The sequence below is a fragment of the Bufo gargarizans genome, chromosome 1 (assembly GCF_014858855.1).
Source record: "Bufo gargarizans isolate SCDJY-AF-19 chromosome 1, ASM1485885v1, whole genome shotgun sequence".
Lineage (NCBI taxonomy): Eukaryota > Metazoa > Chordata > Amphibia > Anura > Bufonidae > Bufo > Bufo gargarizans.
The window spans coordinates 368,066,547-368,132,396 of NC_058080.1; the positions used below are offsets into that span (position 1 = coordinate 368,066,547).

The 65,850-nt window shown below is 44.6% G+C and overlaps 1 protein-coding gene across 1 annotated transcript; it reads left to right on the forward strand.

Moving 5' to 3' along the window:
• Positions 1-35,548: 35,548 nt before the first annotated feature.
• Positions 35,549-59,155, forward strand: LOC122927330 (E3 ubiquitin-protein ligase RNF126-like). Its single transcript, XM_044279063.1, has 8 exons — positions 35,549-35,657; positions 43,312-43,367; positions 46,826-46,883; positions 46,981-47,219; positions 53,597-53,665; positions 57,673-57,742; positions 57,845-57,938; positions 58,884-59,155. The coding sequence occupies exons 1-8, from the start codon at positions 35,583-35,585 to the stop codon at positions 59,153-59,155; spliced, it is 933 nt and encodes a 310-aa protein (XP_044134998.1). The 5' UTR covers positions 35,549-35,582.
• The last annotated feature ends 6,695 nt before the right edge of the window (positions 59,156-65,850 follow it).

The following is a 65,850-nucleotide window of genomic DNA, read 5'->3' on the forward strand; positions in this document are numbered from 1 at the left end:
GAAAAAGAAACAGTTAGGTGATATCCCACCATGAGAAGAACATTCCTAAGGAGGAAGCTATATAAATCTACTATCAGAAGGACCCTGCGTCTCACGGGTATATTTCATCTATTTAATTTACTGTTTGTGTGTGTTGTTAAAAGATATAGACATTATCCCCCATAACAGTGACCTCTACAGCACCCCGCTCTTCCACATTCCACAGTCCCCCACCCCTTAACACTGACCCCCCCACAGTGCCCCGCCACTTTAAAATGGGACCTCCACAGCAGCCCATCCCCTTAACTTTGACCTTCACAGCAACTTGCTGTCACCGCCACTTCTGTGAGAAGGTCTGTTAGATGTTCTTCTCTACCTGCATGAAGTTCTTTGTTTTGGTTTCACTTTGTCATCCCCTTTCCTTCTCCCAGCTGTCACCTATTTACACTAATTGTCTCCCTTTATTTTCCCTCCCATACCGCCTCACTTTGCGGTTTATACTTCTTCCTGGATTGTGTTCACTGCTGGAGGCGGCATCCTCAGATAAGTCTGTTTCCTTTATTTGTTTCCTTGCTGGCTTGATTCTAGGTGACCCTGACTCCGTCCGTATTAAGTGCAGGGAGCCGGTGGTCGTGTCCCCTCACTATTATAGGGTTTTCAGGTGTCACATAGTATGAGGTACGTGGACATGCAATCGTCTACCATAAAGATCTTTGCATGGGCATAGCAGTCAGGGAGAGCTCTAGGGGTTTTATAGGGCTCACCCATATGCTCCTTAGTTTGGGTTCAAGCCAGTCGGATGTTTATTTATAAGTGCCAGCTTTCTGCAACACCATCCGTGACACCCGCCCCTTTAACAGTGAGTTTCACAGCACCCCACTCCCTTGACAGTGACCTCCACAGTACCCTGCTGCCTTAACAGTGACCTCCAGAGCAGTTGCCCCTTTAATACTATGAGGAGCAGAGTAGAAGGAAAATAAATCTGTGGGGTGGTTTATTTACGGAAATCCCTAGTTAATCACTGCTGCGATGAGTTAAAGGGTCTGCCTGGTAGGGCCAAACTATCCATAGAGTCTGAAAAAATTATGTTAAAATCTCCTCCCAAAAGGACTAGTGGGTCCAGATGTCCAAATGCCTTATGGAACACTCTGCTAAGGAAGTGGATCTGAGATGTTTTCGGGGCATACAGGTTACAAAGTGTGATAGACTGACCTGCGAGTTTACCTTTCAGTATAATGTAGAGTCCCTGTGGATCTACTATGGAAGAGTCTTTTCTGATAGGACATTGGCTGATATGAAAATTTTAAATCCTGCCTTCCTACGAGAATGGGTGGCTGAGTATGCAGTGGGATATAAGTTAGTGGCAAAGTGAAAGGAAGAATTTTCATCAAAATGGGTTTCCTGAAGAAACACTATGTCCGCTGTGAGACAGTGACAGGTCTCACGCAAGGTAAAGGCAAGAAAGAAGTGGATAGTTCGGTCCACATCCCTATTCCACCACAGGCGAGACCAGCTGGAAGTAATCAGTCTGGCACAAAGCACCTCCCAGGGTGTCAGCAAGGGGGGAGTGTGTTGCCTGTGTACAGAGGCCTGGAGGCTCTGTGTGGTCCAAGCCAGGTGGGCTGAGAGACCACTATTCCCCATGTGTGCTGAGACACTGGACTGGAGACAGTTGGCGTACTGTGCTCTGTACAGTCAGGAGGCTATGGCACATTGGCTCAGAAAGCCGCATGTGTACACAGGGTGTGAACAGGGACTTAGGTGAGTCAGGAATATTACAGTATGTTTAGTTAGAGCCTGGACAGGCGAGTGTTTATTATTTTGTATTATTGTTTATGTTTATGCGGATGTGCCGCAATAAAGCACCGTGTTTGGATCTTAAACTTGGTGTCCTGAAGATATCTGTGAGAATGACCCCCGAATAAGAGGCGATCCCTTACACCGCCTTGAGGGACTTCAACTCCAAAAGCAAAAGTCTCCTCCTGGAGTTGAGTCCCTGATATATGAGGGCTTGAAAGGCAGGGAGAATACTGCTCACCAATATTCACATGTTGTAGGTCTGCATATTCCTCGGTCAGAAGCTGATTAGCCTCAAGCCTGGTGCATTCTTGTCCAGTACTAGGTCCATGGTTCCGAAGGGTGTTGGCCCAAGATTGTGAGGCATCTAAGAAAGAGGATGGAAACAAGAGGGAGGGGTAGACAACACAAGACAAGACAAAACGAAAAAACATATAATTAGCAGTGAGTGGCGATTCCCAGGGAAATATATCCCTGCTAGAGGCAGCAACCAGAGCCTCGTCCGAGGTCGCGGTGTCAGAGGTCAACTAACAGATGCTCCTAAGGAGCAAGTACCAACTAACAAGGACGTATAAGGTCAGCCAAAGCTCAGTTAGGCCCACACCATAAAAGTAAGAACAGGATAACAGTAGGTAAGTAACTGGCTAAATGACAAATACGAACGGCAGAGAAGAACATAAGTATGCGGGATATCCGCAACAATAGAAACATTTCTGCTCATGTGGGTAGTGCAGAGACAGAATCAGGGTCGTTATCCCCGATTGAGGTTAGAGTGATCAGTCTGGTGACCAATGTCCTGGTGACGAGGGACCCCGCGAAGATAAAGATGGGCCCATGCTCGGTCCCGCCCTTCTCTTACTTGCCACCTGCAACCAGACCCAGGGTGGAGGAGGAACGGGGGATTGAATCTCCCAGTCTGTCATTGCTGGTACAGTAAGTCCCAACATCTCACAGAAAGGTTGCAGATCTGAGAAGGAGTGAAGGGTTGCTGACTTTCCCTGTTGGCGTGCTGGCGGTCTTGGAGCAGTGTAAGGAGAGGCTGTAGGTGTCTGGGGCACCATCAAATTCAAAATTGCGTAGGGCCCAGGCCTTCCCCATAATGGCCTCTTTAAGAGAGTAATCGTGGATACAATAAATTACGTCCCTTGGGTTTGAGCGCCCTGTGAGCTCTGTCCAGTTTAATCTTGTGCAAAGACGGCTCTCCAAGAATCATATTAAAAATAGCCTCCAAGGTGACAAAGGTCCTCGTCTCAAGTGGCTTCCGATAGACCCCAAACTCTGATATTATTTCTGTGGCCCCTGTTGTCAAGATCCTCCAGCTGTCGACCCATCTCCGTGAAAGCCGCCGTTTGAGCTGTAACAGACTCGTGTAAGGCTGAGATATACTGTCTGGTGTCATGTGCATTTTCTAGAGAGTCCACATGGTCGACAATGTGTTTAATATCAGTGCGAACAGCTGCGATCTCTGCCCTGCAGGCCCCTTTAACTTCAGATATGAGCATCCGAAAGTCCTCCTTTGTAGGAAATTGTCTTAGGTATGTTTCCCAGGGATGTGGGGGTTCCAGAGCAGCAGAGGGAGATATACCAGCCAGCAGAGGAGGGCTTGGTGAGCTAGCCCAGGTATCTGTATGGAATGGGGAGCTGCTGCGTTCAGTGGCAAGGACTGATGGGATATCCTGATGGGGCAGACCAGGGGTCTCTAGAAAGGGCCACTTGTGGTCTTCTAGGGGAGCATGAGGAGGCTGGGGTCTGAATAAAGTCCTCCGTCCTCTGCTTTTCACTGCCCTTCAGGGCCGCCATTTTGTCCCCGGAGTGCTTAGGAGTGGGAGGCATGTATTCCTTTGCAGTAGGAGAGAGCTCTGAACCGGTCCTCTGGTGTTCAGGTCCCTGTTGTGTAGCACGCATTGCAGGGAGGGCCGTCCTGGGAGCCCTCGTCACGCACTCTTCCAGCGTCCTGAGGGAGATTGGGGAGGAGAAGAGGACCTGCAGGGAGAGGTTTTTTTCCCCATGTGGCCGTTAGTGCTTGTGTCGTTAGCCAAATAGCGGAAGTGCAGATGGGACCCGAGCGCTTAGGCTGTCATCTTAGGCTACTTTCACATTTGCGTTCAGAGCGGATCCGTCTGAGACGGATCCGCTCACATAATGCAGACGATGGATCCGTTCAGAACGGATCTGTCTGCATTATATTGTAAAAAAAATTCTAAGTGTGAAAGTACCCGCAAACGGATCAGTCCAGACTTTACATTGAAAGTCAATGGGGGACGGATCCGTTTGAAAATTGAGCCATATTGTGTCAAATTCAAACGGATCCGTCCCCATTGACTTACATTGCAAGTCTGGACGGATCCGTTTGCCTCCGCACGGCCAGGCGGACACCCGAACGCTGCAAGCAGCGTTCGGGTGTCCGCCTGCTGAGCGAAGCGGAGCCCAAACGCTGCCAGACTGATGCATTCTGAGCGGATCCGCATCCACTCAGAATGCATTAGGGCTGGACGGGTCCGTTCGGGGCCGCTTGTGAGAGCCTTCAAACGGAACTCACAAGCGGAGCCCCGAACGCAAATGTGAAAGTAGCCTTAGCTGGCATCCGGACACGTGGGTTAGAGGAGTTTTCAGACTTTTTTACACAGATGACATATCCAGTGATATCTCCTCAGATATACATGTTCTCTTTCCTCTCTTTAACCTCTTCAGGACACATGACGTACCGGTACGTCATGATGCCCTGGTACTTAAGGACACATGACGTACCGGTACGTCATGTGTTGTTCCGATCACTGCCGCCCAGCTGGCAGTGATCGGAACAAGGTGCCTGCACAAATCATTGAGCAGGCACCTAGGCTAAATGCGCGGGGGGGTCCCGTGACCCCCCCATGTCGGCGATCGCAACAAACCGCAGGTCAATTCAGACCTGCGGTTTGATGCGCTTTTTGCCGTTTCTGATCCCTGCGGTCCCTGACCGCGGGGATCAGAAACTTTACAATGCCCAGAATATATATGTTCTTCCTCCCCCTGCACCCCTGAATGATATTTAGTGGGCGGGTGGTGCAGGGGGAGGGTTGCGGGCGGTGCGGGAGGCGGGCGGTGCGGCAGGCGGGATCGCGATCCCCCGCCCGCCTCCCATTGCGTAATCGTTGGTGTACAGTGGGTATACCAGGGTGCCAGCACATTGCTGGCACCCTGGTATAAACGGCTGACATCGTTGATGCGATGTCAGCCGTTTAACCCTTTCCATACAGCGGTCCGTACCGCTGTATGGAAAAGGTTAACAGCGCAGGGAGCTCCCTCCCTCTCCGATCGGGGGGCTGCTGTGCCTTTGCAGCCCCCCGATGGGAGAGGGAGAGAGCCCCCAGACAGCCCCCCGACACCCCAGTCCTCACCCTTCCCCGTCTGCGAAGTTGTGGCAGACGGGGAAGGTTCCCATGGCAACAGGACGCCTGCTCAGGCGTCCTGCTGTCCATGGTGCTGAACAGATCTGTGCTGAAAGCATAGATCTGTTCAGTGTAAGTAAAATACAGTGCAGTACCCTATATAGAGTACAGTACTGTATTATGCAGACATCAGACCCACTGGATCTTCAAGAACCAAGTGGGTCTGGGTAAAAAAAATATGTGAAAAAAGTGAAAAAAAAGTAAAAATTAAAAAACACATTTATCACTGATTAAAAATGAAAAAAATTAAATTCCCTACACATGTTTGGTATCGCCGCGTCCGTAACGACCTGATCTATAAAACGGTCATGTTACTTTACCCGAACGGTGAATGCCATAAAAATAAAAAATTAAAAACTATGATGAAATAGAAATTTTGCCCACCTTACTTCCCAAAAAAAGGTAATAAAAGTGATCAAAAAAGTCGCATGTACGCCAAAATTGTAACAATCAAACCGTCATCTCATCCCGCAAAAAATGAGACCCTACTTAAGATAATCGCCCAAAAACTGAAAAAACTATGGCTCTTAGACTATGAAAACACTAAAACATCATTTTTTTTGTTTCAAAAATGAAATCATTGTGTAAAACTTACATAAATTAAAAAAAGTATACATATTAGGTATTGCCGCGTCCATATGGACCGGCTCTATAAAAATATCACATGACCTAACCCCTCAGGTGACCACCGTAAAAAAATAAAAATAAAAACGGTGTAAAAAAAGCAATTTTTTGTCATCTTACATCACAAAAAGTGCAATAGCAAGCGATCAAAAAATCATATGCACCCCAAAATAGTGCCAATCAAACCGTCATCTCATCCCGCAAAAAATGAGACCCTACTCAAGATAATCGCCCAAAAACTGAAACAACTATGGCTCTTAGACTATGGAGACACTAAAACTTTTTTTGTTTTAAAAATGAAATCATTGTGTAAAACTTACATAAATAAAAAAAATTGTATACACATTATGTATCGCCGCGTCCGTGACAACCTGCTCTATAAAATTACCACATGATCTAACCTGTCAGATGAATGTTGTAAATAACAAAAAAAAAACTGTGCCAAAAAGGTATTTCTTGTTACCTTGCCGCACAAAAAGTGTAATATAGAGCAACCAAAAATCATATGTACCCTAAACTAGTACCAACAAAACTGCCACCCTATCCCGTAGTTTCTAAAATGGGGTCACTTTTTTGGAGTTTCTACTCTAGGGGTGCATCAGGGGGCTCCAAATGGGACATGGTGTCAAAAAAAACAGTCCAGCAAAATCCAGCCTTCCAAAAACCGTATGGCATTCCTTTCCTTCTGCGCCCTGCCGTGTGCCCGTACAGCAGTTTACGACCACATATGGGGTGTTTCTGTAAACTACAGAATTAGGGCCATGAATAATGAGTTTTGTTTGGCTGTTAACCCTTTCTTTGTAACTGGAAAAAAAATATTAAAATGGGAAATCTGCCAAAAAAGTGAAATTTGGAAATTGTATCTCTATTTTCCATTAAATCTTGTGCAACACCTAAAGGGTTAAAAATGTATGTAAAATCAGTTTTGAATACCTTGAGGGGTGTAGTTTCTTAGATGGGGTCACTTTTATGGAGTTTCTACTCTAGGGGTGCATCAGGGGGGCTTCAAATGGGACATGGTGTCAAAAAAACCAGTCCAGCAAAATCTGGCTTCCAAAAACCAAACGGCGCACCTTTCACTCTACGCCCCGCTGTGTGGCCGTACAGTAGTTTACAGCCACATATGGGGTGTTTCTGTAAACGGCAGAGTCAGGGCAATAAAGATACAGTCTTGTTTGGCTGTTAACCCTTGCTTTGTTAGTGGAAAAAATGGGTTAAAATGGAAAATAAGGCAAAAAAATGAAATTTTCAAATTTCATCCCCATTTGCCAATAACTCTTGTGCAACACCTAAAGGGTTAACGACGTATGTAAAATCCGTTTTGAATACCTTGAGGGGTGTAGTTTCTTAGATGGGGTCACTTTTAGGGAGTTTCTACTCTAGGGGTGCATCAGGGGGCTTCAAATGGGACATGGTGTAAATAAACCAGTCCATAAAAATCAGCCTTCCAAAAACCAAACGGCGCACCTTTCACTCTACGCCCCGCTGTGTGGCCGTACAGTAGTTTACGGCCACATATTGGGTGTTTCTGTAAACGGAAGAGTCAGGGCAATAAAGATACAGTCTTGTTTGGCTGTTAACCCTTGCTTTGTTAGTGGAAAAAATGGGTTAAAATGGAAAATTAGACAAAAAAATGAAATTCTCAAATTTCATCCCCATTTGCCAATAACTCTTGTGCAACACCTAAAGGGTTAACGACGTATGTAAAATCAGTTTTGAATACCTTGAGGGGTGTAGTTTCTTAGATGGGGTCATTTTTGGGAGGTTTCTATTATCTAAGCCTCACAATATGACTTCAAACCTGAACTGGTCCATAAAAAGTGGGATTTTGAAGATTTCTGAAAATTTTCAAAATTTGCTTCTAAACTTCTAAGCCTTGTAACATCCCCAAAAAATAAAATATCATTTCCAAAATGCTACAAACATGAAGTAGACATATGGGGAATGTAAAATCATCACAATTTTTGGGGGTATTACTATGTACTACAGAAGTAGAGAAACTGAAACTTTGAAATTTGCAAATTTTTGAAATTTTTTGGGAAATTAGGTATTATTTTGTGCAAAAAAAATTATTTTTTTTACTTCATTTTACCAGTGTCATGAAGTACAATATGTGACGAAAAAACAATCTCAGAACGGCCTGGATAAGTCAAAGCGTTTTAAAGTTATCAGCACTTAAAGTGACACTGGTCAGATTTGCAAAGAATGGCCCGGTCCTAAGGTGTAAAAAGGCTGTGTCCCTAAGGGGTTAAACTTCTCTAGAAATGTCCAATCTTTGTCCACAATAGGAGATGTTCTATTTTTTTGCAGGGCCATGGAATGGATGTGCGGATGCGTTCCGCACACAGTGTGCTGTCCGCATCTTTTGAGGCACAGAACACGAGGCACAATATAAAGGAGGAACAGATCCTGGTACTACCTAAAATGGGCACAAAATCTGGTACCATATTATGGGGACACAGAGCAAAAGGTGCTACAGGGGTCACAGACCCTGGTACTATATATAAAGGGGGCACAGAACCAGACACTATGCACAGTGTGGCACTATATATTGTAGGGATCTGCCCCAATGGTAGCCTTCAGATAAGAACACAGCAGCCGCCTTTTAGCGGTGATAGCAAAGCAACGGTTGTCTTTTATTGTTGACAAAATAAGGCAGTAAACAGCAGTGACCAGCTTGCTCCAGCCAGCGTTAAAGAAACAATAAAGTCCCGTATCGATAGAATCACATAGGTATGGTTTTGCACAGTACCGTAACAGTCTTTATGGCATGGCAACTCCATCTCAGACTCTGATCCAACACAGCACTCCACAGAGCTCCACTGTCAGAGAGTTAATCACCCCCACCTGACACTGCCGGCTGTTTTTCATAGGCCAGTCAAGACTAATCCTGGAACGTGAGGAGTAGTCACCCACCCAGCACCATAATTACTCCTAGTAAGAGCCATCCCGGATCAGCTATACTAAATAAACGAAATGTCAACCACCTACTGCCGCTGACACACCTGAACTACTGGCTCTTACTTCACCGAGGCCAGGAACCTCGGTGACACGTACCTACCAACGATGGTCCCTTGTGCCTTCCTACAACATATATATATATATATATATATATACACGCATACATGAGGCTTAGTGTGCCACCTATATAAGGGGGTACAGAGCATTAGGCATCGCATGTCAAAGTCCCCTTGTAATAAATGGCAAAAATAAGAATTACATTATTTTTTTTATTACCAAAATAAGAAAGAAAAATTTCCATAAAAAATAGAAAAGAATAAAAAATAAACTAAAAAAAACTCCTCCACATATTTGGTATCGCCTCATCTGTAACAACCTGAAATATTATCACAATTTTTATCCCATCCAGTGAACACTGTAAAAAAAACTAAAAAACAATGGCAGAATTGCTATTTTTTGTTTATACACCACACACAAAAAATAAGTAAATGATAGGCACTCCTCTCTGGATTGTATGTAAACCAACAGATATTAAGATACAATGATGTTAATACACAATAAAATAACAGTAATAAAGTGCATATAGAATCAATAAACCATGATTAATTACTGTGTAAATCAATACAGTATAATAAAAATGATAATACATGTATGTAAATCAATATTGCATAATAAAATTATATAAAATATATCACACCTATTTCATAATCCTGATAGGGATACCCTGAAGAAGCGACAGCGAAACGCTCGTCGGGGTCAGGATTTTCTGGTCTGTATTCATTGAGCAGCTATTTTTCCCACGTTTATCCCCATTTTCATGCACTTTGCACTTTATTATTACCTATTGGCTTGATACCTACTTGGCACTTGTCAGGGGCAGATGGGATTTACTGCATTTATTATAATGTTACACTACCAGCAGTCCAGTGTCAGTCCTGTGTCTTCATTGCCATATACAGTACAGACCAAAAGTTTGGACACACCTTCTCATTCAAAGAGTTTTCTTTATTTTCATGACTATGAAAATTGTAGATTCACACTGAAGGCATCAAAACTATGAATTAACACATGTGGAATTATATACATAACAAAAAAGTGTGAAACAACTGAAAATATGTCATATTCTAGGTTCTTCAAAGTAGCCACCTTTTGCTTTGATTACTGCTTTGCACACTCTTGGCATTCTCTTGATGAGCTTCAAGAGGTAGTCACCTGAAATGGTTTTCACTTCACAGGTGTTCCCTGTCAGGTTTAATAAGTGGGATTTCTTGCCTTATAAATGGGGTTGGGACCATCAGTTGCGTTGTGGAGAAGTCAGGTGGATACACAGCTGATAGTTCTACTGAATAGACTGTTAGAATTTGTATTGTGGCAAGACAAAAGCAGCTAAGTAAAGAAAAACGAGTGGCCATCATTACTTTAATAAATGAAGGTCAGTCAGTCCAAAAAATTGGGAAAACTTTGAAAGTGTCCCCAAGTGCAGTCACAAAAACCATCAAGCGCTACAAAGAAACTGGCTCACATGCGGACCGCCTCAGGAAAGGAAGACCAAGAGTCACCTCTGCTGCGGAGGATAAGTTCATCCGACTCACCAGCCTCAGAAATCGCAGGTTAACAGCAGCTCAGATTAGAGACCAGGTCAATGCCACACAGAGTTCTAGCAGCAGACACATCTCTAGAACAACTGTTAAGAGGAGACTGTGTGAATCAGGCCTTCATGGTAGAATATCTGCTAGAAAACCACTGCTAAGGACAGGCAACAAGCAGAAGAGACTTGTTTGGGCTAAAGAACACAAGCAATGGACATTAGACCAGTGGAAATCTGTGCTTTGGTCTGATGAGATCTCTGGTCCCAACCACCGTGTCTTTGTGCGACGCAGAAAAGGTGAACGGATGGACTCTACATGCCTAGTTCCCACGGTGAAGCATGGAGGAGGAGGTGTGATGGTGTGGGGGTGCTTTGCTGGTGACACTGTTGGGGATTTATTCAAAATTGAAGGCATACTGAACCAGCATGGCTACCACAGCATCTTGCAGCGGCATGCTATTCCATCCGGTTTGCGTTTAGTTCGACCATCATTTATTTTTCAACAGGACAATGACCCCAAACACACCTCCAGGCTGTGTAAGGGCTATTTTTCCATGAAGGAGAGTAATGGGGTGCTGCGCCAGATGACCTGGCCGCCACAGTCACCGGACCTGAACCCAATCGAGATGGTTTGGGGTGAGCTGGACCGCAGAGTGAAGGCAAAAGAGCCAACAAGTGCTAAGCATCTCTGGGAACTCCTTCAAGACTGTTGGAAGACCATTTCAGGTGACTACCTCTTGAAGCTCATCAAGAGAATGTCAAGAGTGTGCAAAGCAGTAATCAAAGCAAAAGGTGGCTACTTTGAAGAACCTAGAATATGACATATTTTCTGTTGTTTCACACTTTTTGTTATGTATATAATTCCACATGTGTTAATTCATAGTTTTGATGCCTTCAGTGTGAATCTACAATTTTCATAGTAATGAAAATAAAGAAAACTCTTTAAATGAGAAGGTGTGTCCAAACTTTTGGTCTGTACTGTATATGTTTTTTATTATGTTTTGTATGTAACAATAAAGATTTGGTATGTTTTACATTTGAACACAGCTGTGTTGTACATTTATTGGTGTTTATTAATGAAAACTATAAGTTGTCACAAGAAGAAAGCCCACGCACAGCTCTATCCAAAGAAAAATAAAATCGTTATGGGTCTCAAGATGCGGCGATGCAAAAACTTTCTTTTTGTTTTTATTGCACAAAAGTAGTAATAAAAAAATAAAAAAAATAGCATATGTTTGGTATCACTGTTAACATAGTAACCCAGAGAATAACGTTTTCATGTTATTTATAAGTGAATGATGTAAAATTTTAAATGTAAAAAGTCTATGTGGTAAGTGCTGTTTGTTCCAGAAAGATTGTGTACCCCAAAATGTTGTTCTTAAACTATACAGCTACATCAACTGAAATGTGAATGAAAAAAAAAATTGGGGCCCAAAACAGGCAAGTCACTAAGGGGTTGAACAGTTGTTTTTAATTACAAAAAGAGAAAAAATTAAAAGGGTCCCTAGGTGACACCATGATTAGAATACCACATTTTCCAACTTACTTCCGTGAATAAATAATTTAAGGGGTTATCTGAGACTAAAAAATTTCCCCCATATGCCCAGGCCCCTCACACTCAATATACTTACCTGGCTCCCCGCTCCCTGCTCCGGTCCCCGCACTGCCGCTGATGCTTCTCTCCATCCGTTGTCAGGGAGTACAGCTAATGGCAGGCGGGGACGAGCCTCCCTAGCGCTGAGCCTGAAGCTTGTCTGCTGCTGCTCCACCATCTTGCCGGGCACGTGCAGGAATTCCTTGGCAGTGTAGCAGTACATGCCACCAACCCAGTCTATCCGCAGCACATACCCGGCATTCCTTTGCTGCCTGTCCAGGAGATCATTGTGACAGACCCCAAATTTCCTCCCCAGTGCTCTGTGGGACCTGCCTTCATCACCTCTTCTGCAGGGCTGCTGCTCCACCGCCACATCCTTGGCTTCATAGCTGCCATTACAGACTCTAACCCTTGTACTGTCCAGTTGGGTGGGTGAGTTTATTGGGCTACGCCCGACTCCTCTGTTTTTCTTATTCAGACTATTGGATACACCCTGTGGGACATTTTGTAGAGGTAAGACCTTTCAAACCTACATTACAGTAGTGGCCACATTTGTCCAGGCCTCAACTTATTTGCTGCCCCTGCCTCATAATCCCCACAGAGGCATCGGGTGATAGCTGTCAACCCAGGTCAAATTCAAGGCAGATTGGATTTTGCTGTGGCAGCCTAATTGTTTAATTACTGGCCTCCACCTTCTGGCCCCCTGGTACACCTTCTTCCTCACCCACCCACTTCTGAGACGAACAGTCCCACTGCAACCACTTTTCATAATGTAACTGACTTTCAGAATAAGGAGACACTCCAACTGCTCGTATCATGCAATGTTACCTATTGCGCCCTTTGCTATTGAAAAATACCTTAACTCTTTGCTTGGTTTTATAGTCAAAGGAACCACCAGGACCTCAGCTACTTTCGCACTGCCTGGCTCCCCATCCCACGGGAAAATGAACAAACAATCAAAAACTGGTCTTTGACCAACATCAGCAAGCCCACCGTCTCCAGCTACAGATTCTCAGTCTCCTGTTTCTGAAACTTCACCACCCTCATCTTCTTCACCTTCTGGGCATCTCGCCTTGATCATACCACTTTGGAGCCTCAGACCACTCTCAGGCGGCTACTGTAGCACAGGAGTCCTCCTGATTCCTACTACCTTTATTTGTCAAGCGGCTTGAAGCCTTACATACTTCTATCAACAACCCCTTATCCTCAATCACATCCAACACTTGGATTACTGAGGTGGAGCAGAGAATCAGTGAATGTGAAGACACATTGATCACACTCCAGAATATGACCTCTCAGCAAGAAACACAGACCAAAGTTCTCCTAGACCACATCGATAATCTGAAAAAGTGGATGAGGGGAGTACTTTTTTTCCCCCCTAAAACAAAACATTGCATCTAGGGGAGGGGACCCTGTGGCCAATGTCACCAATGATTTTAATACTGGGGGGGGTTGAGGGAGGGGGGCGCACAGTACCACCAATGATTTTAATACTGGGGAGGAGGGCGCACTGTACCAATGATTTAATACTGGGGAGGAGGATAATTAACGTTAAATACAGGAGGCTGGGTGCGGGCAACAGAATCACATAGCCGTCACCCCTGCGGTAAACTGCCGCTGATCACAGCTTCCCTTCATAGAGGCTGGGCGACGGCTATGTGATTCTGCACCCAGCCTCCTGTATTTGTATTAAACTGTTAACTTTCATTGGTGGCGCAGTGCGTTCGCCCCTCTCTCTACTCATTGGTGGCAGCAGCGGCACAGGGGGAGGGAGAGAGTGATTCCTTCTTCCCTGTGCTGCTGAGGATAACACGGAGCACACTGATAGCAGCGCGCTAAATGCTCTTTGATACTAGACTGCGTAGTAGCGCATCCTAGTATCGAAAAATTTCAAATCCCGGTATCGATGTCGATAACGGACAAAAGTATTGAATGGGTATCGAAAATTCGATACCTAAAACAACCCTAACAGGGACACACTCCCAACTGGTTAACACCCCTCTATACCCTGACTGCAGACTGCTAGCATTTCATTCATAACTTCTAGTAGAAATAATAGAGGAAAGGCAACGCATAGAGCCATAAGAATAGATGCTCCAGAATTGTAATTACATGAGGAATGCATGAAGCTATTAAAACAGGCATGTAGGAGTGGTGAAAGATCCTCTTTAAAATGTGAAGCATTTACGGAAATATGCAAGCACCTCGTAGACATTATCAAGTTCCAACTGCAATACCCTGCAATGCTTGAGTGATGGTGGGAGACTGTACTCATCTCTTTGAAGATCTAGTGATAGCAAAACATAATTTCTTCGCCTACTCCTTTATGTCCCTAAATAGTGGACAGATTGTTCCTTCTTAAAGGGTTTCTACCACTTCGTTGCACATATTTAGCTGTCAGACACTAGCGATCCGCTAGTGTCTGCTCTGCCCAACCATCCTAATATAATTGCTTTTGGGGCAGCCGTTTTGCTAAAAAAAGAACTTTTATTAATAAGCTAATGAGCCTCTAGGTGCTATGGGGGCGTCATTAGCACCTAGAGGCTCCGTCTACCTTCAGAAACTGCCGCCGCCCAGCGCGTCCCTCCAGCCCGCCCATCTCCTCCTGAATGCGATCCTCCTTGTGAGCGCCTGACAGCTTCCCTGCTCAGACATCTCCACTGCGCCTGTTCCTCGGGGCACTATGGCGTCATCGCGCAGGCGCAGTGGAGATGTCTGAGCAAAGAAGCGGGCAGACATTCACTGCGCATGCGCAGAATACATACGCTCACAAGGAGGATCGCATTCAGGAGGAGATGGGCGGGCTGGAGGGACGCGCTGGGCGGCGGCAGTTTCTGAAGGTAGACGGAGCCTCTAGGTGCTAATGACGCCCCCATAGCACCTAGAGGCTCATTAGCATATTAATAAAAGTTCTTTTTTTAGCAAAACGGCTGCCCCAAAAGCAATTATATTAGGATGGTTGGGCAGAGCAGACACTAGCGGATCGCTAGTGTCTGACAGCTAAATATGTGCAGCGAAGTGATAGAAACCCTTTAACATGCTGTTAGTGGAGCCCATAGGGCTCGTTTATTATTTTCAATTGTTTCTTTACATACCTTGATCCTTTTGTTTGTTTCCCTAGGGCAGTGATGGTGAACCTTTTAGAGACTGAGTGCCCAAACTGCTACCCAAAACCCACTTATTTATCGCAAAGTCCATGTACTTTATCATTTAGCTATAACAGTCTGCCTACATTCAGTGCGCTGCCTGTGCCGTTCATAGTGCGCCCTGCGCTGATGAATGACAGGAATAGTCTAAGGCATATTGATACACCATAGACTTTTTCCATGGTGCGGGTACTCACATAGAGGCCTCTGAGTGCCGCTTCTGGCACCCGTGCCATAGGTTTGCCACCACTGCCCTAGGGGATCTCGCAGACCCTCCTTTTTCTCTCTCTGGCCTGGGGGCAAGCTGACTGGGACGAACACCCTGAGCCTATTATCTCTGATTATATCGACTTTTCGATTGCCCAGACAGGTATAGGATGATTACACCACACCAGCCCTCTACACCCACAACCACCATAAATCTCTGAAGGTTTTTTTATCCTGGGATATTTTAGAACTCAATTGCCCCATAAAATATAAAAGAGTCCTTTCACACCTCTATAAATTCAAACCACACCTAGTCCTCTTACAGGAGACCCACTGGAAGAAAGGTGACCCCTGTGTCTCTCGGGCACCATGAATAGCAGAATGCCTTTCTGCATCATAACACACTAATTCCAGGGAGGTGGCCATCTTACTTAACAAATCTATGGATTACCACATCCATGATTCTTATAGTGACCCTGATGCCCGATTCCTCTATTTGAACATCACAGTCAACAGTCGCCACTACTCCATAATTAATGTTTACGCTCCCAACACACCCAATGTGTATTTCTTTTCTAAAATGTACCAGTTCCTATTGACCAAAACATTACACACTGTAGTTGGGGGGGGGGGGGGGGAAGGGGGCTGATTATAACATGACAATGGATCCATCTCTAGACAGTTCGACTCCCTCTTTCCATGACGTGGCCTCTTCACGGATTCAGGGACGTCTTTAACAAGAGGCAAAAGGGGCAGCTGCCCCAGGCCCAGTTGCTCCTGGGGGGCCCGAGGCAGCTGCCTCTTGAGCCCTGCTAGCCACTGCCCCGGGTGTCAGGCTGTCAGCTACACAGGGGCTGCTGCCATGCCATGCCTGCCGACACTCCAGGCAGCGTACTGTGAGAGCTGTGATTCTCTAGGACCTTAGATGACATCATCACCGTGTGACCAGTAACCTAGCAATATTACTGGTCACATGGCTATGAGGTCATCAAGGTCCTACCAGGAGTGTTGCTGTAGAAGTTTGCCTTAACTGTGGAGCTTTTTTTGTGAAGATTAAATCAGAAAAAGGTTACAGGGGCTGTTATGCTAATATACTGTAAACTACTGTATAGTGGGGTGCTGTATAGTGTGGGGGCCTGTATATTGTGGGGGGCTGTATATTGTGAAGTGCTATACTGCTGTACTGTATAGTGTGGGGTCTGTATACTGTGGGTGCTGTATATTGTGGAGTGGTATACTGCTGTACTGTATACTGTGGGGGGCTGTATACTGTATGTGCTGTATATTGTGGAGTGCTATACTGCTGTACTGTATAGTGTGGGGGCTGTATAGTATGGGGGGCTGTATCGTGTATAGTTTGGGGTGCTGTATACGGTGAGGTGCTATACTGCTCTACTGTATACTGTGAGGTGTTGTATACTGTGGGGTGCTGTATACTGTGGGCTGCTATACTGCTCTACTATATACTGTGTGGTACTGTATAGTGTGGGGTGCTATACTGCATACTGTGTGGTGCTGTATACTATAGGGTGCTGTACTGAATACTGTGGGTTGCTGTATACTATAGGGTGCTATACTGCATACTGTGGGGTGCTGGGGAGCACTGTAACACTAGGGTGAGCCGAGCCCTGGTCTCCTTCCTGCAGAGCGGTGCCCACTTCCAGCCTGAGCCCAGCTGCCCAGAGCACTGATCCTGAGCCACTGGAGTCTTCAGAACTGGAATAATTTACAGTCATTCACTGTACCAGATGTGTGGATTTTTGTGTGTGTGTTGTGGTGGAGGGCGTGATTGCCTGCTAGGGTGTGGGAAGGCGGGATCCAGGGGGCTCAAGTAAATTTTTGCCCAGGGTCCAATCAATATTAAAGACGGCCCTGCACGGATTGCCTGGATAACTACAGATAAACAACTGTGTGACCCCTGGCGTTTGTTGAATCCACCACGCGTGATTACACTTTTTATTCTAATGTTCACGATTCCTACTCCAGGATTGATAATTTCCTGATCTTCTCCACCCTGATATTGCGGCTGTCACTATACACATTACTGTTTCTACTACTTCTGTCAATTTTTTATAACAACCTGGACAAAATTATGTGAATGATAACCTTCCTCATATAGAAGATGCCAGTATTTTCTGGAGCACTTCAAAAGGCAGGTCATGAGAGGCCATATTTTATCATATGTAGCACATAAAAAACCAGATACAATGATCCAAATACAACTCTCTCTACACCACCTTAACAGATGCACCTGCCTGTCATATCTTCGCCCCTACGTCAGCCACTAAAAAAACAATACCTGGAGGCTTGGCAATGGCTAGATACCTTCCTTTTCGGCCAGGCACAATGGCCCTGTGATTTAGTTAAAAATCAATATCCCTGATAGGGCAACAAACATGGCAAACTACTAGCCTCCCTGACCAAACCCCCAAAAGCCACTCACAGAATCCTAAAACTCAAACTACCCACAAGCGGAGACTATACTACCAACCCAACTTTAATCCAGCAAGAATTTACTCACTATTATAAGACATTCTACGATGCCCCTGTTCTTAATGCCCAGAGGATGTGGGACTTCCTTGACTGTTGTGGGGGGTTAGCTCTTATCCGGGGATCATTCACACAATGATCTTCATCCACCGCAGGATTAGGGGCCAAACATTGCATTTATTTTGAAATTCTTCCCATATAGGACAGCCCAGTTTTACACCACTGGGTAAGGTGAGGTTCCCACGTACACCAAAACAAAATATATACCTGCCGCCCTGACTAAACAGAGGTATTCCCTGACTCACCTCTAAGTACATGCGGCTTTTCCTACCTTGTAGTCCTCCAGCCCCTAGGCTGTGCAAATAAAATAAAAAGTCCCTTGGGGAAGCTGGGCTCTCTAGTCTGCCCGACTAGGACCCTGCGACCCATTCCCAGGCGTCGCTCTGTGCTCCCCAAGTCCTCCAGCCCCCAGGCTGTGAAACAACACAGTTCCAGGATCTCACTCTTCTTTGACTGACAGGCTGGGCTGTGTTGTTATCCCCAGACCGATTGTACACCTGGTGGAATAGGGGTGTGGACCACACTATCCACCACTTCCTTGCCAGTCACCTCTGTGAGATCTGTCACTATCTCACACTGTCTACACATTACCAAAACATTCCCTGGAACAGCAGACCCAACTATCTCAACCTATTTCTAGTGAATGAAGTCATTTCCTATCTATTGAATCAAAAGAGAACACTACAAATTATTAAAACCACATATCTTACCCACCTTATGATGCTTATACAGTCTCATTTATGTACAAGATATCTCCATTCCACTGTTTCACAAATCCCACACCATACTTATTCGGAAACCTGGCAAAGATTTAACTGTGGTGCCAATTTTTTTGCTCAACCAAGAATACAAAATTCTCACAAAGATTTCGGCAATCGTTTGCAGGCCCTTCGCCCCTCTATACTTATAACATCCCAAATTGAATTCTTACAAAACAGTTATTCCTACAAGGCCATCAGACAAGCAATCGATGCTTTAGGGTTTGCTCAAATTATAACAAGTTTCTTTTCACTGCTCCCTAGTCTAGACACTGAAAAAGCATTTGACACGGTACCGTGGACATTCTTAAATACACCCCTTACACACTGTGGATTTGGCTCACTTTTGTTAATTTCCTCCACCATATCCAATCGCAGACACAGACTTTGATTACCATCAATGGTTTGAATTCTCCAGCTTACATCGTGGAGCCAGACAGGGTTGGCCCTTGTCCCCTCTTTTATTTAACCTTTGTGTCTTATACATTCGGATTCTCACATCCTGTATTTTCTCTCTAATCCTCGCCAGATATTATGCCTGACACTAGATCTACTAGCTAAGTACAAACCCTCACTGAGATATAAGATTGAGCTGGATAAATCTGAAGCACTGCTGCTAAGAGGTCCTATACCTCTGTCCTGGGCCGGGATATTCCCATTAAATGGTCTCATACCTTCATAAAGGTGTTACAAATCCCAAAAACCCAAACAAACTATACTCTGTCAGGTAGGGGTGGGAAGAGTGCAGCCTTGATTTCCACCTGCACCTCTGTCCCTACCTACTTGCACGGCCTGTCCTAACTGACGGCGTACAACTTAGCGGCGGTCCCTAGCTTAGATACGAGCAGGGTCCTAAAGAGTACTAGAGTAACACGTAACAGATTCAGGCAAGCAAAGGTCAAAGCCAGGAGACGCAGGTACACAAGGGAAAACACAATAGCAAGGTCAACAAAAACCGAAGTCAGAAGCCAAGAGGTCACGTCAATTACAAAGAGGTAACAAGGTCGAGGTCAGAAACAAAGCCAAGGTCCAAACACAATAGCAAGGTAACAATAGGAATGCTGGTGAAGGTAGAAAGACTAATCACAGGCATCCTGTGGCCAGCAGGCTGCCTGTTTAAATAGCCCAGACTGGTGAATCACATAACGTGGCCAGCATCACGTGACTCCCATAACACAGCCCAACATAGCTGAGCGCTGATCATCATTATTGGCGGTGAGCTCTCCTGCTGCTTGTTGTCTAGGGGACGAAGGACGCCGGCCACGCAGAGGAGGCATGCGTGGCCGGATCCTCCCGCCCCCTGGAGACGAGGATGCCGCCCGCGTCCTCACTCCATTATGTGCGCGGAATGCCAGCGGCGTTGCAAAGGGAGAGCGCGCTGCCGGCTCCCTATGACATACTCCCTCAATATTAATACTTATGTTTCTCATTTGAAGGAATTGCTTTACTCGTGGCAATCATTCCCTCTATCCTTCTCAGGTAGGACCAACCTATTGAAACTTGTTGCATTCCCTAAAATGTTGTATGTTTTCCAATCGCTTCCTTCTTACCTTAAACCCTGGGATGAATTACTACTTCAGACCATGTTTAGGACATTTATATGGAAGCGATCTTGCCCCAAAATTGCCTTGAAGGTCCTCCAACAAACTAGGTACAATGGATATTTGCCTTTACAACCTAGCAACCTATGTCAGGACCCTCATTGATTGGGTACATAATAGCTCTACTTTAACCGACACTCTTTTGAATGCCCAGTTTACTAAACTGCACTCTCTTCTATCTCTTCCACCCCCCCCCCCCCCCCTGGAAGGACTCCCAGAGGAGATTCGAATCAATCCCCTCTTGTCCAGCGCAATCAAAACTTGGCACACTATTAGACGTCAAGCTTAGCTGCCGTCCCACACATGTACATTGTTGGCGTTTTTCGGTAACCCTCAATTTCAAGATGGAAGACCAGCAAACATTTTTGGAGGCTGGGCTTATGGGAGGGTGGTGGGTGGATTTGATTTGGTAAAGGCTGACGGTCTTACCCTGCTCACTTTTGGAGAATTCTTGGAAAAGTTTAACCTCCCCTCCCAGGTTATATTACCCTTCCTACAAGATTCTAGTTATGGTGTGTAAATTATTTGTGACACCAGGATAAACACAACTCAGAACTTAAGGCAAGGGCTACATGGTGACACTGGTCAGGCGACACCTGTCGCGGCCAGGATCGCTGAGCAGTGGTGATCCCATAGAAAGGTAAAACAATTTTCTCCAATTCTCACATGGATATATCCTCTTGGACGCAAAACTTCCACTCCACTATAAGGCATATATAAGCATCTTATTGGGACATGGCAGATAAAGCGGACATCTCACCATTTAGAATTTCCTTATCGGAAGAATCCCTAATTCTTTCCTTATCGGAAGAATCCTTAATTCTTAATGCCCCGGATGAGCACAACTGGAAACGGATCTATATGATTTTTTTTATTTTTTTTTTAAACATCTCTTTATTGAAGTGGAAGGAACCATACAATACGCACTCCAGTTTCTTATCACACATGATACAAGACAATATCTGCGGATTGTACAGACAAGTAACATTGCATAGTGCCCCACTCATTTTTCACTTTTTTCCCCCAATAAAGTCATCTCACCCTCCCCCCCCCCCTCATAAAGTAGGCCGGGCAGGCACGTGACGTCAGTCAGTCACGCTGCCGGTCGTCTGCCCGGCCGGCCTGCATTATGATATAACAGTAGCCCTGTGAGTAAGATATATTGAATGTTACACTACAGAGGGGGCAGCATGAATCATTATTAATTGAATTACACATTTTATAACTGTACTGGAGCGGTGGGGCCGGAGCACAGTGAACGCACCGGCCCCCAGCTCCTCCTCCCAGTCCCTCCCCGCTGATACATCGCAGCCTGCGATGCTGGAGCATGGCAGGCTGCGATGTCAAAAGGTGGCGGAACGCCGTTCCAGGGGCGTTCCGCCAGAAAAAAAGCCCTGTGTGACAAACTCCCCTCTTTTGAGGTTGCCACGAGTGCTTGGAGAGGACTACTTGCCAGCCTCTTACCATGTGATTATGGTCCCATGTTGTATGCACCGGTTTTATGCAATAGCGGCATAGTTATATAAGTTCATGTATTTTTCTGTATTTGGAATTTTATTGTATGTTATGTGAGGGTACCCAGATAGCTAATTTTAGTGTATTCGTGTAGTCTGAGTGCCATTCACCTAATAATATGCACTCAGACTTGAGCTATCTGGGGATATGTTAAATGTCTGTGTTTACTGTAAGGGTTGTGACATTGTATGTTTAAATGGTGATTTCTGTCCTGTTGTCCCCACATGTGTATTGGCGATTTCCCTTTGTCCTGAGAGATAATTGAATTGCTCCTCGGGTGTCTCCAGGGCAGAGAGGAGGAAACCAGGATGCATTGTGGGGATGTATTGTGTCTGTGTATCCTGAATTGCTGCATATCTGTCCTGTGTCACAGTCTTCCTTCTGGTCCCCTAGGGGCGTGTCCACCATAAATACGGGCTGGTAGCCCTCAATAAAGAGTTCCTGTTTTACCCTTTACCATGTTGAGGCTGGTGTTTGGGTAACTGATCGACACTGGGGGATTGCTTTACGCTGGAGATTTGCTATACTCCCCTGGCATAACTACTAGCTCTTGTAAGAGCTGTTCCTGTTCTCTGGATGTAGGAGAGGTTCACCCACTGGAGCCTGGAGCCTTGTCGTAGGTCCAGGGTGGGTAGGAGATGGGGAGACCTCAACCACGCTTCGGCGGTTCGTGGGGTCGGCAGCGCTTACGGTGTCAAGTGGAGTGCTTGGAGCCCTCGGGAAGCACTAGGAGCATCTATCGACGGAGGTACCCAGTCGGGTGCCAGGAGTTCCGTTACACCCTGCATACAGAGATAGCTGTCACTGACAACATCTCCCTCCTGTACTGATAGTTGTTAGAAAAAGTAAACATATAAATTACAGGTTTTACTCTTTCTACAAAACTACAGGTGAAACTCGAAAAATTTGAATATTGTGCAAAGTTCATTTATTTCAGTGATGCAACTTGAAAGGTGAAACTAACATATGAGAGAGACTCTTTACAAGCAAAGCGAGATATTTTAAGCCTTTATATGTTATAACTTGGATGATTATGGCTTACAGCTTATGAAAACCCCAAAGTCACAATTTTGAGGTTCCCTTTGCTCAGGTGTTATGGATTAATTAGCTGACTAGAGTGTGACACTTTGAGTCTAGAATATTGAACCTTTTCACAAAACTCAAATTTTAAGCTGCATTAATGCAATTTCTTTTTAATTTGCATTACTGAAATAAATGGACTTTTGCACAATATTCTAATTATTCGAGTTTCACCTGTATATATCAATCTGCTCAGCTCCTCCTGCTCTATAAGATGGTTCTTTCAGATAGCATTGTATTTTGTGGTGACAGGTCTTCTTAAAATAAAGTCATGTAACTATAGTCTTAATGAACATCCTAACTTTCATGTACCTCTGTTCATTTTTCATGAATATTTCTTTCTTTCTTTGTCTACTATTGCCTGGAAACATAATATAAACATATTTTTTTTAAACGCCAGTGGTTTTTTTTTTTTTTTTTTTAATCTAACCTTACTCTTGTTTTTCCAACTCAGCATTTTTCAAAACATCATATTCATACTAGTGTAATCTATGCACAACTCTCAGAGACAACATACACTTCATTGTTGCATTTCTTCCAAACAGTATTTTGGCATCAAGACTTCCTGGCATCGACTCCAGACACTTCACTGGATACTCTCGACAACAACTGTCACCAATGGCATAAGAAGACAGAAGGGCAAGTCATTGAGATGCAGAGCCAATTGCTAGAAAGTCTGCATCGGCAGCCTAGATTATGCATGCTGACAAATTAACAATACTGTCTACTATACTTGCTTTTGCAAGTCTTTTGTTGTTCCTACAAGAAAGGGAAACGTCCAAAATGATTGCTGCCTTCACTGACTTATTCACAGTTCACAAGTCTGCACAACATTTTGATTCATCTTAAGAATCCCAAGCAGATGGTTCAAGCATCTTGCATGAAAAGTTTTTGTTTGTTTTTTTAGTTACACGTTTACCTACTAGAATGTTTCTTTTTTTTTTTTTTTTATACAAACCACAACAACTCCTGGTTGAGTTAAATTGGTAAGCATAGTAAAAACAAACTATTTGCCAAGAATTCAGCATCCTCGTGGGTTTTCAGTAGTTGTTAAAGAACCACCACACACTGCTTTCTTATAAAAAGCAGGCAGTCTGTATTGTTCCGATTCTGGGAATTAAAAATTGCAATGTTGAAAGCTCTTATGAGCAGGGCCGATCCTAGGGTCACAGGCGCCTGGGTGCAGAAATATTTCTGGCGCCCCCACATGGGCGTGGTTATCTTACTAACTCCTCCCCTTTACAATGTTTCTATGGCAACAACTTCAGCCCCCAACTTCAGCCCCACCAATTTGCTTTGACAATAACTTAGTCAACGGCTTTGACAAGTCAAAATAAATGTTTTATTTATTGACAAATCTGTGTCAAGTGCATGTAAATCAAATAGTGCAAATAGTACAAATAGTGTACTTGGACTATAAATATGAACTGAACAATATAACATTTTTGAACAGAAAATGAGGTAGCAGAAAATCTATAATAACAGATGCAAAATATGCAAGATAGATTGATTCTGTACTTTTTACATTTTCAATAAATACAATAACTAAAGTGCAAATAACAGATTCATGCATACAATCAAGTGCAAATATCAATTAAATAAAGTTAAATAAACTTAAAGTGGCTTGCTTCCCGGCCTCCTTCTTAGCAACCAGCTATATACAGTGTGTTTAAAGAGGAAAAAAAAACACAAAATGCATAAAAACTGCATGCAAAAAGGAGGGTTTAAAAACACAAAAAGCACTGCAAAACATGCCTGAAAAACGCATCAAGGCAGCACAGCAGCCTAGATGTAAATCTAGTCTTAGAGTGCTCTGATTAACCCCAAATAAAGTTCAGCACTTCTAGTAGGTCTTTCCTAACATTTTCTTAGTCGCATCCTAGAACAAAATCCATGGTCCGCAGAGAGCTTTCAAAGCATCAGATGGATCTCATTGTTAGAAGGTATCAGTCAGGAGAAGGGTACAAAAGAATTTCCAAGGCATTAGATACACCATGGAACACAGTGAAGACAGTCATCATCAAGTGGAGAAAATATGTCACAATAGTGACATCGCCAAGTACTGGACATCCCTCCAAAATTTATGAAAAGATGAGAAGAAACTGGTCAGGGAGGCTGCCAAGAGGCCTACAGCAACATTAAAGGAGCTGCAGGAATATATGGCAAGTGCTGGCTGTAAGGTGGTACATGTGACAACAATCTCCAGTATTCTTCAAATGCCTGGGCTATGGGGTAGAGTGGCACGCCTTTTCTTAAGAAAAACATCCAAGCCCAACTAAATATTGAAAACACACATCTGCAGTCTCCCAAAAAATGTTGGTACATTATCTTCTAGTTGTGAGACACTAGGAAAGGATGCATGCAGTGTGTACACATTGATTATTTAATCAAACAAAACGAACTCTTCGAGCCTTGGCAACAGCAAAATTTCTAATCACATCATCTATATCCAAGTCTTCGCAGAAGGATTTTTCAATGGATATAATGGATAAGTTGGTAAGTTTTGCCGGAGATAATTTTTTATCAGCTTTAGTTTGGAAAATGAACGTTCCCCAGCAGCTACACTTACAGGAAGTGTCATCAATATTCTCAGTGAAACAGAAAGGTTTGGGAATGTGTTGGTCAAGTTATTCTCCACTAGATACTGCAAGATGTTGTCATCTCCTGGGTTAGAAAAGGTCGAATGGTGTCCAGTTCATCACAAAGATCTATTCCATTAATGTCAGAGTGGGATAACTGGCTGTCAGTTAATTTGTTTTGCAGATCCATGGAACACTTCAATATATCCTTTTTGTCCATCCCAAGTTTTGGGATTTCATATAAAAATGCAAATGTGTCACAGTGGCTCTGAAGTAATGTGAATCTCTCATTTATGGACTGGATGGATGTGTCCAAAACGGCAAAGAAAAAATTCACTTTAAAATATTGTGTAGGGTCTGCAAGAGACTCATCTTCATGTTCATAGTCAAAAATCTTCTTTTTCCGTCGAGGTCTAATTGTAAATGCATCAGGAAATTTTGCTTCACAATCAAGCTTTTCAGCTATTCCTTTGGCATCAGCTAGCGCATTCTCAAAGCCTTCATCAGACCTGTATTCCACCAAGTGCTTGATCAACTTCTCCAGTTCCTGTACACAGCCTGATAGGTTTGATGTTGTTTGCTGCATTATTTTGCTGATCACATTCACCTTTGATAATAATTCATACCAAATGACAATGGAACAGATGAATTTGAATGATTTTATTTTCGTTGCCAAGGATTGAGCTTGATGTTTAGTGTTAATGTCCCTGTTGTCATCATCTGAGATGTCATACAGTGCATCAAATACCTCAGGTAGGAAATATCGCAAGGGTTTAATTGCTGCAACTCTGCTTTCCCATCTGGTTTCGGAGAGTGGTTTTAAAGTTAGATTTGTAACGTGCTCCTTGAGTACTTGCCACCGTTGGGTGGATGAGGCAAAGAACACATAAAGTTCTTGAACGATGCCAAAGAAATCTATTGTCAGGAATGAAATCTTTGCAGCGTCATTCACCACCAAGTTGAGAGTATGTGCACTGCATGGCACAAAAAAGGCTCTTGGATTGATATTGAGTATTCTTTGCTGCAAACCATTATGTTTTCCTTTCATGTTTGCGCCATTGTCATAGCCTTGGCCACGCATATTCTCAATTGCAATGTGATTGTTCTTTAGGTAGGCCAGTAAAAAGGATGTCAGTCCTTCAGATGTTGTATTGTTTACTGGACAAAAATCAAGGAAGTGTTCTCGAACTTCAATTTTTTTTGCACTTTGATCTAGAACAACAAATCGGACAACAATACTAATCTGCTCAGTGTGGCTCATATCAGGAGTACAATCCAGGATAATGGAGAAATATTTGGACTCATTTAGGCTTCGTATAATTTTTTCTCTTATTTTTGTGCCAACTATGGCAATTATCTCATTCTGAATCTTGTAACCGAGATAATGTGGCATTTGTGAATGCTGTGAAATGGAGCACTGAATTCTCTGAATATGTTCAGATATGATGGGATCAAATTTCCCTATCATTTCAACCAATTTCAGGAAGTTACCATTATTGTTTTGAAACAAACGGGCATCACAGCCACGAAGCGCCAGATTTTGTCCTGCTAAATATTGGATAATGTAGATTATTCGCTGTATGACAGAATACCAGCGTTTCTCTTCTTGTTTAATGATCTTTTGATTGATATGATCAATGGTTGTTCCCTTTTCCAGAGCTCTTGAAAGATCCATCCATTTCTTATAATTTGTGATATGGATTGTGGTTTTTTCATGTCGGCTTAAATGTCTTGTCAGATGCTGCCAATCATTAAAGCCTTGTTTTGAGGCCAAAGCCATATTGTCACTGTTGAATATCCGGCAAGCAAAACACTGGACCGAATTATTAGCTGTAGAATAGATCAACCAATTTCTTGGTATCTTCTCTCCATTATCCAGTACTCTTTGGTAGTAAGAGATAGAAAAGCTCCTGTTGGTATCATCTTTTGGAAAAGTAAAAGCCTTTTCTTGAACAGGACCAATTTTTATCAAAGTTATTCTGTGTTGGTCATCTATATTTTCAGGCCAGAAAGCAGGATCACTTGAGATTCCGTGTGATGCTGTTGATGGCTCTTCAAGTTCCATTTCAGTTTCATCATCCATAAGTACAATAGACTCAGTGTCTGACTCAGAGGAAACATCAGATATATCTTCCTCTTCAATGTCAAAATGCATCTCTGCTGCTGAAACAATGTAACCTGAAGTTACATCTCCAGTTGTTATTGGCTCAGTACAACACTCGGGATCCACGGGTACCAGATCATCATCACATTCTGATTCTTCCAATTGTTTATTTTTTTCTCCTTCTCCCCTATGTGAAATGTCTATGACACTGGACCTTAACTCTTTGCTTGATGTTGATGCATCAGTGCAAAGGGAATCTTGACCACTGCTTAATGAAGACTGTGGCTGTAAGAAGCTTGTAATAGAAGAAGTAATTTTTTTCAAAGCTTCTTCCTTTCTTTTTCGGCGTTGCTTGTATTGACATTCTGATAACTTTTTTTTTTTGCTAGACATCTAAGGGGAAAAGCAAATGTATACTACACTGATCAGCCACAACATTAAAACCACTGACAGGTGAAGTGAATAGCATTGATTATATTATTACAATGACACATGTCAAGGGGTGGGATATATTAGGCAACTACAATGGGGTCTAATGGATCCTGGAGGGGGGGCTCTCTAACAGAGGCCCTCTTTGTGACCTGAATTTTGATGGGCACAGTGGCTGCATTTTGATGGGCACAGTGGCTGCGTTTGGATGGGCACAGTGGCTGCGTTTGGATGGGCACAGTGGCTGCGTTTGGACGGGCACAGTGGCTGCGTTTGGACGGGCACAGTGGCTGCTTTGACGGGCACAGTGGCTGCGTTTGACGGGCACAGTGGCTGCGTTTGACGGGCACAGTGGCTGCGTTTGACAGGCACAGTGGCTGTGTTTTTATGGTCACAGTATGTGTTTTGATGGGCACAATAGCTGCATTTTGATGGGCACAGTAGCTGCATTTTGATGGGCACAGTGGCTGCATGTTGATGGGCACAGTGGCTGCAGTTTGATGGGCACAATGGTTGCATTTAATGGCACACAGTAACAGTATTACTTACACACAGGGTGCAGCCAGGGAAGCCAGCCAGGTCAGGTGCAGTCAGCACCCACTTCGCAAGGCACTGCAGCAGCCAGCAGGCAGATGATCAGATCGATGGCACGCCACTCAGTCTGTCTAGCCAGACCAGGCAGAAGGCATTCAAGGCACTGGGCAGGCTCAATCAGCTCAGCTGAATCAGGCAGCAGCAGCTTTAAAATGCTCCGCTGTCCGCTCGCTCCAGTCCCTCCTCTGCCTCCTAGCTACCACGCTGTCTGAAGATGGCAGAGGTGGGTGGAGCCGAGCGGAGCTATACATCCCGCTCGGCTCGCAGATCTCACTGACATCCCGCTCGGCTCGCAGATTCCTCGGCGAATCGGCGGCTCGGCTGCTCGGCTTAACCCACCTCAGCCCCCAGTGCTTAAACACCCTGAAAGACCAGGCCAAGACTCCACTCCAGCCTGCCAGCGAACGATCGCCGCTGGCAGGCTGGAGATCAACTCTCTTACCTTCCGTTCCTGTGAGCGCGCGCGCCTGTGTGCGCGTGTTCACAGGAAATCTCGCGTCTCGCGAGAGGACGCGCCGGCGCATCCAGGAGGAATGAATCAACCACCTCCAGGACGCGTCTGTGCGTACAGCAACAGCGGTCCGGAGGTGGTTAAAAAAAAAAAAAAGTCCCGGCGGCTCGCTCGGCGCCTTTCGGGTGACAGCGCTGGGGTGCGGGGCACCCACTGCACCCCGTGTAGGATCGGCCCTGCTTATGAGCAACCTGAAGCTCCCTGTTGCTTCATGTTCACCTGCTTACTAATTATGTTTGGGTTGTTGCTATGCAACTGTCCATGCATCTGAATCTGGGTTTGGTAATTGTTTAGCTTTACCGGTTTGATTATAGTGAAGTTGTTGATTGTTTAGCCTTTATAGATCCAGGCTTTACTCCACTCTGGTTGTCGGATGTAGTGTTTATTGAGTGCATTCCTGTATAGCAAGGTATTTAGTGGTTATTTCCCCTTTAATTCCTTGTAATGTAGTTGGTTAGTAGTACCTGGTTGATGCATTCCAGAAGTAACTATACATATATACTGCACACTGCAGAGCTTTCGGATGGACGAGGGGCCAGGAGGCTAGAAAACATCTAGATAAGTAACAAAGAGGGAAGCTCCATTGAGGACATCATCAGGGTAAGATGTGTCTTGCTACCACTACCTCTTTGTATCATATGGGTGGTTGGCCAGGTGACATATTGTGAACTGGCCGATGAGGAGCTTGCTCATTTGTTCACGGCTTTATTCTGTATGTTATCTCTGTACATCTTTTATCTTAGTTTAATAAACTTTTATGCACTTAAGTAATGTTAAAGTCTATTTTTTTTTCCAGAATCTCAGAGCAATACAATTCCCTTCCAGGTGAGTTTGTTTTACAGTCTTGTTTTCTGGAAGTATTGATACGTGTTTCATATATGTTGTTCTTGCAACTGGCCTTTGTTGTGCAATTCAGCCCTAATGCAAGTTCAGTGGGTATTTGAGTACCAATAATCAATGTTAGGACTTGGGAAAGGTGACTGCTATAGCTGAAGTCCAGTTTTGCAGTCCTGCACAAAACTGGCATCATTATATTGGCTTGGATCGAAGTATAGTTTTGTATAGAAGAATAAAAGGAAACTGATAAACTGATAAATAGCTCATATTTACCGAACACTGCTATGAAATACAATAGAAGGTATGATTTTTTTTTCTCATAGGAGAGATAAAGGGTAACTATCATATTATTTTTTTATGTAATTGGATTGTTCTAAGTTTACCTTAGTTCCCTAGTTAATACTTTTGTATAGGTATTGAATTACCTAGTAATTGCTGCATGTTCTTTCCTCCCCCAGGAATTTCAGTGGTGCGGCTAAAACAGCGTTGCTAGGTGTCCTCCGTCTCCTAACTTCTATATACAGAAGACAGAGGACGTAGTAGTGGGCAGTCCCTAACGCTGCGTGCGCGCTCCCGTCGGACCGGGAAAGAGCCGATATTTGCAAAAAAAAATCACGATTACTCAGGAGGAAGAGGGCGTGTTTAAGTCTGGAGAAAGCTGACTGGTTGGGGTGAGGCTGCGCTTTCCCGAGATGAGCCAAATTAATTCTGGGTAGTTAGGGAGGGAAGTCTTAGCCTCAGGGTAAGGGCATCGGCGGCCATCTTGAGAACATAGTCAGAAAGAAGTCTTGTGAGGAGCGGACGGAATCTTATTAAACAAGTGGTATGTGAACACAATAATTAGTGATTATGGATTATCACCACAGCAGCAAAAACATATATGAAAATTGAATTTTGAGTGAAAATATGACAGTTATCTTAAAAAAAAAAAAAATTGCCAGAGCTTGTGAAAAATAACAATGTAGTTTTACTCACCTCCACACATTCCTTGCTGCTGCCATTCTGATACTGCGCCTATGGTTTGACACACTGGACTGCTAGTGCTTCCACTCAGTAACTCACAGGCTGAGGCAGGCCACCGCTAAGGCCAGTGTCCCTGTGTCCCTAGGTCACTGCTGCAGCTGGAAGTGAAATAGTGGAGAACCAGGCAGCCTTGAAACCAAGAAGAGCAGATTTGAACATAGTGGGGGCTATTTATCAAACAGAACATTTTTGAAATGTCAGGGAGAAGGCGAGTGTGGTATGTCTGTTGAGCCAATTTAAGCCAGAATTATCAACTGCAACTTTTTAAAACCTTACTCCAGTAACAGAGTGGCTAGACTGTGGAGCCTCCTCTGATGTAGACGTTCTTTCCTCATATTCTTCATTAGGACCATACTGTACTGATGACTTCTTTCAACCACATCCTGTCTCTGCAGAGTTTGTTACACAGACATCTTAGATTCCTCACTTTCATCATTCCCACCCTGCCACCCTCAATGTGCAAACTGCATTCCCCAATGCCCCAAATACTGCCAGTAATAATAATGCCCCCTATAGTGCCTCTAGTAATGTCACCCCACTGCCCTCAGTAATGTTGCCCATGGTCAAGCAACCAAGGAAAAAAATATATATAATACTCACCGGAGTCCTGGTCCCCGCCACAGTCCACTGTGATTCAGGCCCCTTCTAGTTTACTGAGTAAAAATCTCTGCAACCTGACACAGGTGGTTGTGATGACGTCACTTCAATGTTTTGGATTGGTCACAATTACATAATTGCTCCCCGACCTCCTACACTGATTCACTACCTCATAGGTCTCAGGCCTATGAAGGTGAACAGATGGGCAGTGAATCATCACCTCCTGTCCACCGTCACAACATTCAACAGCATCACCATCCTCAGGACAGTGATACAGTTGAATACAGGAGGGGGATCTCCGGCCGCTGACCAGGTGCATAAGTACTTGGCACTCCCAGTGTTAATTAATGCTGGGAGCACCAGATCATTATGTACCTGGCCGGTGGCCATAATGAGCACTCGGGTAGGCCCTGGGCATCAGCCCACCAGAAATCTTCCTGGTAGGATCTATGGCCAGTTCAACCCTGCTGACAAGCAACCTCAAACAATAAAAAGGTGTGCACCTCCACACTTCAGTTCAGGTTTCGTGTCCTCTAGATATGAGGCCCTGTGGCAACTCCTGCTCCTTTTAAGACCCATCTTAAGAGTTCACACTTAGATGCTGGAGAAGGTCAGGATTTACTAACCGTAAGAGGACCTATCCCTTTGGGGCATAAGTCTCTTGTTGGAGCTGCCTATCATTAAAGCTTATCTATCCACTCTCTTTTCCAATTCCCTCATCTGCTCTGGTTGAAGCTATTGTGGCCATCAAAGACAGCTTTGGTCTAGTCTAGCCTTTCATAGCCTTGGCTAAGGTTGGGTCTGTGGTTTCGAGTATCCAAGATGGCCGCCGGTGGTGAAGATATCTACTGGGAATGCACACACTCACAACTGGTAACATCCATCTGTACCTTCACTGAAAACTGCTGGCACATCACAGAGTCATAGGAATAGATGCAGCAGAATTAGTATTACAAAGGAAATGTAAGTAATTGCTAAAAGAGACATGTTTGGAGAGGTTACAGGTCTTATTTAACCATTTGACAACATGTACAGCACATGTTGTCTCTTTTAAGATGGCGCCTGCATACAGGAGACACCAGAGGCTAATTTCTGTGATCAACGATAATGCCAAACGCAGACATTTAACCCCTGAAATGTGGTGGTCAATTGCAACCATGGCATCTCAGAAGGCTTTCCCTGGGGATGCTGTGCTCCCAGGACCCGGGCAGCTTTCCAAAGCAGAGATCGGGAAAGCTGTTCATTGGTATATATTTTACAGGTATATTCCTTTGGAGTTCAGATATTTAGATCTGCGCTGCCGATATCCCGAACCAGAAATACAAAGCAGCTAAAAGACCAAGTTCCTCCTCTCCACACAAGCACACAATCACTGCAAGCTGCCAGCGTTGCCTCTCTCCTGGTTTCCTCCTCCTCCTCGTATCCCTCTCAGAAAGAAACCAGAGAAGATCCAAGATGGTGAAGTACTACAACACTAGGTTTAGTCAAGGATATTTATTATACTTACAGGATATTATGGAATACCAATGAGCAATAAAACACAAAACCGGAATAAGGTTGTACAACACAAATAGAATGCAAGTGTCAAAAATGAATAGTTCCTAGATGGGACAAACCCAGGCACTCAGAATATACACAGATATACTACAAAGATGTATATCCAAAAATGTATCTTTATTAAAATCAATAAAACTAATAAATAGATGCATAAATTGGCAAAGACAAACACAATCACATGGAGAGTGCCGAAAACACGTTGTCCCATCTAGGAGCTATTACAGGATATTATATAAAACATGCATGTAATAAAGCCAGATGTCCTGGCAAGCCTGACCCAGGTTTCGCAATGCTTTTTCAAGTGCCTTCTTACAGTTTGCAGTGATTGTGTGCTCGTGTGGAGAGGAAGAACTTGGTCTTCCAGCTGCTTTGGATTTCTGGTTCGGGGTATTGGCAGCGTGGATCTAAATATCTGAACTTGTTTGTGGTGAAGGTGGTCTACTTCTATAGATCCTGCAGCGCCAAAAAACAGTGGACTGTTGACAATAAGGTTTTTTATTCTTTGATATTCCTTTGGAGGCCTGTAGGTGGCAGTGCTGCATATAAATATTGTGACTTTTACATTAATCATTTTAATAAAGCACAGTAGTGTAAGAGAAAAGCAATCTAATGATTGCTTATTTAGGTTTCCCTGGGGGGGGGGGGGGGGGGGTCTTAAAAAGGGTAATAAACAAGGTTTTTTTTAGATCAAGTTATAAGAATAAAAAGTATAACAATTCAAATTACCCCCTTTTCCCAGTTTAAAAATAAATAAATATCACTTGTATGGCTGCGTCCCATACTATTAAAATATAACCGCATTCATCCCATAGGGTGAACGCCGTAATGAAAAAAAAAAAGCCCAATTTGCTGATTTTTCCTTGCTTCACCGCCCCCAAAAAATGAATAAAATCTGATTAAAAAGTCTCCAAAATGATATCAATAAAATCGACAGATCTCCCTGCAAAAAATGAGCTCTCAGAAACCTTCATAGACGTAAATATAAAAAAGTTATGGAGTATGCAAAGAAAAAAAATCCAAAGTTTTTAATTTTTTTTTAAAGGAGTTATCCTTTAAAAAAAAAAGGAGTTTTTTTAAAGGAGTTATCCAATGATTAACATAAAAAAAATGATAACTCGGACATCGTATAGTACATGACAGTCTGTAACAAAGCTAGAACCAGCCCCACATGGATTCAGAGGTCCCCAGTCACTGCTCTCCGAGATTTCCGGCGGACGAAATGAAGATTCCAGGTGCGTAGCTTGAATGAATTAGTTGACGTAGCAGAGGGGGCAGTGCCGTTAAACTAGGCTGTGGGACGATACTGCATAACGAGGAGGCGTGCTTGGGCTCTAAATAAAGGCGGTCTAGGCACTGCAGGGGGCGTTACTGGGCTCAGAGGGTGAAGAATAACGTCCCCTCTGGGCATCTTGAGGTTCATTTGCATAATACAAAAATCGCAACATTTGTCACACCATTTTTAGAATGGCAGTCTATGGTGTCGCACTGCCACATACTGCGACGCAGCAGTCGCAGAAAAGTCCATCTCAAATGGATTTTAGATTGTGACTGTCACGTCGCAGTATGACACCATAGACAATCATTATAAAAATTGTCGTCGTGTAGACCTAGCCATAGAGAAATGAAAGCATGAATATAAGAAAGAAAACCACTGCAGGAGATAAGGTATTTTATAAAACATGGCAATGGTGAGAGCTTAATATGGTCAAACCAGGTGACAGATTCCCTTTAAGTACATTCTGTGTTATGTTTTTCTTGTATTTTACTCTTTCGTTTCTAATTACTCTTATTTTTGCTCCTGTAATTAATGTGATTGCTGCTGTTATGCCAAAATTTCCCTACTGAGGGACAATAAAGGGATTTTCTTTCTTTTCTTCTTCTTTAAGGTAACGACTCAGGTTTACTCCATAGTGAACACTGTAAAAACAAAACCCATAAAACTGCGGCACAATTGCATTTTTTCCCAATTCCACCCAATTTGATTTTTTTTTTCCAGCTTCCCACTACATTGCATACAATATTAAATGGTGCCATTACAAAGTACAACTTGTCCCTCAAAAAACAAGCTCTCATACAGCTATGTGAAGGGGGAATAAAAAAATAAAAAAAAGTTATGGCTCCAGGAAAGCAGAGAGTAAAAAATAAAAATGGAAAACCCCTGCATCATGAAGGGGTTAAGTGGCATGCACCATAGAAAATATTAGGCGCCTCTTACTCCAATGTAGTTGGCGGAACCTGATGCCATATGCTCAGCCATACTTCTTATGTAACGCTATACTTTGGGTTAAGTGTATGAAATCCCCCTGTGGTATTTGAAAACATGGCTGCACAAGGTGGGTTAGGGTGCCACAGGTTACCTCCTATTGGGCAGCAGTATAACCTCTAGCCCCTCTAACCCTGCCCTTTCACTGACCCCTTTACTAGCCGGCATTTTCTAGACCACGCAGTTTGACCCTTCTTGCTCGCCGTCCAGAGGTCGCAGCGTGTTGACGTAACTGTGCGTCATCTCCAGGGCAGCGGAAAATGGCGGAGGCTCTACCTGAGGCCGGGCGGTATTTCTGTCATAGCTGTTCAGCCGAGATTAGTCCTCGTCTGCCGGTAAGAAGGGAGGCGGAGAGCGGGAAACAAGAATCTTCAGACTGTGAACGATCTTGGGGGAAGCGAGCGGAGGTGGTAATGGCTCCTGTGCGGGAGGACAGGGCAGAGGGGAGCGCTGACTCCAGCTCCTCCACCGCGCCCCGTGTCACCCCGGATCGCACACGGACGCCGTACTAGTCTGCGGCATTACCGTGAGACGGCGCTTCGTCTCCTTTCTTGCTGTTTGTAGGTCCACATGTCTGTTAGGCAGGCACAGCTGTTTCCATGACTACAGCTATGTCTATAGGTAATTACAGGGCTCGTCCTCCTGGTTAGTGGTGAACCCTATGGAGCCTGCTTGTATTACTGCTTCCCCCCAACTTTTTAAAAGCCCATGGAGGAGTGGTGCACATGGGGGCACATTATTTTTTATAATAAGGCATGCTACTAACTCCTCCCAATCCCACCTAGTCCTCTTAGTGCTGCCACACAGTAGTGATGCCCCCAGTAGTGCCCCACACAGTAGTGATGCCCCCAGTAGTGCCCCCCTCAAAAGGGTTTTCCGAGGTTTTAATCCAGGCTGAACTAGATGGACAGATGTCTTTTTCCCAGCCTTATAAACAATGTTACTATCTGATCGTTGGGTGTCTGACACCCGGACCCCCGCTGATCAGCTGTTTTGAGAAGGCACTTTCACTCCTGTGAGCGTCGCTGCCTTCTCGCAGCCTACCAAGCACAGCTTTGTATAGCGGCTGTGCTTGTTATTGCACTCGGTCTCATTCACTTCTACAGGGCTGAGCTGCTCCTAGCCCACGTGTTGGCACTGGCCTTGGGAAAGCTGAGAGAAGGCCTTGGCACTACTGCGAGCACCACTGCCTTCTCGAACAGCTGATTGGTAGGGTTCCCGGGTGTCGGACCCCCACTGTTCAGATACAGATGACCTATCCAGAGGAAATGTCATCAGTATTAAAATTCCAGAAAACCCCATTAATACCCCCACACAGTAGTAATGCCCCTGTTGTGTTAATAAAGTAAAACAGTAGTCGTCACCCAGCCCTGTCCCCCTGATGAATGAAGCACATCTGGCTTCCCTAGCTGTAGACACTATGCCAGTGTTTCCCAACCAGTGTGCCTCCAGCTGTGGCAAAACTACAACTCCCAGCATGCCTGGACAGCCTTTGGGTGTGCGGGCATGCTGGGAGTTGTAGTTTTGCAACAGCTGGAGGCACACTGGTTGGGAAACACTGCACTATGCGACGGATCCCTGCCTTACCATTGTATTCAGCTGCACACAGTAGAAAGCAGGACGTACCTGAGCCACCCGGGACTGCAGGACCGCCTCTAAAATCCAGGACTCTCCTGCTGGATCCAGGATGGTTGGGCGATACGGTATTACCTCACATCCTCGAGGTGGACGTCTGAGAGGCCCCATTATAAGTCAGCGGAGGCTGTCAGCCATCCAGTACCACCTCTTGCATAGAGTAAAGCAAATCTGTCCATAAGAGAGTGTTTAGAGCCTCGGTTATACTATTATAGTACAAAGAACCAGGAAAAGCACTGCTCGCCGTCGACATCGCAGCGGTGATCAGGTGTAACTCGTTCACTTCTATAGGAAGGCTCTGTAGTATACACTTAAATTGGAAGGAGCCGTCCCATAGAGGTGAATGGGAAGGCTGAGATGTAGGTACACCTACTCGCCACTGTGATGTCGACAGTGAGCAGGTAAACAGTGAAGGGAAGGCTGCAAACGGAGCGTTCCCTTCAACTAGCTGATTGGCGGGGTTCAGCCCCCCCACAAACAGATATTGATGATCTATCCCGAAGATAGATCCCCCTTAAAGGGAACCTGTCACCTGGATTTTGTGTATAGAGCTGAGAACATGGGTTGCTAGATGGCCGCTAGCACATCCACAATATCCAGTCCCCATAGCTCTGTGTGCTTTTATTGTGGGAAAAAAACGATTTGATACATATGCAAATTAACCTGAGATGAGTCCTGTCCCTGACTCATCTCACATACAGGACTCATCTCAGGTTAATTTGCATATGTATCAAATCGTTTTTTTAAAGCAATAAAAGCACACAGAGCTATGGGGACTAGGTATTGCGGATGTGCTAGTGGCCATCTAGCAACCTATGTCCTCAGCTCTATACACAAAATCCCGGTGACAGGTTCCCTTTAAGCGATGGCTTAACCTCAGGATAGGCCATCACTAGCTTATTGGCAGGAGTCCAACTCCCGGCATCCGCTCCAATCCGCTGTTTTGTGTAACTCTGTCAACATTGTAGTGAACAGCGCTTTTCACTGCATTGCTGCTCCACCAACGAATCTGGCAGTCTAAGGCTAGGTCTACACGACGACATTTGTCGCACCAATGTCGCGCGACAATTTTTATAATGGCAGTCTATGGTGTCGCACTGCAACATGCGACATGCTGCGACTGCGACGCGACAGTCGCAGAAAATCCATTCAAGATGGATTTTTCTGCGACTGTCGCGTCGCAGTCGCAACATGTCGCATGTTGCAGTGCGACACCATAGACTGCCATTATAAAAATTGTCGCGCGACATTGATGCAACAAAATGTCGCGCGACAACTGTTGCGCCCTATCTGTCGCGCGACTTTTTGTAGCGCGACAAATGTCGTCGTGTAGACCTAGCCTAATGGATGAATCTGGATATGGAGAATGCAAGGAGAACGTTACCTGCCCGACTGCATTGTGCCAACTAGGGCTGCACGATATGGGAATTTTGTGCGATTGCGATTAGGGTCCTAAAAATTGCGATAACGGTATGCAATATTTTAGCGGAATTGTGCTTGTGGAAGTTATGCTTAAAGGGAACCTGTCACTGGGATTTTGTGTATAGAGCTGAGGACATAGGCTGCTAGATGGCCACTAGCACATCCGCAATACCCAGTCCCCATAGCTTTGTGTGCTTTTATTGTGGAAAAAACCCGATTTGATACATATACAAATTACCCTGAGATGAGTCCTGTATGTGAGATAAGTTAGGGACAGGACTCATCTCAGGTAATTTGCATATGTATAAAAATCGTTTTTTCCCCACAATAAAAGCACACAGAGCTATGGGGACCGGGTATTGCGGATATGCTAGCGGCCATCTAGCAACCCATGTCCTCAGCTCTATACACAAAATCCAGGTGACAGGTTCCCTTTAACTCAAGAACTGAAATGCACAGTGTTTTCCAAAATAAAACATCTTTTACTAAATTAAATAACATATTTGCATTGCTGCAAAAGTACAAAATACAAAACTTGCCATTTTCTTAATAGCACTGCACAGAACAGATAAATAAAATAGAATAAATAAAAGAACATTTGTTCATTAAAATAATGACTTGCCTCCAGCCCCTCCTCCCTCCCCATACTGTAACTGATGTATCGCCGGCCGCGCTGTGCAGCATAGCGGCCGGCGATACATCCGTGTCAACCACGTAAAAAGTCAACCATCGCTTTATAAGGCGCACTGCCATTTCCCCCCACTTTTGGGGGGGAAAAAGTTTCTTACAAAGCGAAAAATATGGTAATATAATTGCAGCATTTTTGGGTCGGCCAATTGGCAATTGCGATATGGCGATTAATTGCGATTGCTTTGGCGATATATTGTGCAGGCCTAGTGCCAATTGTAAAGTTTGGTGGAGGAGGAATAATGTAATGTGGTTGTATTAGGCACCTTAATTCCCCTGAAGGTAAACTTTAATTCTTCAGCATACCAAGACATTTTGGACAATTGCCTGCTTCCAACTTTTTGGGAACAGTTTGGGGAAGACCCCCTTTCTGTTCCAGCATTACTGTGCCCCATCTCTGCAAAGCAGGGTCCATAAAGGCATGGTTGGATGAGTTTGGTGTGGAACAACTTGGCTGGCCTGCACATAGTGCTGACCTCAAGCCCATCAAACATTATTGGGATGAACTAGAATGGCATTTGTGAGCCAGACCCTCTTGTCCAACTTCATCGTCTGACCTCACAAACTGTCTTCTGGATGAATGGGCAAAAATTCCCACAGTCTCCAAAAGCTTGTAGAAAGCCTTCCGAGGAGAGTTGACAATGTTTTAGCTGCAAGGGGGGACAACTCTATATTAATGGCTATGGATTTAGAATGGGATGTCAGAAAAGCTGCTGTAGGTGTCCAAATACTTTTGTCTATATAGTGTATAATGCTAACATGTCAGCAATATTCTTGCAGTGTAATTTATTTCATCCCTGCTCAGTTTGAACACTTTCATTGTGAGCAACAGATTCACAATGACCGTCTGTACTATGTGTGTGCTGTTTGCAGAATCTCCAGTGTATCCTATAAGATGTAGCTTCACACTTCTAGCTTCTGCGTGAAGAGCTGTCAAGGAGAAGCCTATCACAAGCAGGAGACGGAGTGAAGCTTCATCACATAGGATACAAGAAGACTCTGCATTGAGTTAGGGGACAGCAGTTCTAGTGAACTCCATCCTCTCTGTTGAGTCAAATATCTGATGAGAAACGATGAGCTTCATTGTGGAAATAATAGCAGAAAGAAATAAGGAACCAAGGGGGGAACAATCCGTTCAGCCACTATACACATAAGAGAAAGGTTGGCTGAACCTGTAACTTTGGAGGGACCTATTGATTATCTTAAAGAGGACCTGTTCTGATGTAACTACTTGCATTCCCATGTAACCCTTCTAGAGCATCTACTGTAGTAGCCAAAAGTTTTGAGACTAAGGCCCCTTTCACACGGGTGAGAATTCCGCGTGGGTGCAATGTGTGAGGTGAAAGCATTGCACTCAGACTGAATCCGGACCCATTCATTTCTATGGGGCTGTGCACATGAGCGGTGATTTTTACGCATCACTCGTGCTGTGCGTGAAAATCGCAGCACGCTCTATATTGTGCGTTTTTCACGCCACGCAGGCCCCATAGAAGTGAATGGGGCTGCGTGAAAATCGCAAGCATCCGCAAGCAAGTGCGGATGCGGTGCGATTTTCATGCACGGTTGGCGACGATTGGGATGGGCACCCGATCTTTATTATTTTCCCCTATAACATAGGCACTTCTTCTTCATAGCAATTAAACCTCTGTCCTTGTGGTTCTTGATGATCTGATAAATGGGTTGATTTAGATGCAATCTTATGGTGAGTTTACATGTGCAGATATTTGGGCAGAATATTGGAGAGCGAATGTTCCTGCGAAGCACCCGTTCTTCAGGTGAAACGGTTAGTTCGTGAAAGTAAATTATGTCTTCTGAGCAGCAGATTGTGTGGTCTAAACAGCGATCTGCTTCCCAGGCCAAGCGATCGCAATAGAGATTCTTCATCCTCATCCCTTAGGTGATCACTGGATGTAAATGCAGGGCTTCACCCCGTGTAAACTCACCATTACAAACGGCGTCCTTGCTTGTGAAGCCCTTTTGATGCAAAGCAATGATAATGGCATGTGTTTTCTTGGAGGTAACCATGGTTAACAGAGGAAGATGATGGGTGATTTCAAGCATTTTAAAGCCACCAGTTAGGGCTGAAACGATTACTCGGTTGAATCAAGTAATTTGACGCAAAAAATCCTTAATGCAAATTTTTTTCATGGGATGGGGCAGCTAGTGGCATTGGGGGGCTGATGAATTTTTATAGAGAGAAAAAAACATTCTTTTAATTAGTTTGTCATTAGAGTACTCGATTAATAAAATAGTGGATAGCTGCAGCCCTATTCTTATTCAGTCAGCATAACAGAGTGATATCAGCTGCCTTATTAACACTTTCTCCTGAGCTAATAAGATGATCACTGAAATGATGTTAGCAGGTCATTTTGTGGCGGGGCTAAAATGCAGTGGAATTGTTTTTTTTGTGTGATTAAGTAAATTTTAGTGGCAAGGAATGACTTTGCAATTAATTTCAATTCAACACTCTTCATAACAACCTAGGGTTGGGCGATATACCGGTATCACGATATACCGCGGTATTAAAAAAACGGCGATATGGCGATATCGCCGTTTCCTAAATACCGCGGTATTTTCTGACATCATCAAAGCGGTCAGACCTCTTCTAAACGTGCGTCCGCCCGCCCCTGCACCTTGCATAGCGCTGGGTAATTACTTCCTCTCGCTCCTGGCCTGCCTCCTTCTTGCTCCGCCTCCCTTAGTCAAGTCTCCACCCACCATCTGACGTCGTCATCCACCAGTGCCGGCTCTGTGTGTGGCGAACTGGCGATCCCCTGTGTGAGTACTGGTGTCTCTGGAGAGACTTTTTCTGCGGCTGTCTCACTAGTGTGTGCTCTGTCTGATGACGAAATTATAAACCTACTACTTCCTGCAGCGGCCGCCCTGACTCTCCCTCCTCCTCGCTCCCATAAGACCTTATTATAACGCTCCTTGTGGCCCCCCATACAGTGTAACGCCTCCTTGTGGCCCCCCATACAGTGTAACGCCTCCTTGTGGCCCCCCATACAGTGTAACGCCTCCTTGTGGCCCCCCATACAGTGTAGCGCCTCCTTGTGGCCCCCCATACAGTGTAACGCCTCCTTGTGGCCCCCCATACAGTGTAACGCCTCCTTGTGGCCCCCCATACAGTGTAACGCCTCCTTGTGGCCCCCCATACAGTGTGACATCTCCCTGTGGCTGCCCCCATACAGTGTAACGACGTCTCCCTGTGGCTGCCCCCATACAGTGTAACGACGTCTCCCTGTGGCTGCCCCCATACAGTGTAACGACGTCTCCCTGTGGCTGCCCCCATACAGTGTTACGACGTCTCCCTGTGGCTGCCCCCATACAGTATAACGTCTCCCTGTGGCTGTCCCCATACAGTATAACGCCTTGTGTTTTTTTTTCTTTTAAATGGGCATTTATCGCGATATATATCGTTATCGCGATAACTTTTTTAATATCGTTATCGTCTGAATATTTTTGATATCGTCCAACCCTATAACAACCTAGATTAATGCAGATTGCCATGATAAAACCTGAAGCAGCAAACTCTGTGAAAACCAACGTTTGTGCCAGTCTCAAAACCTTTGTCCACGACTGTATTCCTATGAGCCGTGTGGTGCCATTCCTCTATTGTTCCTTCTAGAGGTGTGTGAGTGAATTGCCACCTGGCTGTTACCAGTTGGGGTGTGCCCCTGCCCAGTTTGACACCGGCATCGCTAATTGGATAGTATCAGACTGTGCAGACCCCCCCCCCCCCCCCCCCAAACTGGTAACACCCAGGTGGACTTTTGCTGCAGACTGCTAATAATTCATAAACTTCTAGAAAAAATAAGTGGAATGGCAGAAAAATAAAATGTAAATGTTGAGGAGCTTGCCAGTTTAGCTAGGCTTTTGACAGTCTGACTAAACTGGCATATGCACGACATGTGCCTCTTTATGTATGCCACTGTGTAGTTATAGGGTACCACAGGGTGTACTATCAAATTTTTTTTTTTACTGTGTAGAGTAACAGTCAGCTACACTATTCTGTAGAGAAAATAAAAAAGTATAGTGACCAATGGAGACCAAACAAAGCGTTCTTTTCCTATGGATACATTGGACGTGTCCGCCGGTGGCTTTCCCGGTGCATACGCCGAATGGGCACAGCAACCTTGGCGAGAGTGCGGCGTAATACTATGACATGAAAGTAAAAGACAGCATAAATATATAATTACTTCCACTGAGAATTGTTTACTTCACTTTTTTTCTTGTTTCATGCAGGAGTATACATGCCCAAGATGTGACTCCGGGTTCATTGAAGAACTTCCTGAAATAAGGTAACTCAATGCAGACAGACTTGGGTGGGGCTGCTGTAATTTAAAAAAAGGGGATGTGACATAGCGGGGGGAGGGGCTGATGTAATTTAAAGGGAACCCGTCACCGGGATTTTGTGTATAGAGCTGAGGATATGGGTTGCTAGATGGCCGCTACCACATCCGCAATATCCAGTCCCCATAGCTCTGTGTGCTTTCATTGTGTAAAAAAAAATAATCTGATTTTATATATATATATGTAAATGACTACTAACGTTTCCGGAGCCCAGCCACGTCCACTGCGAAGGAGCCCAGCACTGTCCCGCATCCTCCGAATCTCCTCCTTGCTCCTTCACAGTGGGCATGGCTGGGCTCCGGAAACGTTAGTACCAGCTCCTTGTGCTTCTATCAAATCTGATTTTTTACACAATAAAAGCACACAGAGCTATGGGGACTGGGTATTGCGCATGTGCTAGCGGCCATCTAGCAACCCATATCCTCAGCTCTATACACAAAATCCCGGTGACAGGTTCCCTTGAATTTATATGAGACACTGGAGTAAATGATGGCACAGCTCAGAGCCTGGATTGGTAGATTTGATTTTCTGGCACACAGACTGCCATAACGTGTGAAATTTGTTAACCCCTTAGTGACCAGTCTGTTTTGGGCTTTACTGACCAAGAGTTTTTTCATCGTCGCGTTCCAAGAGCTATAACTTTTTTATTTTTCCGTCTATATAGCTTTATGAGGGCTTGTTTTTTTGTGGGACAAGTTGTAGTTTTTAATGGCGCCACTTTGGGGTACACATAACTTTCTGATTAACTTTTATTAGCTCTTTCTGGAAGGGAGATGGGAAAAACAGCAACACTGCCACTGCGGTTTTATATTCTACATTTTACAGCGTTCTTTTTCAGTATAAAAAACATAATAGCTCTATTCTCTGGGTCAGTGCGATTACAGTGATACCAAATATATATATATAAAATTAGTTTTTTTTTTAACGTTCTACAACCTTTTTGCAATAAACCCCCCCCCCCCTTTTTTTTTTTTTCTTTTAAAGAAAAAAATGTTTTTGCATTGCCGCTTCCCAAGCCCCTTAACTTTTTATTTATCTTTCTATGGGCTTGATTTTTTTGCGGTGTGCCGATGGGAGACAGAGGGAGTCCGCTCCCTCTGTCAGCATTTTACATGCTGCGGGCGCCATTGCCCGCAGCATGTAAAGTGTTAAACAGCCTGGATCGACACTGGATCCCGGATCCGGGCTGTTAGAGCAGGGCTGCAGCTCTCACGTGAGGGCCGGGTCCCTGCTCCCCGCTGCATGGGGGACCCAAGCAGTGCTTGGACTGGGCCGACGTAAGAAAACAGCGGCCTAGCCTAAGACCCCTTAGTGACCGCCGTAAAAAGGTGTTTGAGTGGTCACTAAGGGGTTAAGGGACTGACGAATGCAATGCTTTAGTAGAGGTATTAGAGTCTCTGTCAGCATGATCAACCCTATTAAACCAGACATATTTTCTGTTAGGGTTGATCATGCTGATTAAAGCAATACCTTAGTTATCTTCTCTCCCTTGTTTTAATGCTCCACTGACCCCAATGACTGCCAGCACCCCCATGTAATCCACAGCACACACTGCCACCAGTGAGTTTCAGCACTCCCATGGAATCCACAGCACACACTGCCACCAGTGAGTTTCAGCACTCCCATGGAATCCACAGCACACACTGCCACCAGTAAGTTTCAGCACCCCCATGGAATCCACAGCACACACTGCCACCAGTGAGTTTCAGCACTCCCATGGAATCCACAGCACACACTGCCACCAGTAAGTTTCAGCACCCCCATGGAATCCACAGCACACACTGCCACCAGTGAGTGCCAGCACCCCCATGGAATCCACAGCACACACTGCCACCAGTGAGTGCCAGCACCCCCATGGAATCCACAGCACACACTGCCACCAGTGAGTGCCAGCACCCCCATGGAATCCACAGCACACACTGCCACCAGTGAGTGCCAGCACCCCCATGGAATCCACAGCACACACTGCCACCAGTGAGTGCCAGCACCCCCATGGAATCCACAGCACACACTGCCACCAGTGAGTTTCAGCACCCCCATGGAATCCACAGCACACACTGCCACCAGTGAGTTTCAGCACACCCATGGAATCCACAGCACACACTGCCACCAGTGAATGCCAGCACACCCATGGAATCCACAGCACACACTGCCACCAGTGAGTGCCAGCACACCCATGGAATCCACAGCACACACTGCCACCAGTGAGTGCCAGCACACCCATGGAATCCACATCACACAGGGGCACAACGTGTCTAGTCCTGTCAATTAAAATGGAAGAGGCGTGAACCAAGGAGATGGGCGTTAGAATGGTGGTGTTCCAAGCCTTCTGCTCACCCCTTGGTGCGCAAAAGAGCTAATGGAAGTTATAGTGTCACATCTTGTTGTTCACATGACCGCTCAGCCAGTTACTTGCCCCAGTAGTCACATGTGCATGAATGGCAGCACTGAAAAGAAGGCATCTGTGTTGGTCCCATGTTCATATGTGCCTGTACTGCTGACTGGACAAATCAGTTGTAAAGGCCCTGCTGACTGGACAAATCAGTTGTAAAGGCCCTGCTGACTGGACAAATCAGTTGTAAAGGCCCTGCTGACTGGACAAATCAGTTGTAAAGGCCCTGCTGACTGGACAAATCAGTTGTAAAGGCCCTGCTGACTGGACAAATCAGTTGTAAAGGCCCTGCTGACTGGACAAATCAGTTGTAAAGGCCCTGCTGACTGGACAAATCAGTTGTAAAGGCCCTGCTGACTGGACAAATCAGTTGTAAAGGCCCTGCTGACTGGACAAATCAGTTGTAAAGGCCCTGCTGACTGGACAAATCAGTTGTAAAGGCCCTGCTGACTGGACAAATCAGTTGTAAAGGCCCTGCTGACTGGACAAATCAGTTGTAAAGGCCCTGCTGACTGGACAAATCAGTTGTAAAGGCCCTGCTGACTGGACAAATCAGTTGTAAAGGCCCTGCTGACTGGACAAATCAGTTGTAAAGGCCCTGCTGACTGGACAAATCAGTTGTAAAGGCCCTGCTGACTGGACAAATCAGTTGTAAAGGCCCTGCTGACTGGACACATTGATTCTGTAGAATCATTTTGTTCATCACTAATAGGAACCATAGGCACTTTAGTTTCCTAAGGACCTTAGAGAACTGGAATGATTGCTACGCCTCCAGTTGGTTCCAGCAGATCTCCATGTGTTGGCCACTTCCAGGCACTGAGGGCAGTTCTTTCATATGACTGTAGAAGTAATGGCTGCCTCTGTTTTTATATCTTGCTTTTCACAAGTGTAATCGCCCTCAGTCTGGTACTGAAGTGGTTTATATTTGACACAGATGATATGCTGCCAGCCAATATGACACGACTTTCCTACATAAGTTGGTTTGTTCTTTATCATTCATCATGTCTTCTGTAGGAGCGCTGAGAATAGTAGCAACACTTCTGGGACAGATCAGAACAGACATCCGTTTCCGGTAAGCAACCTTAAGAAGTTTGTCGTTTTCTCCCATCTATTTTTTTTTAACACTTGCTCCTAATCCCTTAATTTTATTTTTTTTATTTTTCCAAAAGGGCCTTGAACCAACGCAGTTCTCCTTGCCCCCTGGCTATGGGCAAGTCACTTTTGGAATTTTCAATGAGGGCCTGGATTTCCCCATCTTCGGCACAAGCGGACCAGGCGAAGAGAATCGTGAAGGAGAAAGTAGGAGAGAGCAACAGTCACGGCATAGATATAGTGCAAGGCAACCCCGTGCCAGGCTGAGCACAAGGCGATCTACAGGGAGGCATGAGGGTGTGCCTACATTAGAAGGGTGAGGAGCATCTGAACAGAGTTAGGTATGGGGATGGGGTAGCATTTTGCATAGTAATGTATAAAATATATATGTAATACAATAAAGCAGCTTTTAGATGTGTGCTACAGTCCCCTACAGTGTATGCATGGGAGTAATATTTACACAGACTGGGTGTTACATGTCTGATTGGGCTGTCTTCTCAGGATAAGGCCACATCTGAATTTGGGATATCCAGTAGTCTGTTCCAGCAGAGGAGTAGACTACCTAAATTACCGTACCTGGCATATCGCTATAATGGGATCCGTTAGGTTTCTGGAATACTACCTGGAAAAACCTGAGGGTTCCCATTAGAGCAAACTGGGATCCTGTGATATCCGGCTATTCCAGATGATATAATTTCAGTAGTCTGCTCCTGTGTGGAACAGATAACCAGAGTTTACAAACGCAGATGTGAACCTAGGCTAAGGGTGCATTCACATGACCGTAAGTGCTTTGAGTTCCGCAATTTGTGGACTGCACATGGCCAGTGCCAAATAGAGAATACCTAAGCTTGTCCGCTTGGTTGCGGACAAGAATAGGACATTCCCTATCTTTTTTGCTCGGCCACGGAATGAAACAACGGATGCGGACAGCACATGGTGTGCTGTCTGCATCTTTTGGGGCACCATTGAAATGAATGGGTCCGCAGCCGTTCCGCAAATTTGCGGAGAGGATGCGGATTCATTTATACGGTCGTGTGAATGCACCCTAAGTAACAAATATGTAACTAGCAGCTGAAAATCTCTTCTGCTTCAGGCAAGAGAGCATGTTAAAGGGGTTTTCTGGGAGTTTTATCTCTATGACGTATCCTCTGGATAGGTCATCAGTATCTAATCAGTGGGGGTCCGACACCTGGACTCCCACAGATCAGTTGTTTGAGAAGGCAGCGTAGCTTGCAGTAGCGCCGGTGCCTTTTCTCAGCTTTCCTTAAGCCATGTGAAGTCATGTTCATTGGTAACATGGCCTAGGCTCAGCCCCCATGACAAGATTAGAGCTGAGCTGCAATACCAATTACAGGCACTATGCAACGGACGGTGCTGTACTTGGTTTGCAGACAGAAAGCCGCGGTGCTACTGTGAGCGCCGGTGCTTTCTCAGACAGCTGATCGGTGGGGATTCCAGGTGTCAGACACCCACCGATCAGTTACTGATGACCTATCTAGAGGATACGTCATCGGTATAAAACTACCAGAAAACCCCTTTAGGGCTGTTTCACACGAGCGGATGCCGTGCGTGGCATCCGCTCCGTGAAAGAGTGCCAAGACCCGATGCGGACAGCAGAAGCACGGTGCAGTAACATGATTGATAATGCTCCGTGCCTCTCTGTGATCTCTTTACTACGAAATCACAATGAGATAAAGTTGTCACCGTGATTTCGTAGTGAAGAGATCACAGAGAGGCACAGAGCATTAACAGTCATGTTACTGCTCCGTGCCTCTGCAGTCTGCATCGGGTCTTGGCACTCTTTCACGGAGCGGATGCCACGCACGGCATCCGCTCGTGTGAAACAGCCCTAATAGGAAATTTACATTTTATGATCCACATCATGCCCGGTCTATTGCAGATTTCTGCTGCAGATCTCACACTTTGCAGTGGGAGAAAGCTGCATTGTAATCCAAGGCAAATTTAATATTTAACACAGGGCTTTCTGGTTAGTTCTCTAGCGTACTTTTTCTACTGGGTGTGAAGAGTTTTTTTTTATGTTTTATAGCTATAACCCATTAACATTTTTAGTTTTTATTTATTTTATGCCTGTCTTCCAAGAGCCCTAACGTTTTTTTCCATCAACAAATTGTGTTTTTTAATGGTACCATTTATTGTTCCATAAAATGTATTGTGAAACGAAACAGGGTTCGCTATGAGGTAAAAATGGTATACCTTTATACAGCAAATCAGTATGATTACGGCGAAACACAGCACCATGGGTATGGGCAAGGTCGCAATAACGCCTGTACAAGCGTCTCACGGACATCTCTCTCGCCAGGAGCAGCACCAGACTACATTGTGGTTACAGGACCTGTTGTGATGTCACAGTCATGTGATCAGCCATGTGTGTCAGAGGAGTTAGGGGCTCCATGTAGGACTGTGCTGGTGTAGAATGCAGAGGTAAGTACCTCTGCATTCTACACCAGGTTTGTATGGAAGGTGTGTATAAAGTAGGGCTATGTCAGTGTAACCAGTCTATTGTACAGTTTTCTGTGTGTAATTTGCACACAGTAGTTCTATCTGTGTAATGTAGCAGAGCTGTGTGCGCAATGTGTATATAGTAAACTATCTGTGTAATGGGCATATGGTAGAGTTGTGTATGTAATATGTATATAGTAGTGCCAGGTGGGCGCCGTGTTTAGTGTATAACATTTTTTATTACGTTTGATTAATCCAAAATCAAACATGATTTAAACAATAGGTAATTTTCTGATGACACATTCCCTTTAGAGCATGTTCAGACTTCAGACACTGGTTGGTATGTATGTTGTGGAGAAAGTGTTCGGTATGCTGCTAGACCAAGAGTCAGCACTGGAACTCCATTGTATAACGTTGGGTTACTCTCAGAGCCGGAAGGCTGTGGAGGATCAGCTTGGGAAGTAGCCCCAGGTGAGGAGGCAGATAAGAGATCGACATGATCTGCCGGCGTCGTTAGTATTTGGATAAAAGTCAGTCAGCCGTGTAGAGGTATCCTCCTTTTTTAGGTTTCCCATGTCTCCATAGATTAAGGCCTCATGCACACGACCGTTGTTTTGGTCCGTATCCGAACCGCAGTATTTGCGGCTTGGATGCGGACCCATTCACTTCCATGAGGCCGCAAAAGATGCGGACAGCACTCCGTGTGCTTTCCGCATCGGTTGCTCCGTTCCGTGGTCTGCAAAAAAATATATAACCTGTCCTATTCTTGTCCATTTTGCGGACAAGAATAGGCAGTTATATTAATGGCTGTCCGCGCCGTTCCGCAAATTGCGGAACACCCTTGGACGACATCCGTGTTTTGCAGATCCGCAGTTTGCGGACCGCGAAACACACTGGTCGTGTGCATGAGGCCTAAGGCAGACATCAGGAAGAGTTCAGCAGGCTAAGGTCACCACAAAACTGTTGCAATTAGCAGCTGTGTAGCATAGGAGAACGGCGCTAAACAGAGAATTGTATTCCTCCAAGCTCTGCAAGCCTTCAGCAAAGCCTTTTCCTCTCAATTTCCTCAGGAAGATCTTTGCAACCTGTCTATTTAGTTTCGCCATGCCTCCAAATTCCCCTATGGTCGTTTTTTTGGAGTCAGAGTGTTTTGCTGCCAATGCTGTTGCCACTCAACGTACCATCTGCCTTAGATCTTGAGTGGCTGATGCCACTTCCAAAATGTTGCTTATTGGTCTCCCTTTCTGTTGTGACAAGCTTTTTGTTAAGCATCTTCAAGAACTCATCTTGGAAGTCACAGGAGGAAGAGTTCTTTTCTTCCCCCAGGACCAGAAGGTTCCATTCCTTTTTTGATTTTTCTTGACGCTGAGCTGACAGAATCCTTATGTCCCATGGAGTCTAGGAGACCCTCCTTCAAGCTTAAACTTTCTTAGCAGCTTCTTATCAAGGACGCCAAGCCCTTCACTGCATGAAGATCTACCCCTGCTCAAGTCTCTTCCCTGGCTTGGGTGGACGGCTACTCATGTTCAAGGAGGGTCTGGCTTGGTCTTGTAGATAACACTTGATTTTGAGAAACCGTTTTGTGAGGTTACAATATTCAGTCTTCCTTCCAGAAGGGACTCTCTGGCAACCCCTCTCATAAATACCCATCCTGCATTTCTGCTTTTTTTCAAGCCATTAGCGCCTTCTGTCACCAAGGTGTGATTGTTCAGGTTCCCACCTCAGAGCACTTCCAGGGGTTTACAACAACCTGATTACAGTTCTGTAGAAGGACAGCTTGGTCTCAAATTCTGAATGGAATTGCTGCCTCATTCACTGTATGAAAGATCCTCTGTCTCCAGGGATAGGACCCACAAATGACTCTAGGTTTCTTCCCGCAGACCCAATTCCTCCTCAGTTTTTTTTTTTTCTAGCCATTTGCAGAATGGGGCCACCAGAGGTGGAACTTCTCCCCCCCCCCCCCTCCTTCCCAGATCAGTTTGCCTGATCTGGACACCAGACTGGCCTCTGGTTGGCACGGTCATACGCATTCTGGATCTCAAATTATAAATGGAATCCCTGCGTTCAGTCGTGGAGACACTTATACCCACATTACCATTGCCCAGTCCCACCAGCGATTCCTTTGATTCTTAGGCTACTTTCACACTGGCGTTTTGGCTTTCTGTTTGTGAGATCCGTTCAGGGCTCTCACAAGCGGTCCAAAACGGATCAGTTTGGCCCTAATGCATTCTGAATGGAAAAGGATCCGCTCAGAATGCATCAGTTTGCCTCCGTTCCGTCTCCATTCCGCTTTGGAGGCGGACACAAAAACGCTGCTTGCAGTGTTTTGGTGTCCATCTGATGAAACTGAGCCAAACAGATCCGTCCTGGCACAGAATGTAAGTCAATGGGGATAGATCCGTTTTCACTGACGCAATCTGGCACAATAGAAAACTGATACGTCCTCCATTGACTTTCAATGGTGTTCAATACGAATCCGTCTTGGCTATGTTAATGATAATAGAATGATAATACAAACGGATTTGTTCTGAACGGATGCAGACGGTTGTATTATTTGAACGGATCAGTCTGTGCAGATCCATGACTGATCCGCACACAAATGCGAGTGTGAAAGTAGCCTTATTTGCAGCATTTTCAGTTTGTCATCCTCCGTTGGCCACCACTCTCAAGGTCTTGGCAACTTTCATGGTCATCCCAACTCTTGCGGTCATCCCTTTTTTATTTATTTTTTGGGACGACACCTTGGTGAAGACAGTAAAGAACAAAAAGATTACTAGTACCCAGGGCTAAAAAAACCATCCATACATATAACATGGTTCAGTTCAGGGTACTGCACCTTCTATGCATGATACATAAACTTGATATTATAGTCCTATTTGTGCTAAACCTGCTATCTGATATCTTGGTAGGGCTCTCTTTAAGGAGGACAGCCTCCAGGTCACTGCAGACACTATCTACCAATTTGTTTGGATTGCCAACCGAGAGAAATCATCCTTGGTCCCAGAAGAATGGATGGAATTCTTGGGCATCCTCCTGAATACCCAGCTTGTCCTGATTCCACAAGGCAAGAGAGGCACTATCTATGCGGAGGCTTCCCTGCTTCCTGTAGCAGTCCTCATTCCATTTGGTTTTCCGTGAGGATTCTTGGCAGGATTTTTTCTGTCTGCCTTCTTTATGGACAAGCCGGGGGCTGCTGCAATCATCTGATCAATGGGGATGCAGGACCCCACTCCAATCTAATATTGATGACCTATTGATATTTTTTTGAATCTGAAGTAACCAAAACCAGCAACTTTTGGCATTGTACTTTCTCACTATGTGGGGTATACAACATGATATTGTAATATTTGGGATGTTTTAATACATTTAGGCAGATGGGTTTGGGGTATACCACCTAACCAACCAATGCTTCACATTCAACAGTATCTGCAAAAATTAAATACATAGGGGGAGATTTAGCATCTGCCATGCACCTGAAAAGTGGCTTTAAAAAGAAAAAAAAAATCGGAAGTGGCTCTTTTTATGCCGCCCTCGCCACTTTTCCAAAAGGGGACGTGGCCATCAGCCAAGACAAATTTATCTTCTTTTACACCAGCTTTCTGGTGCAAATGAAGCTAGAAATCTACGGCAACCCTGAGCTGTTGTAGATTTCTGTTCAGGGGCACGTACTGCCGGAGGATCTGCCTCATTTATGACAAGACATGCTCCTCATCATAAATTTGGCGCATCCTCTGGCGGCACAGTACTGGTCTTGATAAATCTGCCCCCATAGTGCTGTGAGATCGCCCTGTATATACTCTACAATTGGAAGTCTTTGCACCACTGCGCTTCATACAGTGCAAAGAGTGGCCCACAAGTGGAGCTCTCCTTTAAAATCAAACAGTAAGCATTTCACTGGAGCTGTGGACTGAGGCTCCTAAGATTTAGTACTGCCCGGATATAGTACACGAAGGTGAGCAAGAAAGTACTTTCTTTCCTGCAAGGGCTTGAAAGCACAATGGTGAGGTTTTATCAAATTTTTTATGTCTTAATGGCATTGTGGGAGGGGTGGGGATTGCCAGTTTTGATAAATCCCCCTAGTATGTATTTGCTTGCTCACATTATGCCTGGAAGCTTCCATCCTGGGGAATCGCAGGCTGCCTCAGTGTCATTCCACAGCTTTCTGACATGTAAGACATGAAGGATTTGTAATAATTCTGGCGTAATATATTAATGGTATGTTTTTGTTTGTAGGATCATTCAGCAACTGGTAAATGGGATCATCGCACCTACTGCAATGCCAAACTTAGGACTGGGACCATGGTGAGTTTTGTTACCAGCGAGCACTGGCCTTTTAGGAGATTTATAGTAAAGCCAGTATAGTATAGCTGCTATTATCTGTTTATATTCAGGTTGAATCACATTAAATTTGGAAAAACCCTACCGAAAAAAGGTCAATTTTTTTTTTTTTTTTTTATTGCAGATTTTGTATTTATGTCTGAAGAAAATATAGATTGCACACAACTCAGGTGACACAAGTGCATTTTTAACCCCTTTAGTGACATAACTAATTTAACTTGAAAGGGGTTGTCTCACTTCAGGAAATGGTATTTATTATGTAGAGAAAGTTAGTACAAGGCACTTACTAATGTATTGTTACTATCCATATTGTGTCCTTCGCTGGCTGGGTTTATTTATTATCACATTATACACTGCTTGTTTCCAGGGGTTGTGACCATCCTGCAATCCAGCAGTGGTGACCATGCTTGCACAGTATAGGAAAAAGTGCCGGCCTCTCTGGTGGCTGGAACCATTGGAAAGCTCATAGGCACGCATGGGCAACACCTTCTGTCTTGGCTACCTTGTGTCTGTGCTGCTGCAGTGGTCATAACTCCTGGAAACGAGAAGTATATAATGTGATGGAAAAAATGTATCAAGCCAGCAAAGGACGGAATATGGACAATCACAATACATTAGTAAGTGCATTGTATTAACTTTATCTACATGATAAATGCCATTTGCTGAAGGGAGACATCCCTTTTTAAGAAACAGTAAGGCCCCTTTCACACGAGCGCCCCTTTCTCACGCATTGCACCCGGACTAAATCCGGACTCATTCATTTCTTTGGGGCTGTGCACATGAGCAGTGATTTTTCACGCATCACTTATGCGTTGCGTGAAAATCGCAGCATGCTCCATATTGTTCATTTTTCATGCAACGCAGGAAAATTGCAAGCAAGTGCGGATGCGGTGCGATTTTTATAACATGGTTATAAGAGAAAATAGCATTCTTAATACAGAATTCTGAGTAAATTAGGGATGGAGGGGTTAAAAATAAATAAATAAATAAATAAAAAAAACATTAAACTCACCTCATCCACTTGTTTGCGAATCCCGGCTTGTCTTCATTCTTCTTCTTTGAGGACCTGGGAGGAAAAGGACCATGCAACGGACCATGTGATGAGCGTGGAGCCATCACCATGGTGATGGACCATGTGATGAGCACAGTGACGTCACCAAAGGTCCTTTTCCTCCCAAGTCCTCGAAGAAGAATGAAGACGAGCCAGGCTTCGTGAACAAGTGGATGAGGTGAGTTTAATGTGTTTAAAAAAAAAACTTCCATCCTTAAAGGGGTTGTCCAAGTTATATTTATTGATGACCTATCCCCTATCTTCCTATTGAAATGAATGGGACGGCTTGGGTGTAATTACACCTACTCACCACTGCAGATGCAACGGCTAGAAGGTAAACTGGTGAAGAGGAGGCAGCGCTGACACCGTGTGAGTTTCCTCTTCAAACAGCTGATCGGAGGGGGTGCCGGGTGTCGGACCCCTCCGATCTGATATTGATGACCTATCCTGGGGATAGGTCATCAATAAATATAACTTGGACAACCCTTTAACTTACTTTGCATTCTGTATTAAGAATGCTATTATTTTCCCTTTATAACAAGATAATAAAATTTGCACAACACCGATCCCAAACCCGAATTTCTGTGAAGAAGTCCGGGTTCGGGTCTGGGTACCAAACATGCTGATTTTTCTGACTCGCGTGCAAAACGCATTAGAACGTTTTGCACTCGTGGGGAAAAATCGCACATTTTCCCGCAACGCCCGTGGGAAAGAGGCCTAACATTTTCCCCCTCTGTTTAAGAGGACATAACTTCTTTTTTTTTATCTTCAGTTTAGTTATATGGGACCATGAATTTTGCTCGACAGGTTGTAGGTTTTTTTAGGAACAATTTTGGGCTTCATATAGTTTATAAAAAATAAATAAAAAATAAATAAATAAAACACTGAAAATAAAAGATAAGAAAAAAATCCTACATGATGTGCATGGCTACATTTAAAAAAAGATAAATCACTGTAAATAGTGCACAATAGATGCAAACCTTATATATGGACTCAGCCCTCACTCTGATATGATAAAATATAAGACTCTCAGCCAATATATTTTGATAAAAACACATCTGTGCCCACCTACCAGAGCCAAGGTGGTCTCAGTCAGGCAGGTGCTACTCTAAAACCTATCTCTATGCCATTGGCAGACCCTGCACAAAAACTGCATAGGTAGGTTTAGTGTAGGACCTTCTTGACTGAGACCACCTTGTCACTGGTAGGTGGGCACAGATGTGTTTTGATCAAAGTATATTGACTAAGAATCTCAGATTTTATGTCTGAATGAGGGATTAGTCTATAAATACTATTTGCATCTATTGTGTTAGCGTATTATTTTCATATAGTATATTAAATAGCTTATTTTATCTCTAGTGGGATTAAAGATAAACCGCAATTGTAATATTATTTTGTGGGATTTATTTTTATGGTGTTTACAATGTGGTATAAATAACATAACTTTATTCTCTGGGTCAGTGTGATTTTATAATGTTGCCAAATTTATATATAGAGTATAAAAGTAAAAGTTAGTTTTATTATTTATTCGGAAACTGGGCCACAGAGCAGTATTCCAACATAATGACCCCAAACACGCCTCCAAAACGACCTCTGACTTGCTAAAGAAACTGAGGGTAAAGCTGCTCACCTGGCCAAGCATGTCTCCAGACCTAAACCCTCTTGAGCAGCTGTGGGGCATCCTCAAACAGAAGGTGGAGGAGCGCAAGGTCTCTAACATCCACCAGCTCTGTGATGTCGTCATGGAGGAGTGGAAGAGGATTCCAGTGGCAACCTGTGAAGCTCTAGTGAACTCTATGCCCAAGAGCGTTAAGGCAGTGCTGGAAAATAATGGTGGCCACACACAATATTGACAATTTGGGCACAATTTGGCCATTTTTACTTGGGGTGTACTCACTTTTGTTGTCAGCGGTTTAGACCTTAATGGCTGTGTGTTATTTTGAGGGCACACCAAATTAACACTGTTATACAAGCTGTACACGACTACTTTTATATAGCATCAAAAATGAGGGGTGTACTCACTTTTATGAGATACTGTGTATCTATATTTTTATATTTCTCTCCTCCCCTAGGCTGGCTGAGAGTACAGACACCTGATGGGGGGGGGGGGGGGGACTGCTTTAACTATTCATATCTTGGGCTGGGTAGCAGCTAGAGACATGGGCCTGGTCTGCCTTCACTTTCAGCTGCTGTCACTCCCAACCGAATTTCTAAAGGTGGATTTACAAAGGCAGATTCTCTGACAGATCATCGGGAACGAACGTTCCTATGCTCAATAATCTTCCCTGTAAAGGTGCCACAGATCATCCAGTGAACAAGCGAAACGCTTGCTTGTTGGGTGATCCTGTCATTCATGCTGGCACATAAATAATTGTTTCTGGGAAGCAGATTGTGTTGTCTAAACAGCGTTCTGCTGCCCAGAAACAATGCAGCTGTATTAGGATGAGCGATCACAATAGTGATCCCTTGTCCTCATACTGTGAAGGTAATCGCTGCATGTAAATACAGCAGTCTCCTCCACTGTAAGAGCAGCTGATTTCCGGGAAGGAATGATTTCTTCCCGACAATCTGCTGTTGTTTGGGGTGTGCTATATCTCCCGATGTAAGGGAGATGATCCTGTGATTTGATTTCAGCTTTCAAACAAGACCAGGCCCATATCTCTATCTGCTACCCAGCCCGTGATATAAAGGTTCAAAGCAGCACCCACCCTGCTGCTCGGGCTGAACTGTTACATCCTTTTCCCAAAGCTTCTAGGGGCTTAAATTATATATTTTTTTAAAAATTACTAGTGTTGGACGTTACAGGCCTGAAGCCTGCTGTGATGACCTTGTGCAGATCCAGATGTGTTAGGATTTTTTTCTCCTATTCAGTTTGGAGCATATGTTTTTGTGATTAGCTGTGGTGATTTTCAACTTCCAGGGGAGTTCTTCATTCCAATCCAATGGATTATGCGTGGGGAGCCAATGGCCTAGACACAATAATCACACAGGTAACGCTTTCCTGCTTGAAAATGTGTGAAGGTATGAGATACTTGTAAACCGTATTTAATGTTGTTCAAAAAAATATTAATATTTTAAATGTTTTAAACCAGTTACTTAACCAGTTTGAAAACACCGGACCTCCGCCTGCTGACAATGAGAAGATACAAGCCCTTCCTACAGTCCAAATAACAGATGAACACGTGGGTGAGTACAAGCTGATACCTTTATTACCCGATTGCACAAAAAGAATAACATAATTTTTTTTTATCTTAAAGGACAACTTCAAGAGCAATATTTTTTATGACTGCATTTTACTAATTGGTTGTTACTTGATTGGACAATGTAAAAGGCACAAAAATAAAACATTATTTTAGTTCAAAATGAGTAGAATGCAATCCTAAAAGGTGTTCATAGCCTTTAAGTGATTTTTAGATACCTTAAAATTCTGGTTGGTGGCAGTATTGGTGAATCTCGCACATTGCAGCATTTAGGGTGTGTTCCCATGTTGCAACAACACTGCGTATTTGTGGGCAAAAAATTCACAGCATATTACTAAAGCCTCAAAGTGGATGAGATTTTAAAAAGTCTTATAATGGGGGAAAAAAATCCACTTGGATATCAACCTGTGGTGCAGATTTTCACCACAGATTTCACCCCTTTTCAGTGCAGTGGGCTGAAATCGTGGCAATTCATGCAGATTTTCCTGCTGATTCGCTGTGAGATGTGCAGTGGAATTTTTGACATGTTGACAAACAAAGTTTCGCTGATGTAAAGATTTATCAAAATGGTATAAAGTAGAGCTGGGTTAGTTGTCCGTATCAACCAATCAAATTCCGCCGTTTATTTTTCAGAACTCGCTTGGAAAATGAAAGGTGGAATCTGATTGGTTGCTATGGGCAACTAAGCCAGATTTCCTCTACCCCAGTTTTGATAAATCTCCCCTATGCTCTTTTATCTTAACTTGTGTCCAGTTTTATCAAGTGTCTAAAAGCAAAGCGGTCTTTGCTATCCATCGCAACCAGCCACAGTGTAGCTTCCAGTTAATGAAATGAAAGCTGAGCTCTAAATTGGTCGCAGTAGGCAATAAAGACCGTTTTGCTTTTAGACAGGTTTGAGAAATGAGGCCCCGTATATTTCTGTACTCCACAGGTTCAGGACTGGAGTGTCCAGTATGTAAGGAGGATTACACAGTTGGTGAAAACGTGAGACAACTTCCTTGCAATCACTTATTTCACAATAACTGCATCATCCCCTGGTTAGAGCAGGTCAGTATGAAATGCATTTCCTTCTCCTTTCTTAGAGCTTCGTGGTTTCACAGACATAGCCGTGCAGATAAACTGGATGGGACAAAACTGAGAATATCTGTATATTGCCAGGACTTATCAGAGGTTTTTATAACCGCATCGCAAAAATTTCTGTAAAAGGACTCCGTTTGGAGCAGAAATTATTTGCTCAATATCCTTTTGATAAATTAATAATTATAAAGGTTGTCGGATTACACACAATTTGCTTTGGCAAGGCCTTCCTGATCTCAAAAGATGACATCCCACCTATAGCTGTAAGGCTCTGTTCACACTTCCATAAAGTGTTTTTACGCCCTTGAATGTGTGTGTGTGAATGAGACCTTACAGGCAAGTTCTGTTACTAGCTTAAAGGGGTTGTCCCATTACAAACGCTTAGGGGGAGATTTATCAAACTGGAGTAAAGTAGTCCATAGCAACCAGATTCCACCTTTCATTTTCCAAAGGCACTGGGAAAAATGAAAGGTGGAATCTGGTTGCTATGGGAAACTAAGCCAGTTCTACTTTACACCAGTTTGATAAATCTCCCATTATTCATTATCCAAAGGATAGATGTTAGGTGTCTGATTAGGGCTGAGCTGCTATACCCAGCACAGTCAATGTACGCCGTTGTGCTTGGTGAGCTATTGCGAGCGTCGGAGCCTTCTCAAATAGCTGATCGGTGGCGGTCCTGGGTGTCGGACCCCCACCGATCAGATACTGATGACCTATCCAGGGTCATCAGTATAAAAGTCTCAGAAAACCCCTTTAAATACTATTTTTAGGGTTGAGCCTGAAGAGTCGGTTTATTAGTTTTTAAGCAATTCTTGTTTTCATGTTTTGTCTACATTGTTATTGTATTATGGGCCTCATTTAACAAAACTGCATAACAGGAAAAAAAAACCTACAGCCTATCAGAGCTCCAATTTACGTATTAATCTGCCTTGGTGAAATGAAAACTCCATGGACATTGGTTACTGTGGGCAACATAACAGTTTTGATAAATATGGCCCATATAGATTAAAGTGGTTTTTCCATTTTCCATGTCAATATCTATATTAAACCCCTTCCAGACTAGCTCCGTACTAATATGGCTTTGGACGGATCCTTAAAGATGGCGCCCGCTCCTGAGTAGAGCAGGCACCATAGCCACGAGGTGCCTGCTGTTTCACACCGTAACCACGGTATCTGAGCTCGTGCAAACCCGGAAGCGCCTGCTTTCGGGTATGCCTCGGTTTCCTCCAGCGGCGATCGGAGGATCCGGAGCTTGTATGCAGCCGCCCCTGTCACAGAGAATGACCGGAGGCTGCTGCACAGTGTTTGCTATGGAGCCCTTGTCTGTATCGGGGCTCCGTAGGAAGCTAGTAAGTTTCTCATAGACTCCTATGCTAACGCATTGGGGCCTATGAGAATAGCAATCTAATGATTGCTTGTTAGTTTCCTATGGGAACTATAAAAAATAAATAAAATAAAAAAATGTAAACAATTTAAAACTTTTTTTTTATATACATATAAAAAATGTAATAAAAAAAATACACATCACGGATATTTCCACATGTAAAAACGACCATACTATGAAAATATACAAATATTTTCCCCATACGGCAAAACAGAAAAAAAGTCAAAATGGCCGATTCATCATTTTTGGTTGCTTCTAATGTTGATCGAGCACCAAAGTGCTCAGGTGCTCGAGTAGAACACCAGGGGATGCTCTGGTGCTCTACCAAGCACAATGGAAGTCAATGGGAGAACCAGAGCATTAAACCAGACACCCCCTGCTCTGAAGAGGAGAGGGTGCCTGGTTCATAGTAAAAGGTCAGAAATTGATGGAAACACCACTGAAATGGTTCTGGAACAGCATGGGGAGGATGTCTAGATGCATCTTGGACTCCCAGCTCGCTGCTGGGAACGATGTTGTCCGAGTAGTACTCCACTTTTACAGGCTGACAATAATACGCACAAAACCGAAGATAAAATAGATTTTAGAGGAAAAATTGTTGGGAAACATTCTTTCCTGTATATTTACTTGTATATAAAGTGCAAGTGCTGCCAAAAATTGCAAGGAAGAGGCACTCCGATACAACCTGTATATCCCATAAAGGAAGGCCTCATTCACATTGTGGCATAATTGTTCAGGTAGTGGGACTCCTACACTCATAAAGCCTATGCACTAAGGTAAAGGGCTGCCAAAAATTACAAGGAACCGGCACTCCAATATACCCTTTGTTACACATAAAGGAGGGCATCATACACACCCTTGAAAAATTATGATTGATGGCCTGCTGGTGACCCTCAAAAACATTAGGAGCAAGGCCTGCTGGTGACCCTCTAAAATATTATGGGCGAGTGCGTGATGCTGATCTGACCATCTAAAACATTAGGGGCGAGTGGCTGCTGCTGATCTGACCATGGAAAAAATTATGGGCGAGGGCCTGTTGCTGAGCTGACCCTCTAAAACATTATGGGCGAAGGCCTGCTGGTGACCCTCTAAAACATTAGGGGTGAGGGTCTGCTGCTGAGCTGACCCTCTAAATCATTAGGAGCGAGGGCAGCCTAATAAGCATGTTGATATGATGGAAGAGGAGGACGAGAAAAGGAAGTTTGAACCATATAACCTTTTTTGTGGTGGAAGGAGTGCATGGGAATACAGTGTATTTAATACACCATAAAAGCCACATTTAAAGTGCCTTTAAGTTCAGCTGCTTTCCTCTGATGGAGTAGAGAAGTCAGGGGCAATCCAGGCCTTGTTCATTTTGATAAGTCAACCTGTCAGCATTTTCAGTTGACAGGCTGATACGCCTATCAGTTATTATGCCCCCAGCAGCACTAAATACCTGGCGGCCTGATAAAACGCTGGCACCACCTCCAAGGCGTGCCACATGTCCAGCTTGGACACCCAATAGTTGTAGGGCACAAAGGGATTACTGAGGACGCTGACAGTCTCCTTCACCATCTTCCAAAACTTTTCTCTCCTTGACACTAGGCTGCGCATCAGGGTGAAGGTGCTGGCGGGGTGTCATGAAACTGTCCCAGGCCTTGGAGAGTGTTGCTTGTCTCTGTTGGAACTGTTGTGTGTTCCCCTTGTCTCCCCTCCTCGGTTGCCCAAGGAACTATGTACTCTGCTGCCAGTGTTGTCAGCTGAAAATTTTTGGAGCAGTTTTTCCACAAGGACTTTCTGATATTGCACCATTTTGCTAGTCCTCTCCACCACAGCAATGAGAGATAAGTTCTTTGTGGCGGGGGTCGAGAAGGGTGAACAACCAGTAATCGGTGTTGGCCAAAATGCGTATAACGTGAGGGTCACGGGAAAGGCAGCATAACATAAAGTCAGCCATGTGTGCCAGAGTCCCAACAGACAAGATTTCGCTGTCCTCATCAGGAGGATGACTCTCAATCCTCTTCCTCCTCTTTGGCTTATCCACACTGAACAGATGGAATAAACCTGCTGTGGGTACTACCCTCTGTAGCGGAGGCAACAGTCTCCTGCTCCTCATCATCCAATTCACGCTGAGAAGACTAACGGAGGGTGGTCTGGCTATCACCCTGTGTACTGTCTTCCCACATTTCCACCTCTTCCACATGCAAAGCGTCCGCCTTCATTGTGAGCAGCGAGTGTTTCAGTAGACACGGAAGTGGGATGGTTACTCTGATAATAGTGGCATCACCACTTCAGGTCAGACATCCATGCCCACTCGTCGCTTGTGAAGAGCGGATGCTGACTGTAAACACGACAACCATGTTGCAGCTGGTATTCCACTACTGCCCTCTGCTGCTCACAAAGCCTGGCCAACATGTGGAACGTGGAGTTCCAACGCGTGCTCACGTCGCACAACAGTTGGTGAGCTGGTAATTGCGAGCACTGCTGTAGCATTGGCATACCGACGGCAGTTGTAGATGAATTTCGGAAATGGGCACACACGCGGCGCACCTTTACCAGTAGCTCAGGCAAATTGGGGTAGGTGTTGAGAAACCGCTGAACCACTAAGTTGAACACGTGGATTAGGCAGTGTATGTGTGTGAGCTTGCCGAGCTCCAAAGCTGCCAACAAGTTTCGGCCATTATCGGACACAACCAACTGGTTGTAGGTTGAGTGGTGAGAGCCACAGCTCAGTCTGGTTCCTTATCCCCTGCCACAGCTCTGCGGCGGTGTGCTGTTTGTCACCTAAGCAAGTTAGTTTTAGCACAGCCTTTTGCCGCTTCGCCAATGCCAGGCATGTCCAAACTGCAGGGGGCTGCAGTTTGGACATGCCTGCCCAATGCAGTGCTACACTGCTTCCAGCTAGTGACTGATGGATGACTGGTGTTGCAAGATGAGAATTCAGAGGTGGAGGAGGAGAAGGGGGGGTTGCAGAAACGAATGTAGTTGGTGGCAGAAATCCTGATGGAAGTAGGGCCCGCAATCCTTGGCGTCGGTGTAGCACCTGTGCCATCCCTGGGTACGACTCTCTTCCGGCCTCCACAACGTTCACCCAGTGTGCCGTCGGGGAAATGTAGCGTCCCTGGCCAAAAGCACTTGTCCATGTGTCAGTCGTTAAGTGGACCTTCCCAATAACTGTGTTGGTCAGTGCACGGGTGATGTTACTGGACACATGCTGGTGTAAGGCGGGGACAAGAGAAAGAAAGTATGAGGGTCAGACAGATCTATTGGAGGGGATTCCACTAGAACTGAAGGACTTGAGGCGCCTCGGGTTTATAGGAGTGGGGTGGAAAAGAAAGTTGTGTGCTAGGTACTAGAGGCTGCTCCGGGTTTAGTCAGGTCGACAAGAGTGTCTGCCTGTATAGAATATGGTAGTATGCCAAAATAGGGGACTGGTGGGTGGAGGACCCTCCAGGTCTCGCCTATTTCTGAATAAAACCCTTTTGGGCGCCAGTAGTGGTTGAATGATAATGGTGGTTTAGCAAGTTGTGTGTAGTAGGTTTTTGCATCAGCGTTATAATTGAAAACAGGGGAGTGAAGGTAAAGGGATTTGTATAAAGATATAAATGTGTAGGATAAGTGTGTGTGTGTGTGTATGTGTATATAAATAAATAAAATATATATATATTTATTGTGTGTGTGTATGTATATGTGTGTGTGTGTGTGTGTATATATATATATATATATATATATATATATATATATATACACACACACATATATGTAAAAAATCAGCATAAACGATCAAATGCTTGTGTACAAATAAATATATAAATTCTGCTGATAGGATAAAAAATTGTACCCGTAGGTGGGATCACTGCATACCGTCTCGGGTGCCTGAGAGACAGTGTTCTGCAGTATCGTACACAGTGTAGTGTGGTACAGTTTAGGCGAATCAAATAGGTAAAAACAATAATTTAATTATTGTTTTTACCCATTTAATTCGCCTAAACTGTACCACACTACACTGTGTACGATACTGCAGAACACTGTCTCTCAGGCACCCGAGACGGTATGCAGTGATCCCACCTACGGGTACAATTTTTTATCCTATCAGCAGAATTTATATATATGTACACAAGCATTTGATTGTTTATGCAGATTTTTAACGTGTGTGTGTGTGTGTGTGTGTGTGTGTATATATATATATATATATATATATATACATATATATATACATACATACATACATACATACATACATACATACACTTTTATCCTACACATTTATATCTTTATACACATCCCTTTTACCTTCACTCCCATGTTTTCAATTAGAACGCTGATGCAAAAACCTACTACACACTCAACTTGCTAAACCACCATTATCATTCAACCACTACTGGCGTCCAAAAGGGTTTTATTCAGAAATAGGCGAGACCTGGAGGGTCCTCCACACACCAGTCCCCCTATTTTGGCATACTACCGTAAGGCGGGGACGGCACACCGGGAAAAATAGTGGCGGCTGGGGACTGAGTAACGAGAGACGGCCGCCGCCATCAGGCTGCGGAATGCCTCAGTTGTCCACAAGCCTAAATGGCAACATTTCCAGGGCCAGCAATTTGGAAAGGTGCACATTTAGCGCTATGGCCTGTGGGTGGGTGGCTGGGTATTTGCACTTTCATTCAAAGGCCTGGGGGTATGAACATCTGTACGCTGCGCTGAGACACAGAAGTGGATATGCTAGCTGATGGTGCTTATGAAGGTCCAGGTGCAGGGCGGAAGGCATCCGGGCCTGTGTTTTGGACAGGGGATTGGCCAGCACGTAACACAGGGGAAGAAGAGGCAGTGGTGTGACCCGCAGACACTGATTGTGGACCCAGGCGTTCGGCCCACCTATTAGGGTGCTTTGATGCCATGTGGCGGATCATGCTAGTGGTGGTGAGGTTGATATGTTCACGCCCCTGCTCATTTTGGTACGGCACAGGTTGCAAATGACAATTCTTTTATTGTCCGCACTTTCCTCAAAAAAGCGCCAGACTGCGGAACACCTACCCCTTGGCAAGGGAGATTGGTGCAAGGAGGTACTTCGGGGAACAGTTCTGGGCCTTCCCAGTTTGGGTCAGTGATTTCAATGTCCACCACCTCCTCTTCCACTTCCTCACTCTGGTCATCCTCCTGACTTGTTGACCTAACAACAACCTCACTTATTGGCAACTGTGTCTCATCATCATCATCCACCTCGTGAAACACTAATTGCCGTTCCCCACTGTCATCTTGTAACTGTGGATGCTCAAGAGTTTGGGCATCAGTGCACACTATCTCCTTATGTCCCTCTTCAAGCGGGCTTGGCGAGAGGCCCAACTCAAGGAATGGCGATGAAAACAGCTCCTCGAAATATCAGAGTGTGGGATCACTTGTTTGGCAAGACTCTCCATCGTGGGAGGAAGGAGGATCAGGGTGAGGATTCTGTTGACCA

What these genes read in the sequence shown, in the direction of transcription:
- LOC122927330 (XM_044279063.1), top strand. Translation starts at nt 35,583, where the DNA reads ATGGCGGAGGCTCTACCTGAGGCCGGGCGGTATTTCTGTCATAGCTGT. An exon ending in AACTTAGGACTGGGACCATG is followed by an intron (nt 53,666 to 57,672) that starts GTGAGTTTTGTT and finishes TTCAACTTCCAG; the next exon opens with GGGAGTTCTTCATTCCAATC. An exon ending in AATAACAGATGAACACGTGG is followed by an intron (nt 57,939 to 58,883) that starts GTGAGTACAAGC and finishes TGTACTCCACAG; the next exon opens with GTTCAGGACTGGAGTGTCCA.